General features: G+C 45.1%; 2 protein-coding genes, 3 long non-coding RNA genes and 1 pseudogene across 5 annotated transcripts; 1 reads left to right on the top strand and 5 right to left on the bottom strand.

The window, feature by feature from the left end:
* Positions 1-2,443: 2,443 nt before the first annotated feature.
* LOC120976243 (uncharacterized) lies at positions 2,444-4,006 on the bottom strand. The gene is made up of 2 exons (XR_005771494.3): positions 3,848-4,006; positions 2,444-2,813 (listed from the first exon to the last, which is right to left on the bottom strand). It is a non-coding gene; the product is annotated as an uncharacterized lncRNA (long non-coding RNA).
* A 3,815-nt stretch (positions 4,007-7,821) lies between these two features.
* Positions 7,822-8,863, bottom strand: LOC141021070 (uncharacterized). Its single transcript, XR_012181076.1, has 3 exons — positions 8,696-8,863; positions 8,485-8,595; positions 7,822-8,374 (listed from the first exon to the last, which is right to left on the bottom strand). It is a non-coding gene; the product is annotated as an uncharacterized lncRNA (long non-coding RNA).
* A 26,116-nt stretch (positions 8,864-34,979) lies between these two features.
* Positions 34,980-37,932, bottom strand: LOC109748593 (nascent polypeptide-associated complex subunit alpha-like protein 1). The gene is made up of 4 exons (XM_020307621.4): positions 37,740-37,932; positions 36,688-36,751; positions 35,607-35,722; positions 34,980-35,511 (listed from the first exon to the last, which is right to left on the bottom strand). The coding sequence occupies exons 1-4, from the start codon at positions 37,788-37,790 to the stop codon at positions 35,176-35,178; spliced, it is 567 nt and encodes a 188-aa protein (XP_020163210.1). The 5' UTR covers positions 37,791-37,932; the 3' UTR covers positions 34,980-35,175.
* Positions 37,933-50,012: 12,080 nt separating this feature from the next.
* Positions 50,013-51,315, bottom strand: LOC120976242 (uncharacterized). The gene is made up of 2 exons (XR_005771493.3): positions 50,489-51,315; positions 50,013-50,336 (listed from the first exon to the last, which is right to left on the bottom strand). It is a non-coding gene; the product is annotated as an uncharacterized lncRNA (long non-coding RNA).
* Positions 51,316-51,321: 6 nt separating this feature from the next.
* On the top strand, positions 51,322-52,329 carry LOC141020741 (uncharacterized). Its single transcript, XM_073495682.1, has one exon. It carries the CDS (start codon positions 51,322-51,324, stop codon positions 52,327-52,329), a length of 1,008 nt encoding a protein of 335 aa, XP_073351783.1.
* A 2,153-nt stretch (positions 52,330-54,482) lies between these two features.
* LOC109748592 (nascent polypeptide-associated complex subunit alpha-like protein) lies at positions 54,483-57,530 on the bottom strand (annotated as a pseudogene).
* Positions 57,531-72,089: the final 14,559 nt, after the last annotated feature.

The raw sequence follows: 72,089 nt of genomic DNA, 5'->3' as shown, positions 1-72,089 counted from the left end.
ATCCAGTGTGCATCCCAGCTTTTTCAGACTATTATCGCATCCTGGATACAACGACTTTTTGTGATCCTCTAACATGCGATCCAAATTCTCCCTCTCCTTGTCAGTTTCGCAGCGTCTCCGTGCATCAGCAATGGTCCGACCAAGATCATCAGCAGGCTCATCATGTGCCTCTTCTTCACCTTCACCTAACCCTTCCCCACCTTCAGCATCATCCTCCATGAAAGTATCACCGAAATGATCATGATAGTTGTCATCGATATCATCCCCTTCTTCATCTTCTTCCATTCTAACCCCTCTTTCTCCATGCTTGGTCCAACAATTATAGCTTGGCATGAAACCGTGCCGAAGCAGGTGCATGTGAACGTCTCTTGAGGAGGAGTAACCCTTCTGATTCTTACAGACAGCACATGGACAGATAATAAAACCTTGCTGCTTGTTCGCATTTGCCACTACGAGGAAATCTTTCAAACCCGTAGTGAACTCGCCGGAGAGTCGGGGACCGTACATCCATTGCCGATTCATCTGCATTATTATTATATAAAGTATATAATTAACCATCATGCATTTGTTAAACTAACTAGCTAGAAATAATACAAATTAAACAATGAACTACACACATGCATATTTTATCAATGACACATGAAAGGTTCAAGTTGCTAACCGCGATCGCGGAGGAAAAATAAATGAGAAAGCTCAAGTGTGGCTCGGACACTTCATATCATGTTTGTTTCAGGCTCTCAGGCATTTCATCAAACACCTTGTGTGCATAGGAGGAACCAAAAGCAAACCCACCACCCCCTTCTGAAAATTGTGAAGTGAGCTGAGTGAAGTGAAGTGAGCTGAGTCCTATATATAGGGATGGGCCTTTAGTCCCGGTTGGCCTGGCCAACCGCAACTAAAGGCCTTCGGGGACCTTTAGTCGCGGTTGGCCAGGCCAACCGGGACTAAAGCCCCTCCCGTCCGCCAGCTGGATGGGCCTTTAGTCCCGGTTGGCCTGGCCAACCGCGACTAAAGGTCCCCGAAGGCCTTTAGTCCCGGTTGGCCAGGCCAACCGGGACTAAAGCCCCTCCCGTCCGCCAGCTGTCGACCGAGCGCGCTGGGCCCAGATAGTTGGTCGCGGGTCTCCTCCCGAACCGCGACTAAAGACCCCTTTGGTCGCGGTTCGATTGTTTTGGGGACTAATGGGGGCGTATGGAAGCCTCTTTTTCTACCAGTGATTTTCCATCTCAAGAATTGCACGAATACATATACATTTTCTTAACATAATGTACTTGTTTTAATACCTAGCCGCAACACAGTGGGGTCAATTTGGTAAGTTGACATCAATCTATTCAATTCTTGAAAATTGACGGAACTTCATACGTTACAAAAGAATTTGTGGATTGCAGAAGACTAATGACCACCGCTGAGTTCAGAATTTTTATAACAGTTGAATTGTGCTCATGATCCCCATGGATTTTCCATTTGAGCAACACTGCAGGCTTCTTCTGTAAAACTGATGTGTAGTTCTTCAGGCATGCTTGAACATTTCTATACTTAGCCAATGCAGATAGACAGCCACAATTATCATAGGATGTGTCAAGGGCACAAGTAGGCAGTAGTACCTGTTATGTGAAATATCAAAGTAAATGATAGTAACTTCTTACTGGATTTCACTTAGCTAACAGGAATTTGGTCCTACATAGACAAGTACAATATCTAGATATTATATTATATGGTTTCTAGTAACTAAGTAAAATGTTCATAATCAAGAATCACCTGCAGACGGGAAAAAAGCAATTTGATGATCATGCGTTCTGATTTGGATTCCCTACCTATCATTTTGGATAGCAGACATAAGTTGGTTCTCATATGGTGGAAGCAGCTTGGACACAACGACGGCATAGGAGAAACCCACAAACAATACGATCCCAGATGCAACGAATGCTGACCCCATTAGCTGATATCTGGAAAATCATAAGTTGTACATAACAAGAATCTGTTCTTTGTACATAAAAAGAATCTGCTGGTTGTAAGTATGATGCCAGATGCAACAAATGCTCACCTCATTAGCAGCTTGGACATAACAACGAAGTAGAAGAAACCCACAAATAATACGACTCCTCATGGTTCTTTCCAGCTTTAGATGTGAATAGCATCACACTACTGCAGGAATGCCTAGGAGTGACGGATGGTAAAAGCCCAGCAGTGGCGGGCAAGGCTCTTAGGGGCGCCCATCGCTGACCTCCCGCCACTGCTATAATGGCATCAGTGGCGGGCGCTCGCCAGCCACTGGTAGAATCTCTGCAGTGGCGGGCATGCATGCCTCGCCGCCCGCCAGTGCAGCATAACGTAGTTGTGACGGGCAAAGAATAGCGCTCGCTACTGATATAGATTTTTGTTCACATGAATTTATTATGCTCGAATTTGTACACATGATTTACAAAGAGTAAACTGACAAAAGTTTATAATCTGACTGAACCAGGCTTAATCCATTATAAGAAAAAATGACAAAGTTTCACATTTGCTCCACTTAACACACTAATATCACAGTACCACATCCATCTTAACAAACTCACTAACACGTCATGAGCTTAAAAATGTTCATATCTGCCACTTATTTCTAAATGAGGTCAACGACAACCATCATTTGTCACTTGTTGTGGCGGTTCTGCAGCAAGACCCACCACAGCACAGCACCTTGGTCCGGCACAACCTTCTTTATTTTCTTCTGATGAGGAAACCATCGAATTGAAGCACTGTGATGTTGGGATATTCCATTGGTATGTTGATTTCACTTTGAAGTCAATTGAAACACCGATAAGATTTACAACCTAGCAGAGAACTAGTAGAAATTAGACTACAGAGAAGAAAGATAGCAGTACGCGTAGGCTATTCTGTCAAGGCAAACATGTGTGGCATGTCATTTGCAATCTTCAAGGCAAGCTGCAAATGCAAGGGGCGAGAGGTGGTGTCGCTGAAGATCGGAGCAGTTCGCTCCTTGCACAAATTTCAGATGAGGTACGAGCATGGTTTTAAATAGCCCGCTATAGCATTTAAAAGAGGTCCTGCGCTAAGAGTCTTTTGTCCAAACACATGAGCAAACGTTTTAAATAGCTCTCTATAGCACCGCTATAGCATTTAGAAGAGGCCCGCCGCTAAAAGGCTTAGCGTGCTATTTAAAACTTTGGGTACGAGGCTATAACATTAAGCATGGTTCTGGTTTTCAGTACAGGCTCTGAACACACGGTCTCCCACAAGCTTAGCAAATCAGTGTTCAGGTTAGAGGACAGGGTTAGCCAGAGACAATGGAGCAGAGTACATACATGTAGTGAAACCTGTTTTGAGAAAGGGCAGTTAAGGCATGGGTACGAAGCAAATTCAAGGACTCTCGCAAAATTAATGGAAGGATAACTAATGTGCTCACCAACAATTACAAAAGGGGGATGCCGTGTATATGTATTCTACTTCTTGTAGTCCCTAACAATGTTATCCCGAGCGGGAGAAGGCGGTGAAATAAATCATGGGTTGGATCGATGCAACCCATTATGAAATAAGAATGGGAGGCGTATGGAAACTCATCATCTCGACGGAGCACGTAAGACATCGACTCATCCCAAGTCAAAGTATTGCTGAGGAGGGAAGGCAGCAGCCGAAACTCTGGAAGACTCCCGGGGTAGATAAGATAACAGTACAGATCAGCCCAAACTACCCAACTTCATTCCACGCAGATACTGAAAATGGTGCAGATCGATTTCTCCCCCACTTCCTCCTCAACCCCCTGAACTGCAATCCATGTTGACCTCACCAAGACCTAGAGCTAGGGTACACAAGGAAAGCAAAGGGGGGAAACGGGACTTGGGACTACCTCGCCGAAGGCCGCCGCATGTCTAGTCGCCGGAATCGCTGCGCCGCTCTTGAGCAACGGCGGGTGGGGATGGGTACTGTACAGAAAGCAAGCGAAGCGGGTGGAGGCAGTGGAGATTGGGAGCGGAGCGGGCGATCTGCCTTCGGGGTCGGCGCTCGAGGCGAGACGAACGGACAGGGACAGAGAGATGAATGGGCCGGGTTGGGCCGGAAGCGAACAAGCCAAGCAGAGAGAATGGCGCAAGTGTGGTCTCACCAAGCATGACCACAACCGTAACAATCTAGTACAACTGTAAACTTTTTGGTTTTTGTACAGCAATACAACGTAGGAATACTAAGTACAACGTAGGAGCATGTAGTTTGCTGATCCTCAGATGTTAAAACTCCTACGAAACCTACATGACCCTACTAGTTTCATCAGAGACACAGAACCTCCAATTTCCTTGCGGACCCGCAAACCTGACTAGGGTGTCTGGACGGCGGAAGCCATCCAATGCCGACTTGTATTGGTCCACGGAGCGGTCCGGACGCGATTTCTCTTGCAAACTGGAGTCAAAAGTGGGGGAGGTTTGCCGGTGTCCGGGCCACTCCCAAGCCCACTTCTAACCGCTCTAGCCCACCCAAGAACCCCCCCCCCCCCCCCGCCCGTGCGCGCTCCTGCCCGTCGCCACCTGCCCGCATTCATGCCGTTGTAGAGCGCCGCTCCGCATTGAAGATGGCCCAGGGAGGACGCGGCCTCTCACTGCCTCCACCATTGAAGTGGCGCGCCGGCTGAGGGCACCGCCCTTTGCGCGCCCGTCTGAACACGCCTCCTCACCGCATTCATACACCCCCATTACCCCCGCATGGAAGCCGAGAAAACCTGCTCCAGCCACACGTCCGTTCAAGAGCGGGCCGGCATTAAAGCCGAGCTCCTCCCAACCGCCTCCTTTTTAAACAACGGCATGCGCCGAGCAAGAATAACAATTCCCTGTCGCTCCCCCATCTCCTACTTCACCATTTTCTCCACCATTTTGATGGCATCCAATGGGCAGGAAGAGGAGTTCTCCGGCATAAAAGCCGGCATGGTGGCCGGCCAAGCCTGGCGGATACGAACGAGGCAGCTCGCTGCTCCACCCACCTCTCCTAGACCGCCGGAGCAAGTTGCCGCCCCAATCCGGCGCGTGGTTCAGCAACTCGCTCCTGCAAGCCAGCTCGTGGAGGAGTGGCGAGTTGCTCTAGGCTGGCACGGAGGGGAGCACGGCGGCATAGGCATGGACGACGTCACGTCGTACCATCCCTCCAATGCCTACGACCGCGCCATCCACCGTCGGCGCGTGCGTAGCCGCGCCATGCAGACAGAGAAGAAGGCGGGTGCGCGGAGCGAGATCGACGAGCCGGTGGCCAGCGCATCCGCGTCCACGTCCGCTGACAACTTCGAGGGAAAGGAGAACACGGGAGGCCGCCGCCGCTTGGGTCCGAGGAAGGCCACCGCCAGCGCATCGTCGTCTTGTACAGCCGGTGACGTGCCCGGTTTCTTCTTTATCTTTGACCACACTGGTTTGGGTGTCCACGGAAGCACCCTTCCCCTCCGGCTGAAGCACCCTCTTCGCCACACTCCGATGAGCGGCGTAGCCAGACATAGGGAATATACGGGGGAGAAATGCCTCCAGGACTCCCGGCAGTCCGATGACAAAAGGATCCGCCACGGCCGGTCATAGACTAGTGTAGTGTATTCATGTTGTGGGAGTGGAGCTCCGCGCGACTGTACGTGCACATAGTTTTAAATTTTAAATTAAAATATTTCCAAAATGTAACCGTTTGCGTCTAGTTTGTATGAAATCCGTCATGTTTGTATGAAATCTGGTCGAGTTTGCACGAAATCCGGCCGTGTTTGCATGAATTTCGTCCGGTTGGTTTGAGTTGTTGTGAAAATGTATGCAGCTACTGTTGGATGGCTGCCTCCCCGGACTGGTCCCCCCCCCTCCATTGTTTGCAGATAGATGCAGGAGGTTCTTTGCGGGTTGCCGTTGGAGATGCCCTAAATGGCAACATTCCACATTTTTTTGAAAACGAGGATTACCTCCGGCCTCTGCATCTGGACAATGCATGCAACTATTTTATTAATTATTCATAGACCTTACAAAGTAGTACATCAGGTAGTCTGAAGCCACCATCCTAGCAACATCTTTCGCTACTCCTATCTACTTGATGAAGGGGTGCCGATAGTCCGAGCCTAATACCAAACAGACATTGCACAAATGCCTAACATGTAAAGCCGGAGGCCCCAACCAAGCAACATACTGGGTTTGGGGTACAAACCGGTCTGACGCACTTTCATGTGTCGCCACCGCCATCTTCCACCAATCCATCTTCAGAGCAAAAACTAACGCACCGACCTTGCCAAGCCTCTCTGCCATCGACGCCACCATGACGCCAAATAGCGTCCTCCTCCTGCGCGAGTCCATCTCCGCGCATCGGACACCGAATCTCCACTGTGCCATGCCGCCGAGATCCGCCGTCTTTGATGTGGTAAATGAAAAACATTCAACATGGCATGACCAAAAGAATGCTTTGCGATCCAACACCTTATTATCCGTACACAATTCCACCTTCCAACACCCTGTTAGTAAAGATATGACATGACTGATTTCAAATGGAGAAGTGTGCTGAAAAGTTGCCTCAAGATAGTATAATAACCTGTACTTGAGAACAAGATTCAAAATATAGATTGAATTTTTCAAACTCATGGACAGGCAGTGCAGCACACAGTTAGGAACAAAAAAAATTGAAGGTTATAAAACACCCTATTCGGATTTTCACTACAGCACACAATCAAACGTTAATATGCCTAGGAAATCTATGTGCCAATAGTTTGAAAGGAAACACTAATAAAACCTCGATTTCAAGATGACATGATGGAAGACTTATATCCAGATCCATCATCCTACAAGGAATGCCAACTACAAGTTTGACCCAGCTAGCATGGAACCGCTGCTAGACTCACCACATTGCCTTGGCGCAACATGAACTTCCCTTTTTTCCTCTGTTGCAGACACCATTGAATTGACAAACCATGATGTTGAGATTTTCTGTTTTGCTAGATGTTGACTTAAGTTTGGTGTTAGTTGATGTTGGGATAAGATTTACAAGCTATGACATATCAGAAAGGAAAACAGAGGCTACTGAGAAGAAAGATAGTACTAGGCTACTCTATCAATGTAAAAAAAGGATGACATGGCATTTGCAATCTAGAAGAGTACCTGCGACTGCGAGGGGCCGCGGGTGATGTTGTTGAAGATTCGATCATTTCGCCCCTTGCACCAAATCCAGATAGTGTATGAGGAACGTTGAGCATGGTTTTGGACTTTTGGTTTTCAGTACAGGTTCTGAACACACAGCCACAGACAAACTTGGCAAAATGGGTGCTGGGTGTACAGGCCATGGTGAGCTTAAGACAGCGGAGCAGAGCACACGTCTGTAGCATACCTCTTTGCAGAAAGAAAATCAAGGCTTGGGTATGAAACATACTCCAGGAGGACCATTACTTAGTCACAAAATTAATGGATATATAGCTAATGTGCTCACCAACCTACCTAAATCTCTTGTACCATCTAACTATGTTGTCATGTTAGTACTAGCAGCCAAAAAAAACATACTCGAGGCTCCCGTGCGTGCGTGTGTGTGTGTGTCACTGGTAGAAAAAAGCCCTTTAGTCCCGGTTCGCAACAGCCTTTAGTCCCGGCTGTGCAACCGGGACTAAATATGCGCGACTAAAGACCCCCCCCCCCTTAGTCGCGCCTCTTACGGACAGCGACTAAAGGCTTTAGTCCCGGTTCTTGTGGCTGACCGGGACTAAAGGCCCGTCCACGTGGGCGCCCGTGGTCCGTCGGGGCGGAGGACCTTTAGTCCCGGTTCTCATGGCCAACCGGGACTAAAGGGCTCCTCCGCAGGTTTAGGGTTTTAGCCCCCCTAAACCTGGTTTCTTTTTAGTTTGGAGTGTTTTATTTCTTTTATATTATATTTTGTGTTTTATTTTAATTTTGATAAAGTTTCAGTACACATATTTTACGCTACTATATACATGCATATGAAATTTCAAACAAGAAGAATTCAAGAGGAATATATAATATATATTCAATCTCGGGTGACCATATACAACTTCGAACAAGTTTCCATACACAATTAGGATGGATGACCATATACAACTTCGTACAAGTTTCAATCTCGGGTATGCATATAAATTTCTTCGTCCTCGGTATAGTGTTCTCCTTTAGGATTGATGACTTCCCTCATGAAAAATCCTGCTAATTCTTCTTGAATTGGTCGGAAGCGAGCTTCTGGACTAAGCCTCCTCCGCAAGTTATCCGTCGCGTTCCGCACGCTATCCGATGCCTTCCGCTCAGTGGTGTGTCTCCGGATGTTCTCACAAACATAGTATCCACATAGATTGGTCCCCGGTGGCTGCTTATCCACATTAACTAACCTTCTGAAATCTAGCTCATGTTTGAATTCACCGACAATTTCTTCTGAGAACCGTCTCCAAACCCTACAGGGCAAAGAAAATTAAATGAATAAGGAAGTTATTAGTTACTTGATATTAGGAAATGAACGAAAGAGACCGATCGATATAGAGCTCAAATGATTGAAAATAATTACTTTTGCAGCATTTTTCTCATGTCGGCCCAACGCTTTGGATCCGAATCCATAGAGTCCATGATTAGAACTCTGGAGGTGTGAAGTTCAATATTTAGCAGAATCCAGTGGAACCTGCGGACACGTTACATGCACAGTCATGCATAACTCATCGATTAGACATACCATGCATGGAGTAAACAAAAGAGAATGGGCACAAGAGAGAAACACTCACCCAAAATGGTAAGGAAATAGAATATGACTTTTGAGTTGATGCTTTCTAAGAAACTTGTACAGGTCTTTCTCCACGTCTTCGGGGTGATGTTGTAACACATGTCCATTAACGATATGTGGGTCAATGAACCCAACATCATGGATGTTTCTTATTTTGCATTCCCAAATCTTCAATCTGCATAATAGCGTACGCAACAATATAGTTAGGACAATATATATATATAGTGCAGGCAATGAAGAACGAGATGAGGTAGAAATAAATCACTTACAGAACGTAGCAACTCAGCATAGATTTGTCGAGGTCGCGCAGATTGAACAGCTGGAACAATTCACTCATATGAATTTCTACATAGTACCGTTTGGTGTGATGCTCCTATGTAACATCCGCATAAACATATTCTTTGTCGGCCCATGTTATGAATTGCTTGTACCAACGTAGCAGATTTCGCATTTGTGGTGGTAGACTCTTTTCCCGAGCAGGCTCGACGAGAGGCCCATTCCGCACATATTGTAATGCTATCTCACATACTGGCGCATCCTCAAGGCCTAAGAAGGCACGAAGAGTCAAACCCATCTCGGACGCTTGTTTCATGGCACCCGGTACAGTCAATCCAAGTGCTGCCGCAGCTGCTATGATCTCGGGGTCCTCTTCCGGACCGGCTTTCACTATGAGCGGGGGGATCGATTGTTTCTTCTGCATCCCGAGCTGGTCAACTTGTTTCCCGCTTTTTTTACTTTCTTCTTTCTCCTCCTTCAATATTTTTGCTTTCCTACGAAGTTCATGTCCATAGTCGTCAGGCATATTCAGCTCGGCTTGGGACGGTGTCGTCAAAAAATCCTTAGCCCACTTCTTTTGCTTCTCAGTGAATACTTGCTTGGGCTCAGGCTCTTTTTTCGCCTTCATATCCGCCTTCCATTTCTCATAATCAGCAGACGCGGCCAATTTGGTTTCAACTTCACTAAGTTCCCCAGGCCTTGGGAGGAGAGGCTTCAGTGATGGCTTCGGTACCCTTGTGGTCTTAGGTACATAAGGGTCCGGGTTTATAGTCCAGGAGCGGGTTTCCTTGTTGTCCGCCTGCTTCTGCTTCTTCGCCGGAGGTGGATTGGGGGGCGTCGTACCCGCCGGAGGAGGATTGGGGGGCGTCGTACCCGCCGGAGGTTGTGGATCGGGGGACGGCGTCGAATGGCGTGAAGGAGGTGTAGGTGAACCACCACGACCACCACCACCGCCACCACCGCCACCACCACCACCATCGGAGGGGGTGGACTTGCTAGCCTTGGCGCCTCGCCTGGAAACACTATGTACTTCTTTTTCCATAGAATGAACTGGCGCTTGACATCTCCAAGTCTTCTCTCCCCTTCGGGTGTAGGTTTGTCAATCTCCAGGTCCTCAAACCCTTGCACTATGTCTTCCACCGTGACACGAGCATAGCCATATGGAATGGGGTTGTTGTGGTGGAGTGCTCTAGGTGTACAGGGTAAAGCACTGCCGCTAGCTACCTTCGTGGAAACGTTCCCCACGGGATAATGCAGATCACATTCTTTCATCTCCTTTACATCATCCACGGGGTAGTGAGGCTCCGGTGCACGAATCTCGATCATCGGTGCACTAGCACCAGGCGGGGCATCAGTGGAAGCCACGCTGCTTCTCCGCTGCTGGCTTCCGCGATCCGCTTCATGATCTTCATGCGGCCCTGCAGCCGATTTTTCTTTCACTAGTGCATGCACGGTCTGCTTCAACTCATGGAGTTCCGATGCAAACTTCGTCATAAGATCTGCATCCCGGTCCGTCTTTCTCTTACGGCTTCTGTAACAGTACGGGTCATTGTCCTGGGAAAACCCTACTTTCCACGGAACTTTGCCTTTGCCTCGTACACGTCCTCCGTGTTCATCATTCCCGAGGGCTGTTGTCAGTGCGTCTTTCTCTCTGTTGAACTTGATCAAGCCCTCTTGAGCTTGGGTCATTGCGTCAATAAGGGCTTGGGTGGGAGCAAACTGTCTCTGCCGGTGAACACACACCCCTGTCTCCGGGTCTAGCGATCCCCCATGCCCGTACCACCAGCTTTTGGCCCTTGGGTCCCATCCCTCTGTACCTAGAGGGATTCCTCGCACCCTCAGGTCCTCCTCCATCTTCTGCCACCTAGGCTCCGAAAGGCGGTATCCTCCTGGCCCCATAATATGATGGAACTTTTTCTTACTCGCATTATCCTTTTTTTTTGATATTTCCTTGAAATGCTCCGATTGCTTTTGCCTCACAAATTCTGGCCAATCATCTTTCAGTTTCTCATGTTGTCCATTGAAATCCGGAGTCTTGCCCTTGTTGACATAGTCACGGGTTAAATTTTTCTTGAAGTTCCGGAATGCTTCGCCCATCTTCTGAAGAGCGAACTCTTTAACTAGCCTCCTCCTCTGACGTCCACCCGGAACCTCGTTACCGAATTCATCGACTTTGTTGTATTCCGGAGGTAGAATGAAATGTTCCATAAGCTTTCTCCAGCAATCCTTTTTCGTTCTCTTGTCGACAAAACTGAAACCAAGACGTGCCTTCTTTGGCTCCTTCCATTCCTGGACGGTGATCGGGACGTTGTCTCTAACAACGACTCCGCATTGGTTGATAAACTTTGAGGTGTGCTGTAGGGGCTTGCCGGTTTCACTGACAAACTCAATGGCATATGTTTCTCCTGTTTTCATCGCCTTGGATTTGCCACGCTTTGTCGTACTCGATCCGGAGGGCTAAAAAAAGAAAGAGAGTCGCGCGCGTTAATACATATGTATTCACATTTCAGTAAGTTTGTATCACGAGAGGCTCAATGTATATATATACCTCGCCGGAGGTGGTTGCTACTTGCAATTCGAGATCGTCGGTTGTTGACGGTTGACCTCCGTCGACAATGTCCGTTCCTTCACCTTCTTGATCATCGACAATCTCTGTTCCACCGTCAAGGTTCAGATAAGAAGAGACTACATCCTCTTGTTGCTCATATTCTGAGCCCGGCACATAAGGAATCTCGTTGTTGATGATGCCCATTAAATAACGTTCAGCCTCCGGATCCCTAAGCGGCTCGGTTCTATCGTCCGCCATATGTCACTCCTGCATGTAGTAAAAATTCTTTAAGTATAAAGGAATTAAAAAATAAGATTAAGGGGACATAGAGGAGGAGGAATTAAAAAATAAGATTCTTTAAGTAAAAATTCTTTTTTTTTTCTTCTTCCTTTCTTCTTCCTCTTTCTTCTTTCTTTCTTCTTCTTCCTTTCTTCTTCCTCTTTCTTCTTCTTCCTTTCTTCTTCTTCCTTTTTCCTTTCTTCTTCTTTCTTTCTTCTTCTTCCTTTCTTCTTCTTCCTTTCTTCTTCTTCCTGTCTTCTTTCTTTCTTCTTCTTCCTTTTTCTTTTTTCTTTCTTTCTTCTTCTTCCTTTCTTCTTCCTTTCTTCTTCTTTTTTTCTTCTTCCTTTTTCTTTCTTCTTTCTTTTGGTTTTCATTTTTTTCTTCTTCTTCCTTTCTTCTTCTTCCTTTCTTCTTTCTTACTTCTTCTTCCTTTTTCTTTCTTGTTTTTTCTTCTTCCTTTTTCTTTCTTCTTTCTTTTTTTCTTCTTCCTTTTTCTTCTTCCTTTTTTTCTTCTTCCTTTGTTTTTCTTCTTCCTTTGTTTTTCTTCTTCCTTTTTCTTTCTTCTTTCTTTCTTCTTTCTTTTTTTCTTCTTCCTTTTTTTCTTCTTCCTTTTTCTTCTTTCTTTCTTCTTTCTTTTTTTCTTCTTCCTTTTTTTTTCTTCTTCCTTTTTTTTCTTCTTTCTTTTTTTCTTCTTCCTTTGTTTTTCTTCTTCCTTTTTTTTTCTTCCTCCTTTGTTTTTCTTCTTTCTTTTTTTCTTCTTCCTTTTTCTTCTTTCTTTCTTCTTTCTTTTTTTCTTCTTCCTTTTTTTTTCTTCTTTCTTTTTTTCTTCTTCCTTTGTTTTTTTCTTCTGTTTGTTTTTCTTGTGTTTTCTTTTGTTTTCTATTTTCTTTCTTTTTCCTTTTTCTTTTTTCTTGTGTTTTCCTTTTTTTGTTTTTTTCTTCTGTTTGTTTTTTTGTTTTCTTTTGTTTTTTTCTTCTTCCTTTGTTTTTCTTCTGTTTTTTGTTTTCTTTTGTTTTTTTCTTCTGTTTGTTTTTCTTGTGTTTTCCTTTTTTTTTCTTCTTTCTTTTTTTCTTCTTCCTTTGTTTTTGTTCTGTTGTTTTCTTCCTTTTTCTTTTGTTTTCTTTTTTTTCTTCCTTTTTCCTTTTTTCTTCCTTTTTCTTGTTTTTCTTCTGTTTTTCTTTTGTTTTCTTCTTCCTTCTTTCTTCTTCTTCCTTTTTCCTTTTTCTTTCTTCTTCATCTTCCTTTTTCTTCTTCCAGCTTCTTCTTTAGTCGGCGTCGGGGCAGGGCTTCGGCGTCGGCGTCGGCGTCGGGGCAGGGCTTCGGCGTCGATCGGCGTCGGGGCAGCGCTTCGGCGTCGAGAGAGAGGAGAATGGGAAATGGCGAAACTGCTAAGTGCAGTATTTATAGACGCACCTTTAGTCGCGGTTGGGGAGGAGGACCGCGACTAAAGGTACCCTTTAGTCGCGGCTGGCCACACCAACCGCGACTAAAGGTACCCTTTAGTCGCGGTCCGCCTCCCCAACCGGGACTAAAGGGTTTTGGCACCGCTTTCGCTCCCGCGCAGAAAGACCCTTTAGTCGCGGTTGGGGACAACAACCGTGACTAAAGGGTACCCTTTAGTCGCGGTCCGCCTCCCCAACCGGGACTAAAGGTCTGTGCTGGAACTGGCGCGGTGCGGTGGGATGTTTAGTCCCACCTCGCTAGCCGAGAGGCTTCGACAGTGGTTTATAAGCGCGGCTGCGCTCACCACTTCGAGCTCCTCTCAAATGCAGGCTTACGGGCCTATTCTGTCACTATGTGCCTGTGGGCCTACTAGGCCTTTTGCGGGACTGAATCCTGGCCCATTAATGGGTTCCTAGTCGTATTTAGGCCGTGGTGGCCCAGTAGGTGGCATATTTTTTATTTTTTGCCTGTTTTTTGTTTTCTTTTTTGCTTTATTTATTTTGTTTTGTTTTTCTTCTTTTTTTTCTTCCTTTTTTCCTTTTTCCTTTTTTCTTCTGTTTTTTCTTCTGTATTTTTCTTCTGTTTGTTTTTTTCTTCTGTTTTTTTCATCTTTTTTTTCTTCCTTTTTTCCTTTTTCCTTTTTTCTTCTGTTTTTTTCTTCTGTTTGTTTTTTTCTTCTGTTTTTTCTTCTGTTTTTTCTTCTGTTTTTTTCTTATGTTTTTCTTCTGTTTTTTTCTTCTGTTTTTCCTTTTTTTTCTGTTTTTTTCTTCCTTTTTCCTTCTTTCTTCTTCTTCCTTTTTCCTTTTAAAATCAGAAAAATAAAACTAATTCATTTTAAAATCTTAAAAATACAATTATATATCAAAAAAATCAGAAAAATAAAACTAATTCATTTTAAAATCCCTTGAAGGTTTGACAAAAGGTTTGATACATCATTCAGTTCATCGACCAAATACAAAGTTTGATACAATAAATTATTACACATCAATTCTTCCCTTGTGTCCCTGCTTGCTTATGATTGTGCCGTATCCATGGAGCATCCTCATCATTTAACTTAATGCTTGGGTCAGTGTTCACTTTGAAGGGCGGAATTTCACCAAACATATTATAATCTTCTGACATGTCTGTCTTGTCCTCCACTCCCACGATGTTTCTTTTCCCTGAAAGAACAATGTGGCGCTTTGGATCATCGCATGATGTACTGATCGTTTTCTTATCTTTCCGTTTCCTCGGTTTGCTACTCATGTCCTTCAAATAGAAAACCTGAGTTACATCTTTGCCAAGGACGAATGGTTCGTCAAGGTAACCAAGATTGTTGAAATCCACCATTGTCATTCCGTATTGCTCGTCCACCTTTACCCCACCTCCTGTTAGCTTGAACCATTTGCACCGGAACAAAGGGACCTTAAAGGAGGGTCCATAGTCAAGTTCCCATATCTCCTCTATGTAACCATAATATGTGACCTTTTGCCCATTCTCGGTTGCTGCATCAAAGCGGACACCACTGTTTTGGTTGGTGCTCTTTTTATCTTGGGCGATGGTGTAAAATGTATTCCCATTTATCTCGTACCCTTGGAAAGTCGTTATAGTCGAAGATGGTTTCTTGGCCAACATGTACAGCTGATCTCCAACATCATTGTCATTCATTAAATGTTTTCGCAACCAACTGCCGAAAGTCTCCATGTGGGCCTTTCTAATCCAGGATTCAGGCTTCCCCGGGTTGTCCGAGCGTAAAATATTCTTGTGTTGCTCGAAGTACGGAGCCACCAAGCTGGAATTTTGCAGAACTGTGTGGTGTGCTTCAGTCATAGAATGACCGTCCATACATATCGTGGATTCCCTTCCGATCTTGCCTTTTCCACTTAGTCTCCCCTCGTGCTGCGATTGAGGAATACCAATCGGCTTAAGGTCAGGAACATAGTCAATACAGAACTCAATTACCTCCTCATTTCCACAGCCATTGACGATGCTTCCTTCTGGCCTAGCACGGTTACGAACATATTTCTTTAATACTCCCATGAACCTCTCAAAGGGGAACATATTGTGTAGAAATACAGGACCGAGAATGGAAATCTCTTCGACTAGGTGGACCAGGAGGTGCGTCATAATATCGAAGAAGGATGGTGGGAACACCAACTCGAAACTGACAAGGCATTGGACCACATCGTTCTGTAACCGTGGTAGATCTTCTGGATTGATTACCTTCTGAGAGATTGCATTGAGGAATGCACATAGCTTCACAATGGCTACTCGAACATTTTCCGGTAGGAGCCCCCTCAAAGCAATTGGAAGCAATTGCGTCATAATCACGTGGCAGTCGTGAGACTTCAGGTTTTGGAACTTTTTCTCCGCCATGTTTATTATTCCCTTTATATTCGACGAGAAGCCAGACGGGACCTTCATACTGCTCAGGCATTCAAAAAAAATGACCTTCTCTTCTTTGGTAAGAGCGTAGCTGGCACGACCTTGAAACCATTCCGGATGCCGGTCATCTGGGTCTTTCAAAAGTTGCTGGTCCTGCCGTGCTTCCTTTGTATCATTTGTCTTCCCATACACGCCCAAGAAGCTTAGCAGGTTCACGCAAATATTCTTCGTAACATGCATCACGTCGATTGCAGAGCGGACATCTAGGACTTTCCAATATTCTAGCTCCCAAAATATAGATTTCTTCTTCCACATGGGTGCGTGCCCGCCAACTCCCCGCGGAACTGATTGTCCGCCAGGACCCTTTCCAAAGATGACTTTCAAATCCTTGACCATATCAAATATCTCAGCACCAGTACGTTCTGCAGGCTTCGGCCGGTGATCTGCCTTGCCGTTGAAATGCTTGCCTTTCTTTCTTACGTTATGATTTCGGGGAAGAAATCGACGATGACCCAGGTACACGTTCTTCTTACAATTAACCAAACGTACACTTTCAGTCTCATGTAAGCAGTGCGTGCATGCATTGTATCCCTTATTTGTCTGTCCCGAAAGGTTACTGAGAGCAGGCCAATCGTTGATGGTTACAAAAAGCAACGCTCGTAGGTCAAATTCCTCTCCTTTGTGCTCATCCCAGACACGTACACCAGGTCTGGCCCACAACTGTAAAAGTTCTTCAACTAATGGCCTTAGGTACACATCGATGTCGTTGCCGGGTTGCTTAGGGCCTTGGATGAGAATTGGCATCATAATGAACTTCCGCTTCATGCACAACCAAGGAGGAAGGTTGTAGATGCATAGAGTCACGGGCCAGGTGCTATGGCTGGAGCTCTGCTCGCCAAAAGGATTAATGCCATTAGTATTTAGACCAAATCTTATGTTCCTTGCGTCAGCTGCAAAATCTTTGAACACTCTGTCGATCTTTCTCCATTGCGTTCCATCAGCGGTGTGTCTCAACTCCCCGTCGGACTTACGGTCCTCTTTGTGCCATCGCAACGACTTGGCATGCTTTTTGTTCATGAACAGACGTTTCAACCGTGGTATTATAGGAGCATACCACATCACCTTGGCGGGAACCCTCTTCCTGGGTTTCTCGCCCTCAACATCGTCACCAGGGTCATCGCCTCTGATCTTATAACGCAATGCGGTGCATACAGGGCATTCATTCAAATTCTCGTATTCACCGCGGTAGAGGATGCAGTCATTAATGCATGCATGTATCTTCAGAACCTCTAAACCTAGAGGGCAGACAGCCTTCTTTGCTTCGTACGTACTGGCGGGCAACTCGTTATTCTTCGGGAACATATTCTTCAACATTTGCAGCAAATTTTCAAATGATGAGTCACCTACACCTTCCTGTGCCTTCCATTTTAGCAAATCCAGTGTGCAGCCCAGCTTTTTCAGACTATTATCGCATCCTGGATACAACGACTTTTTGTGATCCTCTAACATGCGATCCAAATTCTCCCTATCCTTGTCAGTTTCGCAGCGTCTCCGTGCATCAGCAATGGTCCGACCAAGATCATCAGCGGGCTCATCATGTGCCTCTTCTTCACCTTCACCTAACCCTTCCCCACCTTCAGCATCATCCTCCATGAAAGTATCACCGAAATGATCATGATAGTTGTCATCGATATCATCCCCTTCTTCATCTTCTTCCATTCTAACCCCTCTTTCTCCATGCTTGGTCCAACAATTATAGCTTGGCATGAAACCGTGCCGAAGCAGGTGCATGTGAACGTCTCTTGAGGAGGAGTAACCCTTCTGATTCTTACAGACAGCACATGGACAGATAATAAAACCTTGCTGCTTGTTCGCATTTGCCACTACGAGGAAATCTTTCAAACCCGTAGTGAACTCGCCGGAGAGTCGGGGACCGTACATCCATTGCCGATTCATCTGCATTATTATGATATAAAGTATATAATTAACCATCATGCATTTGTTAAACTAACTAGCTAGAAATAATACAAATTAAACAATGAACTACACACATGCATATTTTATCAATGACACATGAAAGGTTCAAGTTGCTAACCGCGATCGCGGAGGAAAAATAAATGAGAAAGCTCAAGTGTGGCTCGGACACTTCATATCATGTTTGTTTCAGGCTCTCGGGCATTTCATCAAACACCTTGTGTGCATAGGAGGAACCAAAAGCAAACCCACCACCCCCTTCTGAAAATTGTGAAGTGAGCTGAGTGAAGTGAAGTGAGCTGAGTCCTATATATAGGGATGGGCCTTTAGTCCCGGTTGGCCTGGCCAACCGCGACTAAAGGCCTTCGGGGACCTTTAGTCCCGGTTGGCCAGGCCAATCGGGACTAAAGCCCCTCCCGTCCGCCAGCTGGATGGGCCTTTAGTCCCGGTTGGCCTGGCCAACCGCGACTAAAGGCCTTCGGCGACCTTTAGTCCTGGTTGGCCAGGCCAACCGGGACTAAAGCCCCTCCCGTCCGCCAGCTGTCGACCGAGCGCGCTGGGCCCAGATAGTTGGTCGCGGGTCTCCTCCCGAACCGCGACTAAAGACCCCTTTGATCGCGGTTCGATTATTTTGGGGACTAATGGGGGCGTATGGAAGCCTCTTAGTGTGTGTGTGTGTGTGTGTGTGTGTGTGTGAGAGAGAGAGAGAGAGAGAGAGAGAGAGAGAGAGATGTGACAATAAAATACAAGCAGACTCAAGGCTCCCATGCTATGACTAATATGACCTTATGTAATTCACACTAACACGCATTTCATCTAATGCAGAAATTGAGGGTAGTAGAATTATCCTCCGTTTGGATAGGTCATCGAGTTGATGTCGACAGTCAGTAGGCGTAGCAGTGTTGTCTTGCAGGCCTCCGGCACGTCGCTGGGTTTGTTTGATCTTCACGTCATTGGGCAGCACCTCCACATTGGTTTTTGGAGTGAATTTTGGGAGGTAGGTAACCTTCTGCGATGGACTAATCAGTACATGCTAGTCAGCCCCTTATATATATTGTGTCGTCTTTGACAATGGGAATTAACCATATTAGCGTAAGCCAGCCCCCAATAATGTACAGAATTTGTTAAATCATGAAATTAGTTGATGGGCCCACGGTGACCTATGGTAATCAACATTTTAACCATCTGGTCAACTAATAATCCTAACATTCTCCCACTTGATCGAATTGTTAACATCATTAGTCCATACCTCAACAAAATTACCATACCAAGGTAATGTATTCACAAGAATCGCATAATTTTCACTGGAACCCCGTTAACTAGTATAATATATACTCCGCCTCGACACAATATGTTCCCGGTAGGGAGTCTGAATGTGCATTCAACTGTATTCCGGTCTTATGGTCATAGTAATTTGTTTCTATTTCATAATGTGCACTCATTTAGCAAAACAAACTTTCTTATTGTCCAGATCAAAATTTGAGATCTCGTCAATGCCATTAATAGGCTTTCAATTATTCTTATGCTAGGAAAAATTAGTTGTAAGTGTTTAGTTTGGCGATAAGCGATCATGGACTTGGTATGCACATGCTGAATTTAATATTTGATCTTCAACATTATTTTTAACAAAATGATACTCACTCGACTTGTTGTTACTTGTAAACAGAAGCGCGGATTTTACCACAAAAAAATAAACAACAAAATATTTAAGCCACCAGGCTTTACCCGGTAGTCTCACAACCTGGTGAAAATTGCATCGTTATCACCTTTGACAATAGGTTTAGTGGTGGACAAGAAGTACATGATATACCATCTTAACGTACATGCAATTCTCCTCGTTATTTTCCCTTGGGAAAATACATCCTATGTTTTGCGTTAAATGCAGAGACTGAATAGAAGCACCTTAATGTTGAGAATTCTCTTGTACTTGATGACATTCTTTTAATATAATTTGGCCTTATAAAGGTCATTCGTTATATAGTAGGGATAAATTTACATCCTAGCAGAGATCAACAAGGAACACGCATCCTACAAAGAATAAGGCAACAATAACCAACTCTCCTAATGCAAACATGGATGACACAGCATTTGTAATCTTCAGGCCACCTGTGACTGGGAGACTGAGACGTGGTTTTCTATGAAGATTCGAGCATTTCGTTTATTCCACAAATTTCAGATTGCATACGAGACTATAAGATTGAGCATGGCTATGGTCTTCGTTGCACGCAATGACGGCTCTGCCCCCCACCAGCTTGGATAATCACTGTTGAGTGTACAGGCTCGTAGTGTGAGATGACACAATGAAGCAGATCGCCTTTTTTCTTGGGGACAGCTGAAGCAGATCACTATTTTCTTGGGACGCCTGAAGCAGATCACACGTGTACCAGAACCACTTTGGAGAAAGGGAAATTAAGGCCCAGGTACGAGTACGTACGACGCATACTATAGGACCTGATATATACTCCATCTGTTTCAAAATAGATGACTCAACTTTGTACTAATTTTGTACTAAAGTTAATACAAAGTTAAGTCATCTATTTTCGAACGGAGGGAGTATATATAGCAACACTAATAGATGAATAAATTATGTGCTCACCAACCGTCCTCCGTCTAAGCACGGCTAGAACTTATAAAGAAGGATGCACTGCGTTGTAGTCTACTTCTTGTAGCCTCTAAGTATGCTATCAGGATAGCACTTTTGCTGGCAAGTAATAACATGAACGGAGTAGAGAGAGAGAGAGAGAGAGAGAGAGAGAGAGAGAGAGAGAGAGAGAGAGAGAGAGAGAGAGAGAGAGAGAGAGAGTGTGTAACAGGTTGGACCATTGGAGTGGTTGTTAATGGAAGGCATAAGGAAATGCATCATCTTCGCCGTTGTGGAGTTCAGAGACGAGAAGGTAGGGGAACATGAATGACATGGAGGAAAAGCTAACAAATGAACATAGCAGTACGAATCAGCTCAATGCTTACTAGGTCCACGGAAACTGACGTATAGAGAAATTTAAAAAGGCACTAGAAGGAGGAAACCCAGCGGTTGGGCACGCGACGCAGAGGAGAGTAAAGGCCTCATGGTCGCAGGGTCGTAGTCAGGGTCCGAGTTGCTGCAGTGGCAGACCAAACAGAACGTGTTCCTGTGCATCAAAATCTCTGCTCTGGTCCAAACAGTGTACAACACATCAGAAGTCAACCAGTAAGCAGTAACACATGCATCAAAACACTAATCACGAAAAATTAAAAAATGAAAAGAAATAAGAGATATCGTCTCTTCCTTTTTATACCTGAACAACAGGTCAATGCAGCTACATACCGTGAACGCAGGCCGGAGGCAGCGGTAATCATCTCCAGGAACTGAGCCACAAGAAACCGCGGGATGGGCGGCATGAGTCTCTGATGGTGTTCCATCTCATCGACGGCAACAAGCTGCAAGGTAGCCGCGAGCCATAGCCTGCCGGCTGGGCTACCCCCCCCCCCCCCCCCCCCCCCCCCCGCGTCGTCTCCTCCGAGGCGACTCGGGGGAAACCCTAACCGCCACCGCCGCACCCCTCCTCCCCCCCTCCCCTTCCCCTCTGCCGCCGCCAGAGGTGTGCGCCGGCGTGCGCTCGACACCGATGAAGGTGGCGGCGGGGGATCTGGCGGCTCCACATAGCGTGGAGGGCCTCGACATCCGGGGCGGCGGCCCTGGGCAGAGAGCGCCGGGTGGCCCGGGCGGCGGGCCATTCCGGCCGGAGCTGGTGAGGCGCCTCCCTCGGTCTCGCGGGGGACGAGGAGGCGTCGGTCCACGGTCGCCGGTGTGCGGCCTCCCCTGCGCGGTTGCGGCCACCAGATGCATCTCATCCTCTCCGCCCCGATCTGCTCCTTCCATCGCCGGATCCGGGTCCTAGTGGCTTAGGCCGTTCTTCCCGGGCGCCGGCAGCGCGGATCTCGTCGAGTGGGGTTGGATCCCCTGGCCGGCGCAGCCACATCGCAGGCGACGCCATGGGCGTCGTACCCCTCCCTGGAGGCTGTGGTGAGGATCCTTCTTCCCCTCCTTCCATTCCCTGCTAGGTGAAAGCCTAGGTCCCCTGATTCGGGCGGCGACGACACATCCGTGTCGTGTTCCTTCTTGGAGGCGCAGTCCGGGGATCGCAGGGGCGGCGAGAGAGTCGGGTTGTGGGTGTGATGGTGGCGGGTGGCAGCTTGGCTCGGCGCTTCACTGCCTTTTCTTCGGTGGCTCATCGCTGTTACCCTTGTTGCTGCGACTGTGGCTGACAGCTCTAGCCCTTCGGTGTGGCTTAACCGTGGACGACGACGGTGCTCAGAATGGTGTGCTCTGTGCTAGCAGGTCTGCTCCTAGTTCCTTCCTCATGCGCAGCTTGGACGTCTTCCTCTGGGTTCTAGGGTGAACCGAGCTGCCGCCTGCCGGTGCGGCATCCTTCGAGCGAGGATGAGAGGGCAGGGGCCCTTTGCAGTGGCAGTTCCAGAGGAGTGTCTGTTCTGTCTTCGAGTTTGGCTACGATCACGAAGCTTGCGCGGTGGTGCATCCTCTCAAGTCCGTAGCTTGTCCGGTTGGTGTAGGTCGTCCTCTAGGGTGATGGCGGCAGCATGGCGTGCTTGCTATCGCTGCTGCCTTAGAGTCTGTTTCGCTTTGCTCCTTGTATCAGCCGCTTGTTTCTCTTCTTGCTTTTTCTTGTAAGTTGGTGATCTTGTTATCCTGGCCGGTTGATGGCTTTGTTAATTCAAAGTCGGGCTCTTCTTGAGCCTTCGTTCTAAAAAAAATAGCCTGCCGGCCATGGATGCATTTAAACTGATTGAAGAAGGAGCCTAATATTACTTTGCTGTCACTTAAAATAGTAAAATCCTTACTAGAGCACATGGTCAGATGGTAAAATGCTCACTAGAGCACAACGATCAAATGGTAAATGCCAAGGAAACCAACATGAATGTTTGAAATAGAACAGAAACAAAACCTCCGGTTCCACAACTGCAAAATCCAAGATACATGACTGAAGATTGTTATCTATACTCCATGATCAATCCATCATAAAATCACTGATAAGTACAAATTCGCTTCCAGCTAGCTTGGAGCCGCTCCCACACTCACCGCATCTTGGTGCTGCTGAATAACCACGCCCACCAATGATCGTTAACCCATTCTCTCGCCTGAATATATCATTTAAAAACCTCTTCTCTACTTTCATCAGATAGAGGGACCATTATATTGAAGCAATGAAGCATCATGATCTTGAGATTTTGTTTTCTGCTAGATGTTATGTTGCTTACTGGATGGAGTAAACTGTCAAAACAAGTTTTTTTTCAAAAAGGAAGAGTACCCCAGCCTTGCATCGAGCGATGCGCACAATCATTTTTATTATATTATTCAACAAGACCCGACAAAACAAATACATGGATCAACCCAAAGCCACCTGCCTGGCAACCATTGTTGTTACAACTACAAGCTTGATGATGTGCCCTGACCTCGCATCAATATGCACCATCTAATCCGGTGGCCTCACCAAGCCGCCTCCGGCAAAACCAGAGCACCAACCGGTCTAGTGGACCTTCTGTGCACCGCATGCACACACTCTTCCGATATCCCACCTTCAGGAGCGAGCAACGTATTCACCATCCAACTCATTATTCCGTGGATGCCACCATGGCGCCAGACAGCACCACCAACATGTGCTCGTCCATCAAGACACATTTGCCGTCGAGACTCCGCTGCACCATGCCGCCAAGACCCGCCGCCGTTGACGCGGTACATACGACACTACACCACCGCCTGGTCTAGATCGCCGCCAACACCAACTCAAGGATGTCCAACGGCCACATAGCTCCCAAGGCGGCTCACTAAAGAAGAAATGACCCGGAAGGCACCGTCGCCGCCCACCGCAGTTAAGACATTCACCCGGGAGGGCGTCGCAGCCGTTGCGGAACAAAGGCCTACTAGGGATTTAACCGATCTATATCCCGACCACCAGCTCCATCCACATCGAGACTAGTAAGACCGCGACCCAGATACGGAAGACCACACCTGGCAGAGAAGGCGAGTAGGCAACAAGATCAGGTGCCGCCAGCCGCCGGGAAAGCGATAACCATCACGCCCCCACGCAGCACCACAAGACCTCCACGGCACCACAACACCACCGCAATCATCCACTACCAGGCCACCGTCATATGCAGTTGACGGGAGTGAGCCGTCGCGCCGCCGCCATGGCGCAGATCCGGGGTCGCACACCTGCGCAATTGGGTGTCCCGTGCCACTTGATGCGACGTGAGAGGGAGGAGGGCCTCCGCCACCACCGTCGGCCGCCAGTGCTTACGTTGGTAGCTTCCTCCGGCGACAACGGAGGTGAGCAAGACAGATACGGCAGAGCCTGGTGGCTAGGTCTTGGGATCCTCCCGAGTCGCCCGAGAGGGGGGGGGGGAGGGGGCGCGTGAATCCTCGTCCCACGCATAGGAGGTCCTCCATTCATTATCATTTTTTGGCATGACATTTGCAATCTTGATGGCCAACTGCGAGCTGGTACCGTTAAAAGTTCAAACATTTTGCTCCTTCCACAAATTCCAGATGTGCATGAGACTATAACATTGAAGATGGTTCTGGCCTTCATTACAACCTCAAAAGGCACTGTTGAGTGTAGAGGTCAGGATGAGCTGGGGACAACAAAGTAGAGCACACACATATATGTAGCCAAACCTCCATGGAGAAAGGACAATTATGACTGGTGCGACACATATTCCAGGACTTGGCCACAAAGTTAATGGATGGTATATAGCTAATGCACTCACCAACCTTCCACGGCCTAAGCATTGCACTTCCATAGAAAGGATGCACTGCCTATATATGTAGTCCACTTCTTACAGCCCGCTAACTAGTGTCTTAGCAGGATAGTACTAGCTGTCAAATTAAAATCAACGGTGTTGGAGCTTCATGGAGAGAGAGCAAGAGAGCAGACACAATAACAATGGGTTACAGTGCAAGCCGTTGTGAATGGGAGGCATTTGGAAACACATTATGTGGAACCGAGTCATAGGACCGCCTTATTCGGTGCTGGGGTTGGAGCCGAGTCACGCGAGGAACGTACACGAGAGATAGACAGAGGAAGGTGTGGCCAAGAGCCTGAAACCAAATTTTGTTGCAGTTTCGCTGCTACTACTACGCTTCCCCTGTGTGTTTTGTTTGCCCAGAAACCATTTGTTCTCACCGCTGTCTCTACGTGCATCCTCTCACAGGGTACTTGATCACAGCTGCTGTAAAAATGAGATGTACTGGCAGGTTATCATGGGCATGCTAGCCGCACCCAAGCAAGGACCAAAGGCATCAACCCAAAATCTAGACTATTGAATGACACACTTTCTTGAACGCCGAGTGGCATGCATTGTCGGACAAATTTTATAATAACTGGTTCAGTTTCCCGCTGAGAACCAAACAGAGGGCACTCGGCAAAGCGTACTAAGCCGAGAGGAATACTGGGCAACAGCAGGTGGTACTCGGCAAACACAGGCATTTACCGATACCATGTGCAAAACACACTCAGCAAAAGGAAGGAACTCGGCAAATTCTCTTTTTGCCGAGAGCCAAACAGTGAACCCACAGCAAAGGTGGTGCCATGTGCCATCCAGCAGTGGAAACAGCTCGGTAACGGTGGCAATCTTTGCCGAGAGCCCGTGACTTGGCTCTCGCCAAAAGAGTTGTTTCCCTTGCATTATTAAATTGGACTTTTTCGTCACTGTCTATGTTAGAGCTGAGTTTAGTCCCACCTTACCTAAGGATGAGCAACAGGACCGGTTTAAATAGTCAGATAGTCCAGAAGCAGTAAGCTTCGGTATTCATTACATTCTTGTTAAGGACATGGACTGTTACTGTGAATCTTCACATGTTCCAGTCGGAGAAAATGATGGATGCCGGCGCTTTTTATTAATTCAATTATTTATTTATTTTTCATTTTTTCCATCGTGTGAGAGCAATGATCCAACCGTTTAAATCCACGAAAAATCATATGATGCCGGAAATTGGCCACTGTAGAGTGTGGTAAAAGTTTGGGTGCGTTTCGAAGAGGCCTTACCTGAGGCCGTTTGTAAACTACACCGTCTCCGAGGTAATTTCTTGGTATCGAGAGGGAATATGTCGGGTTTGTGTAGGAAGTGTGGGTCCTAGGCCTGTTGCTCCCTTCGGCTCAAAATTTCTTGTGCTCTCATTGGAGGCCATCAAATGACACGTGACAGGCCCCGCATTTTTTGGACTCGGCTAAAATTTGAAACACTTATTGCTCTGCTAGGGTTTTAGAGCCGGAAATTGCAGATCTGCAAGACAACACATGAAATCATGCCCAGAAGCGGCATGGAAAATCCTATGTGATATCTCTGTGACATGCATAGTCCTTGTTCAGATGAGAGAGGGTCAGGCCCAGCCACCAGAGGACGAAATTGCCTTGGCGGCATGCCTGATCCAACCGTTTAAATCCACGGAAAATTGTACGATGCCGGAAATCCTCGGGAGCTGGCATGGTGTCATCACATAGATAAGAGGGGTGTGTCATGATGTAGGCGAAGAGGTGAGTGGATGAACGAGGAGAATGAAGGGATAAGAGGTGGGGAGGAAGAAAACGATGTCTGCTGAAGAGGTAGGGAGGAATTTCTTGGTTTAGCAGCACACATCATCGAAACTGACCCAGAAATTCCGTCAGACCGGGGGATGGGCGGGTGGCCACTAAGAAGTTTATGCCTCAGACAAAAACACTACCGAACCAAAATTTTGATAGGCATTTAGCTTGCACATAAGATGGAACAATCACGAGTAAATAATAGAGTTAAAAAGGAGTATTGTCATGCCTTAAAGTTCATAGCCATTTAAACAAAAACACCTTTTTGACCATAGCAAACTTGTAAACTTTGGTCTCAACTTAAACATACCCGAGGACTCTTGGAAGGTGTTCATCTCATCAGCGGCAGCAGATCCTGACAGACAAAGCTGTGTCACAACCACGAGAGCCTCCATCTCCATCATAAGATGAAGGAGCCCACTTGTTTTAATCCATGTGGAAAAGCTAACTGGATAGTCATCTCATAATATCACAACCTTTGTAGTTGGGAACAAAAACCAAAATTTAGCTAGCATGACACTGTTTCAAACACAATGACATGCATTTGAAAAAAAAAAATTGGGACAATTCAGATTCTTAGATATTAAAACGTCTAGGCAAGGATTGAAGACGTCGATTTGAGGCGAATCGATGGGGCAACGATTCATGGACGAATCGCGCTACTAGTCATGAGTAGTCGAGGTTTTCGGTAAAGGCGAAGTACTGACTCGTAGACTATTCTTGACTAGTCGAGCAACTCATAATCATTTCCTATAAGAAACCTACATGGCACTAGTTTGAACAAAGATACAGAGCCTCCGATTCCGCAACTGCAACCGCAACATTCAAGATGGGATGACCAAAAGTCAACTTTGCGATACAAGACCCTAGTATTAGGATACAATTGCACTATCCAGCATCTAGTTAGCCAACTCCATGATGGCACTCACAATGTCACCATCCACAACCTTGAGCGCCTTCATGGCCTTGTATCTCGATAGGAAGTCAAGCATTATCACGATGTTGAGGTTTTCTTTTGTACCATGGTATAGGTTTCAGAGAAAATTCATGTAACAATCAGGTGCTTGGTCATTTATTATAGTAGGATAGGTTTAACAACCTAGCAAGGACAAAAAAGGAATACATAGCTTATAGAGCATAAAGATAGTAGTACGCTAATCTCTCAACGCAAACAGGGACAACATTCATTTGCAATCTTGAAGGAGGTGGTATCATTGAAGATTCAAATTTTTTGCACCTTGCACAAGTTTCAAATGGTTTATGAGGTCATAAAGTTGAGCATTATTCTGGTTTTCAGCACAGGCTCTAAGAGCATCTCCAGCCGCGCCCCCAACACGCCCCCCGCCCCCCCCCCCCCCCGGCGATTTTTTAGCGCCGGCGGACGAAAATCGGCCCAGTCGCGCCCCCAGGAGCCCGTTTTTCGCCGGGTTGGGCCGAAATTGGGGCCGGCGAGCCCAGGCCGAACCCGGCGCGCTGGGGGGCCTGGGAGCGCCGGGGCGAGCGATTTTGGCACGAACTAACTGCAGGCCCGCCGAGTCTGCGACACTATCGCCTCGTCATCCTCACAACGCCTCGGTTTCCCGCGGGTAATCAATGCCAAGGCTGCCGCCGGTCAGCCTTCCATTGATTCCTCACGGGCGGCACGTCCTCACGAGCGGCGCGGCGACGCCCTCCCTCCCTCCACGCGTACACGTGGCGCCGAGCGGCTATAAAATCAACGCCTGCCACTCACCTCTGGCCAAACCCCCGTCGTGCTCTGCCTCTCTCTCCCCGTGCGCCGCCGACGATCCTCCCCTCTCTCTCCAAGCCCAGCCGCGACGATGGGCGAGCGATTCCCCGGCGATGTGGCGGCGGCCAACGGCTTCGACCGCCGCTTGCTGCACGGGTGGGAGGCTTATTTGCTCTTCGAGGCCAACATCCCGGCGCCACTCGACATGCGCGCAGGGCCGGCGAGTGGAGGCTTAGCGCCGGTGGCGTCCCCATTCCCCCGGTGCCCGACGTCAACGCGTGCGCCGACTACTTCGCCGACGAGGTCGATCGCGTGCGGGCGTCGCTGACGGAGGAGCAGCGCGCCCTCCCACACTACGTCGCCGACAACCACGAGGCATGGGCGGCGTACTTCCAGCACCGGCAGGCGTAGCAGCAGGCCTCCATCACCGGGGCGCCGGTGGTGGGGGGCATCAAGAACAGCGAGGGGCGCCGCCTGTGGTGGGGCGCCCCCGGCCGCATGCTCCACAAGGTTCTCCAGCATCTCGAGGGCGGCAACGACCCGCCGCTGACATACCCTGCCGCGGCCGCCGCCCCGGTCCCCCGCTGGAGCGCCGAGCAATGGATGCCCAGGAGGTTCGGCTCCTCCTCTTCTTCCTCCTCCCGCTCCTCTTCCCAGTCCTCCAGCTCGCCGGCGGTGTTCGGTGTCAAGGCCGAGCCAGCAGCGGAGACGCCGCTCGGCCGGCGCACCCGCAACACCGACATCGCGCGCCTCCTCCTCGGCTCCTCCCCGCTACGTCAAGAAGAAGATGGAGCCGGGGCTCGCCGCCGTGAAGACGGAGCCAGGGCTCGCCGGCGGCGTGAAGGAGGAGCTCGACGATGCGGCGGCCTTGAAGTGGGCGCGCGAAGACTGGGCGCGGACGGAGCTGGAGCGCCAGTGCCGCGCCTACGAGCAGTTCGCCACTCGGCGCCGTGGCCGCGACATGGGAGGCGTCGTCGTCCTCGACGACGACAGCGACGACGACGCGCCGCCACCACCGGTCCAGCAGGGGTGGCCGCGTCAAGGAGGAGAAGGACGACGAGGACGACGGCGACGTCGGCGACTTCGCCGCACTCAGCGCGTTCTTCGGCCCGTAGTTGTAGTTGCGGCCGTTTTTTTAAGAGGTAAATACATCCCTAGTGCTTGAACTTGCCACGAATGTGCACTTTGGTGCCTGAACTTGTAAAATACATTGAACTGGTTTCATAACTTGACACGGACGTGCATATACAGTTCAAATCTCGTTTTTATACGTCCATGACGCTCACGAGGCACGTCAGGATGTAAGGGATAAGGCGTGTGGCCTGTTTTTTTTTTTGAAAAACCTCCTAAAATAATTTGTCCTTACAAAAAGGCCCTCAAAGAGAAATTGTTAAATTGAAAAAAATATTAATCTATATATATTTTTGAATTGATTGGATTGATTATCACATGTGTCATGTGGTATCTATTAATCTATTAATAATTAAAACTGGTCCAGGGTTCAAACCACACGCACATGTGTGCGTGGCTAGCCAGTCAACCCGTTCAAATTTAGTGTCAAGAAAGGATTCATATACTTTATAAACATAAAGTTGAACAACATAAATTAAAATTCACAATAGTAGATTATCCTCGTTCCTCCACAAAAAAGTTAGGGTTTCTGTCTCCGGCCGCCGCCGCCGCAGGTTCGCCTTCTCTTCGGTGGCCCTAGGGCCATGGGGGCGCGGTGGATCTCGGTAAGGGTCGGCAGGAGGGCTCCGTTTTTAGTCGTTTCTTTCAGTTTTGCTAGGGTTTGTGTCCTGCTCGGGAAGACAACATGGCGGCGGCTCCCTGAAGATGGAATAAAGGTCTCCCCGCCTAGCCCTCATTCCGGCGGTGTATCTAGCACTGTTGGTGGATGTGTGGAGGTGTGTCTCCGGCGGATCTATCTTTGGTGGATTTGCTCGGATCTCATTGTTGTTCGTCTACGTTCGCGTGTCTTCGGATTGGATCTTTCTGACCTACGTTATTCTTCATCTGCGGCGGTTGCTGTTCTGGTGTGCTGGGCCTACAGGGCCTTAGCACGACGACTTCCCGACTGTCTACTACAACAAGTTGTGCCCGACTCCGGCGATGGAGGAGTGATGACAGCGGCGTGCGTTCGGCTCGCTTCAGTGTTGTTAGTCGTCGCTAGGTTGTCTATGGATCTGGATGTTATTTTTTCTTATTTTTGGTATTCGTTGTACTTCCTTGATTGAAGATGAATAGATCGGAAATTTTCTCGAAAAAAAGAACAACATAAATTAAAAATATTTATTCCAGCAAATAGTGGCATTGATTTGAACCTGCAACCAGGGGCTATATGGCGGCCCCACATACCACTCCAACCGACAACACCGAATGGCAAAATGATAAATTTAGCTTTATATCATAACGAGCCCGTGTGGCTAAAACAAACCACAGTGTGGCTCAATTTTCAACGGGTTTGTTCTTTTTTATTTCATTTAAAAAATACATAAATTATTATCGCGTTGCAAACAATGTACATATATATATATATATATATATATATATATATATATATATATATATATATATATATATATATATATATATATATATATAACAAATTAAGCTAAAAATTTCATATAATTTCATCAAATACCTATGCAATAATTTAACAGAAATACACATAATAAAATTATGAATTAAGAATATATTTTATAATTTAAAAAATGTTCTCATTTAAAAAAATATGGAAGTAATTTTAGAAACGTTCATATATTTAAATAAATTTTCATATAAGTTTAAAATTTCTACATTTTTAATAAACTATTTATTTAGTATATCAATGTGTTCATGCTTTAGCAAAAAACTATGTTGTTTTGAAAAGTTTATATAGTATATAAGTTTGTGTCTTTTCTAAAAAAAATACAAGCCTAGTGCGCCATTAGACTGCGGATCCTGACATGAATAATACTTTTTTTTGAAATACTCACATGAATAATACTGGAATCTTATTTTAATCATTCATAAATATTTCCAATTTTATGAATATGTTTTAAAATAACACGTGAATTCTTTTTAAAATGACATGAAGATTTTTGCATTCTTTTGAAATTATGTTTGTTATACAGTCATAAAAAGTACTTGTACTTTTGATACATGACAACTCATTGGTTGGAGTGGCATCTGTACCTGGTCTACAAGCTTTGGTCCCATGTTCGGTCACAGATCTGGTGCTGTTTTTGCTGAATTATTAAACTCTTTTTATTTATTTTGTTCGGCCAACTGTTTATAAAGGTTATGATTCATTGAATATCAGCAAATGGGAAGTTGTCGAGTGGCTAGCCGCATGCACTCGACTGGTATGTTGCTGGTTTGATCGAGTACACGAGTTGTAATTTTTATCTTCTAGTTATACACCTAATTTTTATTTTATAATTTGTCAGATTCTCCCTGAGGGTCTTATTGAAAGAAAACAATTTCAGAGGTTTTTCGCAAAAATACCAGGGCACGCACCTTTGGCATCGACAGCAGGCCCCATGGGATGCTAGCGTGCCTCCTCAGCTTCGCGGACGTATACAAACACCATTTGAACCGTATATGCACGCCCATGCCAAGTTATGAAACCAGTTAAATGTATTTTGCAAGTTCAGGCACTAAAGTGCACATTCATGGCAAGTTCTAGCACCAGTGGTGTATTTACCTCTTTTTTTAAAGTACTAAACTTTGTTATGTAATGTCATGTTCGCTGAATTTTAGCCGAATCTTTGTCCCGTTTGCCGAACTTTAGCCGAATTGCTTTTAAAAAAACGCCTTCTAGGGGCGACCCTGGGGCCGGCGGCTGGGAACCAGAAAGCCCCCAGGCAGCGATTTTTAGCGCCGGTTCGACCCCAGGCGGTGATTTTACGCGCCCCCTGGAGGGGCCAACGGCTGGAGATGCTCTAAACACACGCTTCCTACAAGCTTGGCAAATCAGTGATGAGTGTAGAGACCACGATGAGCTGGTGACAATGAAGCGGAGCAAACATGTGTGTTCAATCCTCTTTGGAGAAAGGAAATTTAAGGCTTGGGTATGACACAGACTCTAGAACTTGATCACAAAATTAATGAATGGATAACTAATGTGCCCACAAACCTTCATCTGTCTAAGCATGACCGGCACTTAAAAAGGAGGATGCATTGCATTGTATAGTCTACTTTTTGTAACTTCCAGCTATGTTATCAAGATAGTACTAGCAGCCAAAGAAACACGATCAAGGTCGAGGCTCCCAAACGAGAGACACCGGTGACAATAAACATTGGGTTGGATCAGCCCGATCCATTAAGACATATGAATGATAGGCATACGGAAACACAACATCACCAAAATTCATATGGGGCTTAGAAGAAGGAAAAACTTAAGTATTTGCGAGGACGGAATGCAGCAGCTAATTTACGCCTGCATAAGTGGAAAGGAGAGGGACCGTGCATATTAGCCAAAAGTACAACACAGCTAATTAATTGGCATGCAGAAGATGCAAAGGGGGCAAGAGAAAATTTCGCTTTTGTCACGCCTTCCACTCCCTCCATCCCAAGCATGTCAGAAGTCGAGGCAGATAGGGAGAAAGGCGTGGCGAAGAAGAAGTTGCATGGAACCCACAGCCAGTAGAGGAGATCTAGTCACTGTATGTGTGTTGACTGTATGACAGTGGGGCCCACTGCCACTTGTCGAGCTATTACAAGCTAGTGCGAGGCACCGTCTACTGTTATTGTGAATGAGGATTATGAATTGCCCAGACCTACTGCGTCTCCTCCCTCACCCCACCCCCGCCCCCCCCCCCCCCCCCCATCCAATCCCGTCCTGTTCGACCACCTCCCCCGATTCAGAGCTCTGTGACGCCCACTGTCAGGTTCCCATATGGTGGAACCAGCTTGGACACAACGGCGGCGTAGAAGAAACACATAAATAATACGATACCAGATGCAACGAATGCTGACCGCATTAGCTGATCTCTGGAAAAGTGTAACCTCTCTTAGGCCTTATTGGGTACAGATTGAATATTCGATCATGTGGAGAGATTGAACAACGGAGAGAATTAGCAATTGAACTTTTCGTGTAAGGTTAGTTTAGTTGCTATACTAAACTTTTCAGGTGTCTCTCTGGAAAGAACCCAAAAGAAATATGACAGGGCAGTAGGAGCCTCATCTATTATAAAGTCTAAAAAAAGATGACATTACCGATTTCAAATGGAGAAGGGTACTAAAAAGTTGCCACAGATAGTATAATAGGCCGTAGTTGGGAATATAATCCAAAAGCTAGAATGAAATTTTCAAACTCATGGAGAGGCATGCAACATTTATTTAGAAACAAATAAAATCTGGAAGGTTGTGGAACAACTGATTCAGAATTTCACTAGAGCACACTGTCAGACATCAAAATGACTAGGAACACTACATGCCAATAGTTTGAAATGAAAACATGAATAGAACCTCCAGTTCAGGATGACATGACGAAAGATTCATATTCAGGCCCTCCTTCCTACAAGGAATGCTAACCACAAGTTTGACACAACTAGCATTGTAACTGCTGCCACACCACCTTGGTGCCGCATGAATTTCTCTGTTTTCCTCAGATGCAGAAACCATCGAACTGAAGCACCATGATGTTGAGATTCCCTATTGTGTTGCAACCTAGGAGGGAGCCAAAAAAAAAGTAAAAATAGCAAACAAAGAAGAAAGATGGCAGTAGTCTGTCATGTCAATGCAAACAGGAAGGAAATATCATTTGCGATCTTCAAGGCCACCTGCAAATGTGAATGGTGGGGGTGGTGTCGCTGCAGATCGGAGCAGTTCACTCCTCAAACCAATTCAGATGGCGTGCAAGGCCATAACATTGAGCATGGTTCTGGTTTTCAATAGAGGCTCTAAACACACAGTCTCCCACAAGCTTAGCAAATCAGTCAGTGTAGATGCCAGGGTTAGCTAGAGACAATGGAGCAGGCAGGGAGCACAGACATGTAGTCAAGCCTCTTTGCGGAAAGGGCACTTATGGCTTAGGTCCGAATCAGATTCCAGGATAACTAATGTGCTCACCAACCTTCCTTGGTCTAAGAATGACCAGCACTTACAAGAGGGGAGGCCGTGTGTCTGTATTCTACTTCTTGTAGGCTCTAACAATGTTATCAGGAGAGTAGTGGCTCTCAAACAAATATGAACGCGGTTGGATCATTGTTATCTCGAGGTAGAGAACACAGTGACAGTAAATCGTGGTGTTGGATTGATGCAATCCACTCTGAAATACGAATGGGAGGCATATGGGAAAGCATCGTCTCGAAGATTCACATAGGACGTAGAAGCAGGCTATGCAGTAGTATTTCCGAGGAGAAAAGGCAGCGTAGACGCCTGCGGACTCGTGGAGAAGATAAGATAGCAATCCAGATCTGCCTTGGAGGCCGGCGCTGGAGGCGAGACGAACACACAGGAACAGATCAACGAAGAAGCCAGGCCGAGAGAGAGAGAGTAGTAGAGGACGGCCTCTATGGAATCACCGCAGTCCGCAGAATCATTGGTCCTGGAATCGCTGTGCCGCTCTTGGGCAACGGCAAAGACAAAGAGAAACGCTCACTCGTCTAGAAAGCAGATCACCCGATTCTCAAAAAAAAAAGTAATAAGATTCCCCTGCAGCAAACACACGAGGACGCAACCAGCGCAATCTACAACGCCCTCTTTCTTTTCACAGCAGTACACTCTACAACTTGTCAACGCATTTTCATCAAAACTGACCCAGAAAAACGAAACATCCCACAGAATTTCTACCAAGGAGATCAAGGGTGTATTTATTCTTTTGCCTCACAACAAAACTAGTGGCCAAAATTTTGGTCGCTTATAAGTGGAAAATTTGCCAAGAAAACTAATTGGCAAAAGAGTATTGATATGCCAAAAAGTTAACAACCGAACAAACAAAAACCAATTGTTCATCTGTGTCCGAAGCATTGAGGACGGATCATATTTTCTCTCCTCGTCCTTACCTTGTTTTGATCCATGTAGCAAAACAAACTTGAAAGTTGTCTCAAAATCTCATACTGGCCGTAGTTGGGATCAAAATGTCTGAAACACCGAGTGACATGCATTTGTAGCAAAATTTGGCACAGCCAATTCAGATTTTCGCATAAGAGCAAGCAGTTCTCTGGTCCCCAGATGTTAAACGCCTCTAAACCCTACATGCCAGTACTAGTTTCAACAGACATAGAGCCTCCAATTCCACAACTGCAACATTCAAGATGACATGACCAAGACTGATTTGGGACCCCTCACCCTATCATCACCTAGTAAGTCAGCTCCATGATGGCGCTGACAATATCACCATCTGCAGCCTTGAGCGCCTTCACAGCCCTGGACCTCGACACAGAGGCCTGCATCATCACGACCTCAACATCCTTGTAGTCAACGCCCGTCTCGTCGACCTCCTTGTCGTCTTGGGCTGCTGCCACGGACGGCTCACCCTTTGAGATGACGCTGCTCGGTCCCGGCGCCTTGAACTGCCCCGCCGCTTCTGTCAGCAGCTGAGCGTCCATGTCCTCCATCTTGACCACCCCGAACATGACATAGGTTTCTGAGTGCGAGCTCTTGAAGACGTCTGGCTTGGAGAGGACAAACGTAACCTGCAATTGTGTTGAGAGAAGTTACGAAAATGCGACAACCGCCAGCATGTAATTATGCAACAGGGAAGAATGGCTGAAGTGGTTAAGATGCTCACGGTCTTGCTCTGCTTGATAGTTACACGGCTCACACCAGTAATGGCCTTCATGCCAAGCTTCTCCATGGCTTTCCTGCACTTCTTCTCACTCCTTGATCTTCCACTAGCATCACCTCCTAGTGCCAGAAAGCACAGGCGCATAATGTCAGATTTTCAAATTTTTGCATAACCCCAGAATTTTACAACTAGACATAGTTCACTCTGAGAATTGTTATCGGTAATCGTTGGAAATGGAAAGTATAACATTCATACAACACTTGAACTTTTCTCAAGCACGATTGAACAGAAACTGTGACTGCAATCAAGTATTCTTGGTATCCATTGTCGATTTGGGAATTTTGAACAAGATCTTAGTTTTGGCACTTTTGGTAAGGTACGAAGGATTTGCTATCGATATAATGGAAATCCCAGCATCAGTTCATACTAAATGCATTGAAATGATTCACCTACCAAAATTATACTTGCAAAACCAAGATTTTACATTCAGGATTTGTTCCTATCAAACTAAATGCTATAGCTGAACATTCATGTATATGTTAATGCAAGTTGAAACTGAAACAAGGTGCCACCTTACAGAGGTGAATATTATATACAAATGGCAGGAAGTACTCAAGAAACTATATATTCTGTAAATAAGCAGTGCTGAATAATTGAGGAATGAGTAAATATGATAGAGTTCCAAAAAAGTGAGAATATAGACCACAAAGGCATATCGATGGTTCGTAAAGAACAGAACATTAGAACAGGAACAAACTGGTCGGTTCCTAATCTTCAAATAAAAAACAGGTGAAAGTGAACCAAAATAGGTAGTAAATATAGAGTTTGTATCACTGAGGAACAGATCAGATAACAATTTCTGAATTAAGAAAATGCCAAAATTGAGCCCAACAGAAACAAAATAATCCATTGATTCAGCGGTCAAATAAGCAACATTTAATTTAGAATTTTGGTGTGGGCATTAACTTCAGATGTCTAAATTTATGTTAGAACTTACAAGGCAGCATTACAATAAGAAATAGGCTAGTCTGTAACTGAGTGGCTACTTGAACAGAATAGAAGGAAGTACAGAATTTCAGCATACCCTCAACATCATCGTCATCCATTTCATCCGCATCCTCATCATCCTCAAGGATAGGGTCATCTTCCTGAGAGTATGCATTCCAAATATCATATTACTTGATCGTCATAAGTATTAAACACTAAAACAGCGCTCCCTCTGAACAGGGGATATGCAGAGGAGGGGAAACAGAGTTAACCATATGCAGAAATGAAAAAACCAGTAAATAGTCTACCCCCCAGTATTATCTTCCAAGCATGAAGATGTCAATACATACTAAGTAGCATCAGCACAAGATAAAAGGAAATGACACTCCAGAGGCAAAAAAAGGAACTGCTGTCTGCATTGACAACAGAAGGTATGCTGACGCATTTATATTATATTGTTGGTACAGGAAATATGCCCTAAAGCATATAAGCATCCATACAAGATACTTGGTTACGAACCGACTTCCAAAGCTAATTACAGACAAGTAAGGCCCCGTTTCTACTCTAGCAATCACCAAAGGTGGATGCTTTCATCTATGCTTGCTCAAAATTCGTTTCAGATTTGTACCCATAAGAGATAAGACAAAGCAGTAGCATTTCAGTTTGCAAAACTAGAGATCGCTCTGAAAGGGAACCACAAACTGTACATAATTAGGACAACTGACAAACAAGTGAAGAACCACAATGTATGTAACAGCAGAAAGATAAAATTAAACTCCCAGCTGGACAAGTCAGCATGAATCCCGTACATGTTGGAGGTTCATGGAGGCCTGGGTTGGCCTGAGACGCTGCCCTTCACCGTGAAAACTGGGAGGATACCAGAAAGGAGAAACATTCAAGGGAAGTAGCATCAGGTTGACCACCCATTACAGATACAGAGTTCTCTGCGACCTAGGCGACATTGACAGACGAGATCTAGCGCTATAACACCTCCATAGCAACGGAACACGCCAATCCAGGGGCCGAACGAGCAAGAAAGGCAAAGATTTTTTATTTTTATTTTTTCTGAAATGTGAGGCCAAGATTTTTCAGTCTGACACCGCACCAAATCGAAGACGGGGAAGGGGAGGGGTCGGAATGGAGGATCACCTCGATGTTGTGCTCCCCGAGCTGGGCGCGGAGCAGCTCGGCGGCCGTCATGGTGGCGCTCGTCGCCGGTGAAAGCTTGTCGGAGGGGAAAGTAAAACCCTAGCCGAGCTAGGAGGTGTCGAGAGCGGGAGAGAGCAGAGGAGACTGCGACGACGGGAGAGGAGGAGGAAGGGAAAGAAAGAGACCCGCTTGACTTCTTGTGTGGTGGTCTGGTGGGTGCCTCGGTGTGTACACTGGGCCTGGACCGTGCTGTTCGGGCCAGGGCCTAGACTGTTTTTTCTTTTCTTTTTGGGGTTAGAGGGCCTAGACCAGTTCCCTTTGCACGTCTTGGCGATCTAGAAATGGCATTACGCATCCTGGCGACTCAATGCGCTTTTAAAAATCATTATTGGTAATGTTCGTGCGGGTGAAAGAGTGGCAACATCGTTGCTCCAGTCCAATTGCAGCCACTTTACCGAAGTCTTTGGAGTATTTCTTCGAGCAGAGATTGACTTCATGAAGAAGGTGTTTTCAAGAGATTTCATTGTAATTCTTAGTCATAGGAGTTACTTTGTATTTTTTTTTTGAATCTTAGGTCCAAACCAGCGTACCTGTAATTGTTATGAGTATCAATAAAGTTACGTGTATTTCTAAAATAACAATTTTAGGAAACAATTCTCGAAACCCGGTTTTCCTCTGGGAGGATGAAGTAGAGATACCACACTTCCAGACTAAGTGCTTGGCAATAGCATTCTAGCAAATGGTTTAGTCTATTTTCACTTCATTGTGACTCTTTTATCACCTAGCGGTTTTCGGAAAGCCTAAAAAAGCAGTTTTCGGAAACGGTTTTTGAAAAAAATAACAATTTTAGGAAACAAAACATACTCAATATTTCCCCTGGCAACTAAACCGGTTTTTACCTATCCTCCTGCGGCGCTAGGCACCATGAGTTTTGTTGGAAACGATTTCTCCTGGAGTCCTAGTGATTTTCTCATGCTGCTCCCCACTAGACTCTCTCGAGTCGGTGTCTATTGTTTTAGAACGAAGACGCTAGATCCATCCGGCTTTAAATTAATAAAGCCCACAACATAGGCAGCATATCGTAGTTCCGAACTTTACAGACACAAAAGCCCTCGAGCCAAGCATACCAAAGGAAGTCATAGGGTTCAAAGCTAGAGAGGCCGCGAGCAAATTACAAGGCCCGTAGGCCATAAACAGAGCACGCAGGCTCGCCAGGCGAATAAAAGGGGCCACTCCATTAGGCAGTAACCGATGGCTCCCTAGCCAGCACGTACACTTGTTGAACTCGGGCTTGAACATGCGCCACAGCTCAGCATCCTTGCGCCTCCCCAATGGACTCCACTGTTGTAGAAACAAGTAGTATTTATAGATAACATTAGCCTGGTGCGACGGGAAAATCCCTTCTATTGTTAGTTTGTTCCGAATCAGCCAAAGAACCCAGAGCAGTGCTCCAGCACAGCTCCACATGACACGATTGCCGCTACCCTAGACCGAGTCAAGAAAACTAGCTAGATCGTCGGTGGACCGAGGATCCCACTGAACTCCGGCCGCATCCCGAACAGCGCTCCAGGCAAACCTGGCCAGCCACTAGTGCAGAATCGGGCTATTGTCCCGGTTCGTAAGGCCCTAGAACCGGCACTAAAGGGTGGGGAATAAAGCCCCCCCCCCCCTTAGTCCCGGTTCAACACAAATCGGGACCAAATGCCCACCACGTGGCACGAGCCCGCGCCGGGGGTTTGGGGGCCTTAATTTAGTCCCGGTTGGTTACACGAACCGGGACTAAAGGGTTTAGGGATTTTTGGTTTCATTTTCCTTTTAATTTTGTGTTTTCAATTTAATTCGTTTTCATTTCAAACATATTTTACGCTACTATATACTACACACACACACACAAACACACACACACACACACACACACACACACACACATATATATATATATATATATATATATATATATATGTATATATATATATACAATTTTTCCTACAATTTGCAGATCATTACATGGAGGCATTACAGCGGGTAATAGTATTCTCCTTTGGGATGTATGACCTGGTCGAGCAAAAATCCCACTATTTCCTCTTGAATTGCTTGTACGCGATCTTGTGGTAGGAGCTTGTCCCGCATCTCCTTCATCTTTAAAGAAGGAGATCAATATGCATGTATTAGTTGTGTGTGTATTAGATAATGATGTAAAAATTATGAATAGTGTTCTGGTAAACGTACCCATTGCTCTCTATCAGTTTTGCTCCTTTCGGATGTCATTATGCGAATGTTCTCACAAACGTAGTATGCACATAAATCAGTCCCCGGCGCCTGCTTCAGGGCCTTTACGAGAATAGAATTCAATCAGATAATAATTAACCAAACATGATAATGGTATTGAAACTAGAATTAAAGAGATGCACGGACGTAGCTAGTTAGTACTACTTAATTACCTTGGGTCGCACCCATTTCAGCTTTTGTTTCCATTGGCCTTGAACCTGTTTGATGAACTTTTCCCAAGCCCTGCCCGCCGGCAAAGAAAATGAATAAAGGAGTTATTAATTAGTTGATATCAGGAAATGACGAACTAAATAGGCCGACATATAGTTCGATAATTAGCAGGATCCAGTGAAATTACCTGTCGACCATCCCCCTCACGATTGTGTAGTCATTAACGTCTTTAAGTAGTAAGTCCAGTACTTGAACTCTTCCCTCGTCAACTTCAATGATTAGCAGGATCCAGTGAAAACTGCATGCGCACACGTTTGTATAATTAAGCAGGCATGTGCATAACTCATCAACTACATTTATTAACATCTAGTAAGCAAAAACAGAATTTGTAGTACAAGACAGTGTCACTCACCCGAAGTTGTAAGAAAGTAGTATGTCTGGTTGGGTATTTAGTCGCTTCAAAAACTCTAGCAAGCTTTTCTCTGTGTCTTTTCTTGAATATTCTTTTTACCATACTTCTTGATTAATGGTATTTGGGTCAATGAACCCAATGACATAGCGTCCAGTTTTTTTTAATTTTATAGACCTTCATTCTGCATAATACCACAGAAAAGAATATAATGAGGATAATTATAGGTAATGATCAACGAGCACTACAGCTAGCTAGAGACTTAAATTACAGAAAGAAATCACTTACAGATAATAGCAACTGACGATAGATTTGTCGAGTGCGTCTTGATTGAATAACTGAAACAGTTCTTGAAACTCAACCCACAGAGCATTTTCATGGTAGTAATGCTCTGGCTTGACTCTCACCATGAGGGACTCTCGATAGGTAGTCTAGACTTCTCTCATGTAACATTCATGCAATTCATACATTCTCGTTGATAGACGCTTCATCTCCTCAGGCTTGACTAGAGGTTCGCCGCGGGCATATTTATGTTTTAGTTGCTCCTCTTAAACATTTCCATGGGCTCGATCTCTTGGAGTTGATAAACAGTGACACCGGCCTCTTCAGCCAGCCTTCTATGATCGTCGGTTAATACCAGCTGATCGGCGCCGGTACTCACATGTGTTGGTACAACGAGCGGGGGGGGGGGGGGGGGGGGGGGTCGATTGCACCGCCTGTTCTCCCAGCTGGGGAATAGTTTTCTCGCTTTTTTTGTCAGCTGCTTGGCTCGAGCTCGAGCTCGACTCCTTTTTTGTGCTTGATATGACATCTTGATTTGGCGCTCATAGAGCTGGTGGTTCAGCCATACGAATAATGTGGTCAATGACATGCTCAGGTACTTTCTCCTCTGGCGGCGGGGGCGGTTTCGGTCCAAAATGGGCCTTCACTTGGGCCCTCACTTCGACTTCGTTTTCCGCGTCAGTCGGGTCGTAAGGCAACCTCGGAAGAGGCTTGAGGCTTGGACCAAATCTGTATTTCTTGCCTCCTGTTGTATCACTAGCCGCCGTAGCTGCGGCGCCTCTCTTCCGCTGTTGCTTAGGAGGCGGAGACGACTGACGCGATGCCTGACTTGGATGAGTCGGCTGACGCGGTGCCGGACTTGGAGGAGGAGGAGTCGGCTGACGCGGTGCCGGACTTGGAGGAGGAGGAATGGGCTGATGCGGTTGTGGACTTGGAGGAGCAGGAGTCTGCTGAGGCGGTGGCTGACCTGGAGGAGCGGGAGTCTGCTGTCGCGGTGGCGGACTTGGAGGAGGAGACGGCTGACGCGGTGTCCATGGCCTTTGAAAGACGATGCAATCCTTTCTCCATAGAATGATATGATGTATGGACTCTCCCAGTGTGCGCTCATCGTCACCTCCAGGAATGTCAAGCTCTAGCCCCGAATATTGTGTCGCCACTTCATCAACCCCGACACGAGCATAGTCAGCTAGAATCGATTGCAATGGAATGTTGCTTCAGGGGGATTTGTATAAGCAACGCCGTCCGCCACCTTCATGGATATGTTCTTCGTTTTAAAGTGTAGCTCACAAGTTGTCGTATCTATGATATCATCCACAGGGTATCTATTCAACAATGCATGCATTATTGCCCGGGGCAGAATCCATGCTGCTTCTCGGCATGGATGGGACGGTGCTATCCAATGCTGGATCCGCTAGATATTATAATTGCCTGTAGTTGGAAATAAAATCAAAAGGGTATAATGAAAGTTTCAAACTCATTTAGAAACAAATAAAATCTGGAAGGTTGTCGAACAGTTGATTCAGATTTTCACTAGAGCGCACCGCCAGACGTCAAAATGCTTAGGAACATTACATGCCAATAGTTTTAGATGAAAACATGAATAGAACCTCGGTTTTTATGATATGACTAGTAAGATGCCCATGCGTTGCACGGAACATCAAGATGCATTTGTATGAGTAATTTATCTTGTGGAAGAAAAGGATGAACGAGGGAATGCCTTATTTGTAAATGTGGAGTGGGGTGTGGGTATCTTTTTGCAAAATTGCCATAGTTTTCTTCTTATCCGTCGGATATAAACTGGATGACCTATATTGCAGGATGGCAGACACACCATCATCATCAACTCTATTTGTTATAAGAGTAGAGATGAAAGATTCCTATCGAGGCCCTCCATCCTACAAGGAACACTAACCACAAGTTTGACCCAGAACAAGCATGGAACTGCTGCCGGAGCCTTTTCATTATTTAAGAAGAGTTGCTCGGTTAATTACAGAATACTGCCTTCGGCGTGAGTGGGCTTTGCCCTGTCTCGTTTGCAATCTTGAAGGTCACTTGCGACCAGTGACGGAACTAGAGTTTGAGAACAGGGTGGTTCACCTGGAAAAAAAATACTAACAAATAAGGCATGTGAATGTTCTAATTAATTTACCAATACCACATAGAAATAGATCAATAAGGTTTAATCTGGTCTCATGGACATACTAAAATTCTCAATTAAAATGTTGTTTTGCATAAAAAAAGTACAGAATGATGTAACTGAACACAAATTATGTGTATGTGTTATAGCACTGTGTCCATCGGTTCATGTACATATGCAGTACTGGATAGTGGATGACATAACAAAGAGCAAGCCATAAAAAGGAATAGGCAGTCCAAGAGCTGGTACCTCAAATCGGGCCGGGACAGGGTTGCTGCCGACCGAGTGCCGGAGTGCAGGGGCGCCAGGCGGCCAGGGGCAGGGGGGGGCACGGCGGAGGTGGCGCGGCTCGCGCCAAGGGCTCCTGGGCGTCCGACGAGCAGCGAGGCAGGCGGGGATGGCCTAAGGTGAGCGGCGAGCCAGAGGGACGACGAAATCGGGAGGTCAGGGACGGGAATCGGCTGGCTCGATCTTGCCCGGCCGGCGGCTGGCTTTTCTCTTGTCCTTTTTTTTTCTTGAGGTGTTTTTTAGGGCTTCTTGAGGTTTTTTAGGGGTTTAGGGCTTCTTGAGGTGAGAGTTTTCTCTTGTCCTGGGCAGGCAGAGGTTGGGAAAAGGTATTGGGCTTTTATTTTATTTTCCTCTAGCCCATCTCTAATCACGTATGGTGTATAGACTGGTCCAAAATTTCAGCGTGGGCTGCGGCCCACCCTGTCCATTCTGTAGCTCGGTCCTACATCCGAATGCGAGGGTGAGATGTGGTGTCGCAGAAGATTAGAGTGTTTTACTCCTTCCACAAATTTTAGATGGTGCACGAGGCTATAACATTGAGCATAGTTCTAATCTTTAGTACAAACTCTAAAAACACAACCTCCCACATGCTTGGCAAATGAGTTTTGAGTTTAGAGGCTAGGGTGAGCTGGAGAGGATGGAGCAGAGGGCACATGTGTAGCAAAACCTCTTTAGGAAAGGACAATTAAGGCCCAGGTATGATGCGGACTCCAGTGGAGCTGAGCACATATATGTAGCTAGACCTCTTTGGGGAAACAACATTTATGTCTTAGGTCCGAAGCAGATTCCAGGACTCTCACAAAATTAATGTCAGGATAACTAATGTCTTCACAAACCTTCCTAGATGTAAGCATGACCCGCACTTACAAAAGGGGGAGGTCATGTGTCAGGATAAATAATGTGCAAGCATGACCAGCACTTGCAAAAGTGTGTCTATATTCTACTTCCTGTAGATTCTAACAATGTTATCAGGATATTAGTAGCAGTCAAACAAATACAAACGGGGTTGGATTATAATGTCCCAAGTGAGAGAACACAGTGAAAATAAATCGTGGGTTGGATCTATCCAATCCATTATGAAATACGAATGGTAGGCATACGGAAACTCATCGTCTCGAAGAGTCGCATCGGACGTAGAGTCAGTGCGAAAAAAAGTATTGCTGAGGAGGGAAGGCTATAATGGAAACTCTAGAAGACTCGCGGAGGAGATAAGGTAGCAGTACAGATCTTCCCAAACTACTCCACCTCATTTTCACGCAGATACTAAAAGGAGGATAGCAGGAATTTCATTTTTCTCCACTTAAACTGTATATGTGCCCGTGCATTGCCACGGGAACCAAATTTTCCTGTAACATGATAAGAGGAGCATACAGGGACAAATCTTGATGCGAATGAATAAGCAATGGAGATTATGCTTTGGTTTATTATGATTCATAGAATTTCCGGAAAAATTGTCATAAGCCATATCGAAGACCAATGAACATCATAGAGTGAAATATAATTAACTGAATGACATGATGTTATTATACAGAATAAGATATCTTTACATTTAAAACTTTATAAGTCCTATCATTCACCCTTAGATGTAAAGAAAAATATGGGAGGAAATAATACGATCCATTTACAAAACATGTTTGTCTACGCCCTTTTCATAGAACCATCGGTACCTGAAAATGGCATTCCATGTGTCATTGCAAATGTACAACAACAGAAATTCCTAGGACAATTTTTTTCCAAAGTAGGACAAATAAGCAACATAATGGATTAGCTAGTATATATAACATGCTATCACCATTAAAAAAATTATAAAATTGAAGCCAAATAATAATATGGAACTTCTGAAGAAGCATGGCAAAATAAAATGTTAAATGTCATAGTCTAGAAATACAAATTATTCTACTAAAGTTTTAAGATATCACAATCTTCATGATTTGGTTAACTCGGAATAGAATTAAAAAATAAAAGATGTGACAAATCAAAACAGACGAAGTTCAAAAATCACTTGTTTTCATTTGATAAAATAAAATCATGTGTTGTCCATATAAATGTTCAGACAGAATAAATATGGTACTACAAAATGGACAGAATGAAACATCAAGATGATAACTTATACTATAATGCATTGAACCATGGTGTCACATATACGCATACATCATCACATCAGATCTCACCCTCCTTAATCCCACGTGACCCATTTAAAGAACCCAAGAACAGTTTGGAATTTATATCTCAACTAAGTGCATGCATGTAGTGAGTAGTGAGTACTGACTGCCAGAGCCAAACAAAAAGCGCAAACACTCACCTGATGTGATAGGGCCGCAAGATCTAGGCCTCTGGCTTCCAAGGGCGCGGGGTAGGAGAGATTACCGCCATAATTGACGTGAATTGAGATTGATTACCAAAGAAAGAGATTGATTACCATATTGAAATTGATTGTTTTACCAAACATGGATAAGAGGAAAACCCGTTCGAGAGAGGGATAGCAAACCGAGAGGGACGGACAACGGAAGACGGAGCCTTAGGTTCTTTTAGATAGTATATTAGAGATAGAGATTGCAAACCCTTGCTGAGCTAGGGTACATGCACATTCATAAGGAACAATTGATGTTACGGTACACAACCAAAGCAGAGGGGATGGGGGGATGGGGACATGGGGAGTACTTCGCCGAAGGCCGCCACATCACTGAGTGCCCGAATCGCTGTGCTGCTCCTAGGCAATGCGGGCGAGGGGTGGTTCTCTACAGAAAGGAAGCATGGCGGGTGTGAGCTCCCAGTTCAATACCAAAGGCAGTAGCCAAGTTCCCGACGTGTTGTGCCTAGTTTGCATTTTTTTTACTTCTTCAAATGCAACGCTAAAAAAATGCAGCAGTTTCCTATTTTGGTTTTCTTTTTTCGGTTTTGTTTCGTCTGTTTTTTTCTTTCTCTTTCTATTTATTTTTTCATGTTTTTGCTTTTTAAATAAATTCATGACCTTTTCTTAAAATCATTAAATTATCTTAAATTTGTGAACATTTTTCAAATCTCGCTAACTTTTTTTAAGTCCATGGTTTTTTTTTCAAATTTGTGAAAAAAATCAAAATCAATTAACTCTTTCAATTATAGATGAAATTTTTACAAATTTGTGATATTTTTCCAAAATTGATGAATATTTTTAAAATTTTGTGAACTTTTTTTCCAAAATTGATGAATGAAGAACTTTTTGCAAATTTTTGAAGTTTTTTCTTCAAAATCGATGAACTTTTTTTCTATTTTGTGAACTTTTCAAATTCGATGAACCTTTTTTCAAAATCTATGAACTTTATCCAAACTCATGAACTTTTTTTAAGTTTGTGAACATTTTTGAATTGTCGAACTTTTTTTGCGATTTTTTCCAGGTTTTTTTTGTCTTTTTTGAAAGTTAATGGTTGACCGGTCAAATGCGATCGAGCGACCAGGGAAATCGGTCAACTGCGAACGAACGAGACCGCACATTTTTTTTCCTCGTGAAGGAGCGATCGAGTGCTCGCCTTAGTATTGAGATTTTCAATGGTATTATGTTGGTTTTAGTTTGCATTAATGGTTGAAATGCGCTCACTAATCATGCAGATGTAAACAAGAGCCGTCCTTATAAAGGAAAGTACATGCACCCAAACTAAGTTGAAGGGACTCGAGAGAGAGTGAGAGCATTGACAATGACGATGGGTTGTCAACGGGGAAACATATGGGAACACATCACATGCCACAATCTACATGGGTCTAGAAACAGCTCAGCACCACGGATTTCCGAGCAGAGGAGGAGACAGTAGCAATGCAGCATAATATCGAGACGTGTGGAAGTATCTTTAGAGGAGCGTTGTTGTTGACGAATGTTAGCTCGGTTGGATAGAGATAGGGAGTGTGGTGGAAGGGTGGAAGGGGACAGAGGACATGTGCGCCGGCCACCCGCAATCTACTCACCAATGGCCGAGATGTGGACCAAAATTTATTATACCATGAGGGGGAAATTCTCTTTCACGCATCAGGAAGCTCGTCGAGTATTTAGTGAGAACTGAGAGCAAATCCTCAGTTTTCCCCTAATTTTCCTTAATACAAAATATAATATATGCAAAGCGGGGAGCTTTCTCACAAGTTATCTCAGGATAGTATTGTAGTTGACTAGGACAATCCCAGTGCATAGAAGCTCCCACACGAGATGGGATCTGGTGAGGGATTATAGGAACATAGTCTTACCCCTGCAGAGAGGCTGGAATGAAATTTTCAAACTCATGGAGAAACAATGCAACATGCATGCATTTGGAAACAAAATCTTGAAGACTATGGAAGATTTCGACTAGAGCACATGGTCGGGCGTTGAAAGTACTAGAAAACATATATGCCAATAGAATGAAACGAAACAAGACTAAAACCTCCGGTCCAAGATGACATGATGGAAGGCTCCTATTCATACCATCCATCCTAGAGTGAATGCTAACTACTAGTTTGACCTAGCTAGCATGGAACCGCTGCCAAACCCAGCACAATGCCTTAGTGTCACACAAACCTCTGTTTCATCAAATGCAGAAACCATTGAATTAAAAAACCATGATGTTGAGATTTTATATTTTTGACGTTAATTGACGTAGAGATAAGATTTACCACTTCGTAGGGATCAAAGAGGAAAACAGAGGCTACAAAGAAGAAAGATAGCAAGGCTCTTCTGTCAATTAAAACAGGTATGGCATGGAACCTGCTTCCAGACCCGCCCTAGTGCCATGGTGCCGCACGGGCTTCTCGATTTTACTCATATGCAGAGATATAACATTGAATTGAAGCACCTTAGTATCAAGATTTTATATCGTGCTAGATGGTATGTCGATTTCAGTTTGGATTTATTTGACATAGGGATAAGATTTAGAACAACCTAGGAGGGATCAAAGGGGAAAACAGAGGCTACAAAGAAGAAAGACAACAGTAGCCTATTCTGCAACTGCAATAGGAATGACATGTCATTTGCAATCTTGGAGGCTATCTGCGACTCCGAAGGGCGGGAGGTGGTGATTCGAGCATTTCGCTCCTTCCACAAATTCCAGAAGGTGTATGAGGCATACTGGTTCCGAACGCGCTATCTCTGAAAAGCATGGCAAAGTGTTGAGTGCAGAGTCTAGGGTGAGCCTAGAGAATGGAGCAGAGCATGAGCATGAGCATGACCGGCACTTATAAAGGGCACTTGAGGCTTAGGTAGGATTGGTACTCAATGAGTTGGTCACAAAATTAATGGATGGATAGGTAACGTGCTCACCAACTTTCCTCGGCCTAAGCATGACCGGCACTTATAAAGGACCAGGTGCTCCTCTCTGTAGTCTCTATGTGGCCTCTAACTATGTTATCAAGATGGTACTAGCAGCCAAACAAACACGAGCGGGGTCAAGGTTCCCAAGCGAGAGAGCAGTGACAACTATCAATGGGTTGGATTGACGCAATCCGTTATGAAATACGAATGGGAGGCATATGAAAACTTATCATCTGAAAAGTTCACATCGGAGGTCGGAGAATTCCAGGAGCATCTACTTCCAAGGAAGGAAAGCAGCGGCATCACTGATGGGCTCGCGCATGGGCAAAGGTTGGAAGATGGCAGTACAGCTCAGCCAAAGCCCTCCATAGGGAGATAGCCACGTGCAACAAATCGGAAGGTGGACAAAAAAACCACGCTGTAAAAACTGAATAAAACATTTTTTTTCCTCTGTCCCCCCTCGATTGCAACCCATGTTCACCAGACAAAGTCCTAGCGCATTCCGATTCGAGACCTAGACTTACAATATGCGAGCAAATAGGGGGAACAGGAACTTGGGGAGTGTACCTCGCCGCAGCCCGGCCTGTAACCTGCACATACATGAGCAGGCAAGGCAACCAGCAAAATCTACTCCCTCCGTTCGGATTTAGATGTCGCGCGTGCTGTACATTATGCATTTTGCAAATATGTCCTGATACTTTCAAATCATTTAAAAAAACGCCCCCGTCTCCTTCCTCAGTTCTCCACCGTCCCTCGCGCGTCGCCGGCTCCGGCCACCATCCCCCGTCTTCCTCCCCCGTTCTCCTCAGCACCTAGAGAGAGTCTCCGCGTGTTGCAGGACCCAGCCGCCTGTGCAGGAGACGACCTGCGTCGTCGCGGAGGAGACGCGCAGAACCTCCACGGAGGCGCCTTGCGCCGCCGCCCAGCTGCGCGCAGCCGCCATGGGTGTGCCCTCGCCTACCTGAGCAGCGGGATTGCTCCTAAAGTTCTTCCTCTTCGTCACCTCCCTCTGAATCGTGCCAAGAAGCAGTAAATTGACGACTAGGTCCTCGATTTGGTCCGCCTTGGCCGCCGTCACCGCGGACAATTTTGGTCGCCGTCGCGGCGCTGGGTCTTCGTCGCCACTCTGGCCCAGGGTCTTCATCGCCGCGTTGGCCCTGCTCAACCTCTCCTCCAAGCCCAGGGTCTTCCTCTCCGCGCCCGCCCCCGCCTCTGTTGCTGTTGCTGCTGAATTAAAGAGAACTTGATTGTAAACCTGAATACTGAATTAAAGATCATGAATACTGAATACTTGAAAGAGTAGAAGCAAAACTGGATTGCTGAATACTGAATACTGAATTAAAGAGAACTTAATTGCTGCTGGTATTCCTCTCCCTGTTTGATTGTAAAGCAAAACTGGATTAAACAGAACTTGAATACTGAGTGTTGCTGGTAACACAGTTACACTGAATACCCAATGAAGCTCAATACTGAATGCTAGAGTAGTTGCTGCTGGTGGTATTCACATGCACTTCCAGAAATTATTTAGTACAGTTTTATTCAGGCCCATTGCTTGTTCTGCACTAGACAATGATCCAATGTCCTCCTTGTACAATTTGGGCATTATTCAGTACAGAACAGTTTTATTCAGTATAGAACAGTTTTATTCAGTACAGAATTTGGGAGTAGATGCAGAGTATCTAGGAATTGTAAAAGAAACAAAGCTTTTACAGCTGCTCTTTGTTTACTCTCAAGTCTGAACAAAAGACAGCATGGTGTAGGCTCAAGCAAGCAGCCCATCACTACTTACTTGTTCTGCAATAACCAATGAAGAAAATAACCAATGAAGCAATAACCATCAGTCTAGCAAACAATTCTTGTGGAGAGAACTATTTTCAGGTGCCTCTTTGATTTAGCTGATTTAACTTGACCAGAATGTTCTTTCTTATTGGATCATGAACAGTTACCTGAGCAAGTGCTCCACCGCCGCAATGATGTTTGTGATTGATCTCAACATGAGTCCTCAACAAGATAATGCCTCAGAACCTGCAGATCAACAGGAAGAACACAACAGTCAACAACGATACAACAATGAAGAACCAGTCAATAATGAAGCAACAGGTACTACCTCCAAAAGTTTTGCATTTTCATTTTCATTTCCATGATCTACTCCTATTATTTGCAATAGCTACATGACTTATCTTTTGCTCCTTATTTGACAGGGGAAGAAGCAAGTGGTGTGGAGGAACCAATTCATGAAGAAGCAAGTGGTGTAGAGGAAGCAATTCATGAGGAAGCAAGTGCTGTACAGAAACCAATTCATGGGGAACTCACAAATGAGGAGAGATATGGTATTTATTTTGCACTCATGGTGATCAAGACCCAAAATGGACAAGTTCTGAAAAAAGACAAGGAGGTCATTGCTAGCCTACTCGATACAACCGTAAGAACTGTTGAGAGAATATGGGAAAGAGCTCTTAAACAGATTGAAAAAGGGGAGAAAGTTGATGTCTCAAATCAAAAGCCAGGTAGAGTTGGCCGCAAGCGGAAAGATTTGGATCTGTCGAGGATGGTGACAATCCCATTGAACAGAAGGAGAACATTGCGAGGTCTGTCAAAGGCATTGGGTGTAAGCTGCACGACCTTACACTCAAGGTTCGAGTGGGGTCATTTGAGGCGTCACAGTAATAAGTTGAGGCCCCACTTAAACCTATCCAACATTGTAAAGAGATTGAAATGGTGCTTGGCTATGTGTGAAGATTATTGGTCTGCGACACGGGAATTAGACAACATAGCCTACATGGATGAAAAGTGGTTCAACATGACTGGGGAGGTGAACAACTACTATTTGCTTCCCGAAGAACCCTACCCCTTGCGCACCTTGCATCATAAGGATAGCATCGCCAAGGTGATGTTTCTCGCAGCCGTGGCTAAACCAAGATACGGCAAAGGTGGTGAGGTCACTTTTGATGGAAAGCTCGGCATTTGGGCTTTTGTCACAGAGTCTCCTGCTCAAAGAACCAGTGAAAACAGAGATAAAGGGACGCTCGAGCTCAAATCATTGAAAGTCACACGAGATGTAATGAGGTATTACATGTGTGAGAAACTTATTCCTGCGATCCAAGAGCGCTGGCCGGACGAAGATGAAGGACGGACAATCTATATCCAACAAGATAATGCCACGCCACATATTCTTCCCGATGACCCGGTTTTCCGACAAGTCATAGAACAGACTGATTTGGATATTAAGTTGCTTCAACAGCCTCCAAACAGTCCTGACATGAACATTCTTGATCTCTGCATATTCAGGTCTCTCCAGTCCCACACCGATAGCAGAGCACCTCAAAGCATCAGGGAACTGATAGAAGGTGTGGAGGAGGAATATCGAAACTACCCGGTTGATAAGCTAGCTAGAAGCTTCGTGACGCTGCAGTCATGCATCCGAGAAGTAATGAGAAACAAGGGAGCGATAAACTACTCGATCCCTCACATGAACAAGGAACGCCGACAGTCAGAAGGACGACTTCCTATAGCTCTATCTATCGATCGTGAGCTAGTTGGACAGACCAAAGCCTTTATAGAAGAGGCAGAAGCAATCTTAGCAGCAGAAAAAGAGCAGAAGCAGCAGGAAAAGAGCAGCAAGAAAAGAGCCGCAGCAGCCTTGAAGAAGCAGAAACACCCTTCGAATACCAGCAGCCTCCAAGCAGCAGGAAAAGAGAACCAGGAGCCTTCAAGCAGCAATAAAAGAGCACCAGCAGCCTCCAAGCAGCAGGAAAAGAGCAGCTCTTCTTTACTTGGGGTCAGCTAGTGCTCTGGTTGGTGCCAGGAATGACCAGTTGGTGCTAGGAATGACATTTGCACCCAGGTGATTTTGGCAGAAGATTCAGATAAGTGGAACAGTGGCAGCTTCCAATCATAATCTTGTAATTTACCAAACAGATCCAAATTAACTGAAATTAATGTCAAGGAGGAGCTTTTTATGGTGAAATTTTTTAGCACGGGAGACACAGACTTCATTCATTTTTTCTGAATTTAAAAGTGTGTTTGTTGTACAGACTGAATTTGTTCATTCATGCACATTATAAACTACTCCCAGGAGTTTTTCTTTTGTCCCTGTGCTTTGTTGTTTGATATTGCTCGTCCCATATCCTCTGTAAGACCATGCATGCTTGTTCTATTTTCTCAGTTAGCTTCGGGTATAACAAACAGTGTCAATGTTATAGTTGAAACTGAATCAAACAAATCTAACTGGGGTGTTATAATTGGGTGTCTAATATATGTACTCCAATAATTGGGGTGTTATAACTGGAGTATCTAGTCTAAACCCTGCAACATTGATTAGACTGTTCCCTCATAAAAGTCGAAAGCATCCTAAAAGGGCCACCTTTGTTTGCCGTTCAGAGATCTGAGAGGGCAATTTTTTTTTGAAAATCAAACTTTCTCCTGACTCCTGAGTTCTGAAGCCTTTTTACTCCTAAGGGTAATGTGCAGGTAATCTCCCTATGCTACATCTAGCTAAAAACTGAATTTATTTATCTACCTGATGTTTAATTTTTCTAGGCTGCTCCACGAGTTCAAACATGATGCTTGGACAGACTCACTCAGTTCTAGGCTGCTCCACGAGCAATAGAGGGAGAAATTCAGTCTACTCTACGAGTATCTCTGATGATGCCACAAGAAGAATTCAGAGTATCTTCGATCAAAATTCAGAGTATCTCTTATGGTGCCACAAGATAAAAATTCAGAGTTCTAATAAAAATTCAGAATTCAGAGTATACCTTGACAGAGCAGGGGTATACACTACTGCTTGCGGCGGTGGAAGAGGCCGAGCCACTTGAGCCGCACGTCGACGTCCTGCTTGGTGAGCTTGTCGGCGTCGATCTGCTCCATGGGCAGCTTGGTGAGCTTGTGAGGCACCCAGTACCCGCCCTCCCGTTGCAGCGCTGCACCACCCGCGGCTCCAGCCGCTCCGCCGGGACGGCCGAGGCCGACGGCGAGGCGGCCGCCGCCGACGGGGTGGAAACGGCCGCGCACTGGAAGGGGCGGGCGTGGTTGGGCCGGTGCTGGGACGACGACGTCGCCGCGTGGGCCGAGGGCGGGAGGAAGCTCTGCAGGGAGGCCGAGTACGCCATGGCCGCTGCTTGTGGGAAGGTTGCTGCCGGCGTCATGTTGTTAGTGGTCTGGATCTGGCGCCTTCGGCCTCGCATCGACGGAATCCGTCGCCGGCTTGAACTCAAAGGTCCAAGCTTTTTGGAAGTTCGCCACGGGAAGGAGGAGAGGAGCGCGGCGAGGCCACCGAAGGTGGGGGGGGGGGGGGGGGGGAGAGCGCGGAATCCATGGTGGGGGGGAGGGGGGAGAGCGCGGCGGCGAGCCGGAGAAGAGCACAGAGCGGACCGCGGCGGCCAGCCGGAGAAGAAAGTGAGGGCGAGGACCGCGGGTTCGGTCGGAAATAGATGGAGGGGGTTTTCGCAAAAAAGCCATCGCGGCATCTAAATCCGAACGGAGGGAGTACAACTCTCTCTTTCTTCTCACAGCAGTAAAACCTAAAACTTAGTAATGCATATGAATCAGATTTGACCAAGAAAAGCAAAGGTATCTCCAAGAATTTGCACCAAAGAGACCAAGGGTTTTTGCCCACAACAAATTTTGGTCACCTATAGGAAAAAAACATTGGCAAGAAAAATGAATTGACAAAAGAGTAATGATACATCAAAAAGTTGAGAACCCAGCAAACAAAACCCAATTGTTCATCGGCTGAGCTTCGCCACAGCCACCATCCTCCAGCTCTGCCATAAGCATAAACAGGCCGATCTTATTTTCATGTCGTCATTAACTTGTTTCGATCCATGTGGCAAAACAAACTTGAAAGCTGTCTCAAAATCTCACAAGGGCTGTAGTTAGTTAACAAAACACAAAAGCTAGCTAGAATGACATATTGTCTGGAACACAGAATGACATCCGTTTGTAGCAAAACTTGGCACAGCCAAATCAGATTTTCCCATAAGAGCAAGCAGTTTGCTGATCATCACATGTTTAAACGCCTCCAAAACCTACATCTCCAAAAAAAGGTGGCATTCACCACGCTCTGGAGCCATACCCGCATCCGAAACAACATGCTCCAAAATACTGTTTCAGCTTTCAACAGAGACACAGAGCCTCCAATTACGCAGCTGCAAAATTCAAGAGGACATGGCCAAAAGATAGCATTGACCCAACCCCCCTATTATCAGGACACAACTCCACCTTCCAGGACCTAGTTAGTCAACTCCATGATGGCGCTGACGATGTCGCCATCCGCAGCCTTGAGTGCCTCCACGGCCCTGGATCTCGACACGGAGGCCTGCATCATCACGAGCTCGACGTCCTTCTTGTCAACGCCGGTCTCGTCAACCTCCTCGTCATCTTGGACTGCTGCCACGGACGGCTCACCCATCGAATTGACCCTGCTCGGGCCCGGCGCCTTGAACTGCTCTGCTGCTTGTGTCTGCAGCTCAGTGTTCAGGTCCTCGAACTTGATCTCCCCGATAATGACATAGGTTTCTGAGTGTGAGCTCTTGAAGACATCTGGCTTGGAGAGGACAAACGTAACCTGCAATTGTGTCGGAGAAGGACTTAAGAAAATATGATAACCACCAGCATATAATTATGCTTCAGGGAACAATGTCGTAAAGTGCTTAAGATGCTCACGGTCTTGCTCTTTTTGATAGTTACACGGTTCACACCAGTAATGACCTTCATGCCAAGCTTCTCCATGGCTTTCCTGCTCTTCTTCTCACTCCTTGTCTGCCTAGATCTTCCACTAGCATCACCTCCTAGTCCCAGAAAGCACAGACGCATAATGTCAGATTTTCAAAATTTGCAAAAAGCCCAGAATTCTACAAGTGGACATAGTTCACTTTGTGGATTATTATCTGTAATCGCTGAAAATGGCAAGTGTAACATTCATACAACACTTAAACTTTTCTAAAGCAAGATTGAACAGAAACTGTGACTGCAATCAAGTCTTCTTGGTATCCATTGTCGATTTTGGAATTTTGAACATCTTAGTTTTGCCACTTAGGGTATGGTACAAAGGATTAGCTATTCCTATAATGGAAATTCCAGCATCAGTTCATACTAAATGCATTGAAATGATTCACCTACCAAAATTATACTTGCAAAAGCAAGATTTTACATTCAGGATTTGTTCCTATCCAACTAAATGCTATAGCTGAACATTCATGTATATGTTAATGCAAGTTCAAATTGATACAAGGTGCCACCTTAGTACATACATGAATATTATATACAAATGGCAGGAAGTACTCAAGAAACTATATATTCTGTAAATAAGCAGTGCTGAATAATTCAGGAATAAGTGCATATGACATACAGTTCCAAAAAACTGAGAATATAGACCAGAACGACATAGTGATGGTTCGTAAAGAACAGAGCATTAGAACAGGTACAAACTGGTCGGTTCCTAATCTTCAAATAAAAAACAAGTCAAAGTGAACCAAAATAGGTAAATTTGGAGTTTGTTCATTGAGGAACAGATCAGGTAACAATTTCGAAATTATGAAAATGCCAAAATTTAGCCCAATAGAAACAAAATAATCCATTGATTCAGGAGTTGAATAAGCAACATTTAATTTGAAATTCGGGTATGGGCAATAACCTCAGATGTTTAAATTTATGTTAGAACTTACAAGGCAGCATTATGATAAGAAATAGGCATATCTGTAACTAAGTGGCTACTTGAACTGAATAGAAGGAACTACAGAATTTGAACATACCCTCAACATCATCGTCATATTTTTCATCCTCATCCTCATCATCGTATTCATAGTCGTCATCATCATCCTCAAGGATAGGCTCATCTCCCAGAGAGTATGCATTACAACAATAATATTAATTGACCGTCGTAAGTATTAAAGACCAAACAGCACTCCCTCGGAACAGGGCATATGCAGAGTGCAGGGAAACAGAGTTAGCCATATGCACAAATGAAAGAATAGTAAACAATCTAACAACAGTATTATCTTTCCAGCATGAATATGTAAGCACATACTAAGTAGCATCAGCATTCAGCAGAAGATAAACTGAAATGACACTCCAGAAGATAAACTGAAATTACAAGGAACTGTTGTCTGCATTGACAACAGAAGGTATGCTAACACATTTATTTATATTGTTGGTACAGGAAATATGCCATAAAGCATATAAGCATACACACAAGATAAGATACTTAGGCTACTAACCGACTTCCAAAGCTAATTACAAACAAGCAAGGCCTCATTCCCACTGGAGAAATCATCAAAGGTGGATGATTTATCTATGCTCGCTTAAAATTCTTTTCAGATTTGTATCCATAAGACAAAGCAGTAGCATTTCAGTTCAAACTGTACATAATTAGGACAACCGGCAAACAAATGAAGAAGTACAACGCATGTAACAGCAAAGTTAGGAGCAGAAAGATGAAAGGTTAGGCCTGAAAATTAAACTCCCAGCTGGACAAGTGAGCATGGATCCCGTACATGCTACCACACCCTCAGGTGGAGGTTCATGGAGGCCTGGGTTGGCCTGACCAGCTGCCCTTCACCATGAAAACTCGCAGGACAAGCACGCGAGAATCATCAGGTTGGCCACCAATTACACAGCTCTCGACCCATAGCTCTGCAACCAGAGCTTTGCGACCTAGGCGACATGGACAGACGAGATCTAGCGCTACCACAGCAACGGAACACGCCAATCCAGGGGCCGAAAGAGCAAGAAAGGGAAAGATTTTTTATTTTTATTTTTTCTGAAATGTGAGGCCAAGATTTTTCAGTCTGACACGGCACCAAATCGGAGAGGGGGGAGGGCTCGGAATGGAGGATCACCTCGATGTTGTGCTCCTCGAGCTGGGCGCGGAGCAGCTCGGCGACCGTCATGGTGCCGCGCCGGAAAAAGCTTGTCGGAGGGGAAAGTAAAACCCTAGCCTAGCTAGGTGGGAGGGACTTGGGAGCGGGAGAGGAGAGGGCCAAGGGAGGGAAGGGAGACTGCGACGGCAGGAAGAAGGGAAGAGACCCGCTTGAGCTTGACTCGTGCCCTCTCTCTGGTCTGGTGGGTGTAAACTGGGCCTAGACCGTGCAATTTGGGCCAGTTCGCCCATGGTTCAAACTAATTTGGGCCTAGACCGTGCAAAATGTTCATGACTGTTTCCTTGGACAGTCTTGGCAATCTAGCAATAACCTCTTTTAGTGGGTGTAAACTAGTTTAATGGTTTCAACTTTTTATTAGTTTCGCTTTCGTAGCTAAATAGGCATGGCGCATTCTACAAAACCTATGATCACTCAGTGCAACAATTTTAAAGGCGGTATATTCCCCTTCGTGCTTGATTTTGAATGCAGAATTGGATAACCATCCAAGCCGGATTCGGAGAGCAGTAGTAGAAGGATGTGATGTACACAAGCAGGGATTGATTGATACGAAGAATTGGCAACGGAGCTTCAACTCATATATGGTCAGATAATTGGATTCCAAGGGACGCCATGTTGCGCCCCTATGGATGCCGGGTAACCAATCCACCTTTGCTTTGTCACGGATCTTATTGACCATACCTCCGCAAGATGGGACATGTAGCGACTATCAAAGGTGTGTTTACCAATTGATATTCCATCTATTCTTAGTATCTTAATCTGTACAAGTGAGGTGGAAGATAGCTGGGCGTGGAACTTTGAGAAAAGTGGTTGCTACACTGTTGGACCAGCGTATAAGATGATGATCGCCTCAAAGTACAGGCGGGAAGCTTGGATCAGTGGTTCTACTGGTTCCTTCAGTACTGATAGAGATGTGGCCTCGTGGAAGCTATTACAGAAAACACCCGTACCAGGAAAAATGTGTATGTTCCTTTGGAGACTAGCGAGGCACTCATTGCCAACCGAGGACGTACGGGCTCATAGGAAAATGTCCACTACCAACACTTGTGCCCTTTGTGGCGTGGCTGACTCCTGGAGACACTTGTTGATGGTGATTTGGCCGAGCACTTATGTTATACTCCCTCCGTTCCAAAATAGATGACCCAACTTTGTACTAGAGTTATTATAAAGTTGGTGAAGGAAATATGCCCTAGAGGCAATAATAAAGTTATTATTTATTTCCTTATATCATGATAAATGTTTATTATTCTGCTAGAATTGTATTAACCGGAAACATAACACTTATGTGAATACATAGACAAACAAAGTGTCACTAGTATGCCTCTACTTGACTAGCTCGTTGATCAAAGATGGTTATGTTTCCTAGCCATTGACATGAGTTGTCATTTGATTAACGGGATCACATCATTAGAAGAATGATGTGATTGACTTGACCCATTCCGTTAGCTTAGCACTCGATCGTTTAGTATGTTGCTATTGCTTTCTTCATGACTTATACATGTTCCTATGACTAGGAGATTATGCAACTCCCGTTTACCGGAGGAACACTTTGTGTGCTACCAAACATCACAACGTAACTGGGTGATTATAAAGGTGCTCTACAGGTGTCTCCGAAGGTACTTGTTGGGTTGGCGTATTTCGAGATTAGGATTTGTCACTTCGATTGTCGGAGAGGTATCTCTGGGCCCACTCGGTAATGCACATCACTTAAGCCTTGCAAGCATTGCAACTAATGAGTTAGTTGCGGGATGATGTATTACGGAACGAGTAAAGAGACTTGCCGGTAACGAGATTGAACTAGGTATTAAGATACCGACGATCGAATCTCGGGCAAGTAACATACCGATGAAAAAGGGAACAACGTATGTTGTTATGCGGTCTGACCGATAAAGATCTTCGTAGAATATGTGGGAGCCAATATGAGCATCCAGGTTCCGCTATTGGTTATTGACCGGAGACGTGTCTCGGTCATGTCTACATAGTTCTCGAACCCGTAGGGTCCGCACGCTTAAAGTTTCGATGACGGTTATATTATGAGTTTTGATGTACCGAAGGTTTTTCGGAGTCCCGGATGTGATCACGGACATGACGAGGAGTCTCGAAATGGTCGAGACATAAAGATTGATATATTGGAAGCCTATATTTGGATATTGGAAGTGTTCCGGGTGAAATCGGGATTTTACGGGAGTACCGGAGGGGTTACCGGAACCCCCGGGGGTTAATGGGCCATAGTGGGCCTTAGTGGAGAAGAGGAGAGGCGGCCAGGGCAAGGGCCGCGCGCCCCTCCCCCCTAGTCCGAATAGGACAAGGAGAGGGGGGCGGCGCCCCCCCTTTCCTTCTCCTATTCCAACAAGGAAGGGAGGGAGTCCTACTCCCGGTGGGAGTAGGACTCCTCCTGGCGCGCCTCCTCCCTGGCCGGCCGCACCCCCCTCCTTGCTCCTTTATATAGGGGGGCAGGGGGGGCACCCCAAAGACACAACAATTGATTTGATCTTTTAGCCGTGTGCGGTGCCCCCCTCCACCATAGTCCACATCGATAATACTGTAGCGATGCTTAGGCGAAGCCCTGCGTCGGTAGAACATCATCATCGTCACCACGCCGTCATGCTGACGAAACTCTCCCTCAACACTCGGCTGGATCAGAGTTCAAGGGACGTCATCGGGCTGAACGTGTGCTGAACTCGGAGGTGCCGTGCGTTCGGTACTTGATCGGTCGGATCGTGAAGACGTACGACTACATCAACCGCGTTGTGCTAATGCTTCCGCTTTCGATCTATGAGGGTACGTGGACAACACTCTCCCCTCTCGTTGCTATGCATCACCATGATCTTGTGTGTGCGTAGGAAATTTTTTGAAATTACTACATTCCTCGACAGTGGCATCAGAGCTAGGTTTTATGCGTAGATGTCATATGCACGAGTAGAACACAAGTGAGTTGTGGGCGATATAAGTCATACTGCTTACCAGCATGTCATACTTTGGTTCGGCGGTATTGTTGGATGAAGCGGTCCGGACCGACATTACGCGTACGCTTACGCGAGACTGGTTCTACCGACGACCTTTGCACACAGGTGGCTGGCGGGTGTCAGTTTCTCCAACTTTAGTTGAACCGAGTGTGGCTACGCCCGGTCCTTGCGAAGGTTAAAACAGCACCAACTTGACAAACTATCGTTGTGGTTTTGATGCGTAGGTAAGAACGGTTCTTGCTAAGCCCAGTAGCAGCCACGTAAAACTTGCAACAACAAAGTAGAGGATGTCTAACTTGTTTTTGCAGGGCATGTTGTGATGTGATATGGTCAAGACATGATGCTAAATTTTATTGTATGCGATGATCATGTTTTGTAACCGAGTTATCGGCAACTGGCAGGAGCCATATGGTTGTCGCTTTATTGTATGCAATGCAATCGCCCTGTAATGCTTTACTTTATCACTAAGCGGTAGCGATAGTCGTAGAAGCATAAGATTGGCGAGACGACAACGATGCTACGATGGAGATCAAGGTGTCGCACCGGTGACGATGGTGATCATGACGGTGCTTCGGAAATGGAGATCACAAGCACAAGATGATGATGGCCATATCATATCACTTATATTGATTGCATGTGATGTTTATCTTTTATGCATCTTATCTTGCTTTGATTGACGGTAGCATTATAAGATGATCTCTCACTAAATTTCAAGATAAAACTGTTCTCCCTGAGTATGCACCGTTGCCAAAGTTCGTCGTGCCCAGACACCGCGTGATGATCGGGTGTGATAAGCTCTACGTCCATCTACAACGGTTGCAAGCAAGTTTTGCACACGCGGAATACTCAGGTTAAACTTGACGAGCCTAGCATATGCAGATATGGCCTCGGAACACTGAGACCGAAAGGTCGAGCGTGAATCATATAGTAGATATGATCAACATAGTGATGTTCACCATTCAAAGATACTCCATTTCACGTGATGATCGGTTATGGTTAGTTGATTTGGATCACGTGATCACTTAGAGGATTAGAGGGATGTCTATCTAAGTGGGAGTTCTTAAGTAATATGATTAATTGAACTTAAATTTATCATGAACTTAGTACCTGATAGTATCTTGCTTGTCTATGTTGATTGTAGATAGATGGCCCGTGATGTTGTTCCGTTGAATTTTAATGCGTTCCTTGAGAAAGCAAAGTTGAAAGATGATGGTAGCAATTACACGGACTGGGTCCGTAACTTGAGGATTATCCTCATTGCTACACAGAAGAATTATGTCCTGGAAGCACCGCTAGGTGCCAAACCTGCTGCAGGAGCAACACCAGATGTTATGAACGTCTGGCAGAGCAAAGCTGATGACTACTCGATAGTTGAGTGTGCCATGCTTTACGGCCTAGAACCGGGACTTCAACGACGTTTTGAACGTCATGGAGCATATGAGATGTTCCAGGAGTTGAAGTTAATATTTCAAGCAAATGCCCGGATTGAGAGATATGAAGTCTCCAATAAGTTCTACAGCTGTAAGATGGAGGAGAATAGTTCTGTCGGTGAGCATATACTCAAAATGTCTGGGTATAACAATCACTTGATTCAACTGGGAGTTAATCTTCCGGATGATAGCGTCATTGACAGAATTCTTCAATCACTGCCACCAAGCTACAAGAGCTTCGTGATGAACTATAACATGCAAGGGATGGATAAGACGATTCCCGAGCTCTTCGCAATGCTAAAGGCTGCGGAGGTAGAAATCAAGAAGGAGCATCAAGTGTTGATGGTCAATAAGACCACCAGTTTCAAGAAAAAGGGCAAAGGGAAGAAGAAGGGGAACTTCAAGAAGAACAGCAAGCAAGTTGCTGCTCAAGAGAAGAAACCCAAGTCTGGACCTAAGCCTGAGACTGAGTGCTTCTACTGCAAGCAGACTGATCACTGGAAGCGGAACTGCCCCAAGTATTTGGCGGATAAGAAGGATGGCAAGGTGAACAAAGGTATATGTGATATACATGTTATTGATGTGTACCTTACCAGAGCTCGCAGTAGCACCAGGGTATTTGATACTGGTTCTGTTGCTAATATTTGCAACTCAAAATAGGGACTACGGATTAAGCGAACACTGGCCAAGGACGATGTGACGATGCGCGTGGGAAACGGTTCCAAAGTCGATGTGATCGTCGTCGGCACGCTACCTTTACATCTACCTTCGGGATTAGTATTAGACCTAAGTAATTGTTATTTGGTGCCAGCGTTAAGCATGAACATTATATCTGGATCTTGTTTGATGCGAGACGGTTATTCATTTAAATCAGAGAATAATGGTTGTTCTATTTATATGAGTAATATCTTTTATGGTCATGCACCCTTAAAGAGTGGTCTATTTTTGATGAATCTCGATAGTAGTGATACACATATTCATAATGTTGAAGCCGAAAGATGCAGAGTTGATAATGATAGTGCAACTTATTTGTGGCACTGTCGTTTAAGTCATATCGGTGTAAAGCGCATGAAGAAACTCCATACTGATGGACTTTTGGAACCACTTGATTATGAATCACTTGGTACTTGCGAACCGTGCCTCATGGGCAAGATGACTAAAACGCCGTTCTCCGGAACTACGGAGAGAGCAACAGATTTGTTGGAAATCATACATACTGATGTATGTGGTCCGATGAATATTGAGGCTCGTGGCGGATATCGTTATTTTCTCACCTTCACAGATGATTTAAGCAGATATGGGTATATCTACTTAATGAAACATAAGTCTGAAACATTTGAAAAGTTCAAAGAATTTCAGAGTGAAGTTGAAAATCATCGTAACAAGAAAATAAAGTTTCTACGATCTGATCGTGGAGGAGAATATTTGAGTTACGAGTTTGGTCTACATTTGAAACAATGCGGAATAGTTTCGCAGCTCACGCCACCCGGAACACCACAGCGTAATGGTGTGTCCGAACGTCGTAATCGTACTTTACTAGACATGGTGCGATCTATGATGTCTCTTACTGATTTACCGCTATCGTTTTGGGGTTATGCTTTAGAGACGGCTGCATTCACGTTAAATAGGGCACCATCGAAATCCGTTGAGACGACACCTTATGAACTGTGGTTTGGCGAGAAACCAAAGTTGTTGTTTCTTAAAGTTTGTGGCTGAGAAGCTTATGTGAAAAAGCTTCAATTTGATAAGCTCGAACCCAAATCGGAGAAATGTCTTCATAGGATACCCAAAGGAGACTGTTGGGTACACCTTCTATCACATATCCGAAGGCAAGACATTCGTTGCTAAGAATGGATCCTTTCTAGAGAAGGAGTTTCTCTCGAAAGAAGTGAGTGGGAGGAAAGTAGAACTTGATGAGGTAACCATACCTGCTCCCTTATTGGAAAATAGTTCATCACAGAAACCGGTTCCTGTGACGTCTATACCAATTAGCGAGGAAGTTAATGATGATGATCATGAAACTTCAGATCAAGTTGTTACTGAACCTCGTAGGTCAACCAGAGTAAGCTCCGCACCAGAGTGGTACGGTAATCCTATTCTGGAGGTTATGTTACTAGACCATGACGAACCTACGAACTATGAAGAAGCGATGGTGAGCCCAGATTCCGCAAAATGGCTTGAGGCCATGAAATCTGAGATGGGATCCATGTATGAGAACAAAGTGTGGACTTTGGTTGACTTGCCCGATGATCGGCAAGCCATTGAGAATAAATGGATCTTCAAGAAGAAGACTGACGCTGACGGTAATGTTACTGTCTATAAAGCTCGACTTGTTGCGAAAGGTTTTCGACAAGTTCAAGGGATTGACTACGATGAGACCTTCTCACCCGTAGCGATGCTTAAGTCTGTCTGAATCATGTTAGCAATTGCCGCATTTTATGATTATGAAATTTGGCAAATGGATGTAAAGATTGCATTCCTGAATGGATTTCTGGAAGAAGAGTTGTATATGATGCAACCGGAAGGTTTTGTCGATCCAAAGGGAGCTAACAAAGTGTACAAGCTCCAGCGATCCATTTATGGACTGGTGCAAGCCTCTCGGAGTTGGAATAAACGCTTTGATAGTGTGATCAAAGCATTTGGTTTTGTACAGATTTTTGGAGAAGCCTGTATTTACAAGAAAGTGAGTGGGAGCTCTGTACCATTTCTAATATTGTATGTGGATGACATATTGCTGATTGGAAATGATATAGAATTTCTGGATAGCATAAAGGGATACTTGAATAAGAGTTTTTCAATGAAAGACCTCGGTGAAGCTGCTTATATATTGGGCATCAAGATCTATAGAGATAGATCAAGACACTTAATTGGACTTTCACAAAGCACATACCTTGACAAAGTTTTGAAGAAGTTCAAAATGGATCAAGCAAAGAAAGGGTTCTTGCCTGTGTTACAAGGTGTGAAGTTGAGTAAGACTCAATGCCCGACCACTGCAGAAGATAGAGAGAAAAGGAAAGATGTTCCCTATGCTTCAGCCATAGGCTCTATCATGTATGCAATGCTGTGTACCAGACCTGATGTGTGCCTTGCTATAAGTCTAGCAGGGAGGTACCAAAGTAATCCAGGAGTGGATCACTGGACAGCGGTCAAGAACATCCCGAAATACCTGAAAAGGACTAAGGATATGTTTCTCGTTTATGGAGGTGACAAAGAGCTCATCATAAACGGTTACGTTGATGCAAGCTTTGACACTGATCCGGACGATTCTAAATCGCAAACCGGATACGTGTTTACATTAAACGGTGGAGCTATCAGTTGGTGCAGTTCTAAACAAAGCGTCGTGGCGGGATCTACATGTGAAGCGGAGTGCATAGCTGCTTCGGAAGCAGCAAATGAAGGAGTCTGGATGAAGGAGTTCATATCCGATCTAGGTGTCATACCTAGTGCATCGGGTCCAATGAAAATCTTTTGTGACAATACTGGTGCAATTGCCTTGGCGAAGGAATCCAGATTTCACAAGAGAACCAAGCATATCAAGAGACGCTTAAATTCCATCTGGGATTTAGTCCAGGTGGGAGACATAGAAATTTGCAAGATACATACGGATCTGAATGTTACAAACCCGTTGACTAAGCCTCTTCCACGAGCAAAACATGATCAGCACCAAGGCTCCATGGGTGTTAGAATCATTACTGTGTAATCTAGATTATTGACTCTAGTGCAAGTGGGAGACTGAACGAAATATGCCCTAGAGGCAATAATAAAGTTATTGTTTATTTCCTTATATCATGATAAATGTTTATTATTCATGCTAGAATTGTATTAACCGGAAACATAATACTTGTGTGAATACATAGACAAACAGAGTGTCACTAGTATGCCTCTAATTGACTAGCTCGTTGATCAAAGATGGTTATGCTTCCTAGCCATTGACATGAGTTGTCATTTGATTAACGGCATCACATCATTAGGAGAATGATGTGATTGACTTGGCCCATTCCGTTAGCTTAGCACTCGATCGTTTAGTATGTTGCTATTGCTTTCTTCATGACTTGTACATGTTCCTATGACTATGAGATTATGCAACTCCCGTTTACCGGAGGAACACTTTGTGTACTACCAAACGTCACAACGTAACTGGGTGATTATAAAGGTGCTCTACAGGTGTCTCCAAAGGTACTTGTTGGGTTGGCGTATTTCGAGATTAGGATTTGTCACTCCGATTGTCGGAGAGGTATCTCTGGGCCCACTCGGTAATGCACATCACTTAAGCCTTGCAAGCATTGAAACTAATGAGTTAGTTGTGGGATGATGTATTACGGAACGAGTAAAGAGACTTGCAGGTAACGAGATTGAACTAGGTATTAAGATACCGACGATCGAATCTCGGGCAAGTAACATACCGATGACAAAGGGAACAACGTATGTTGTTATGCAGTCTGACCGATAAAGATCTTCGTAGAATATGTGGGAGCCAATATGAGCATCCAGGTTCCGCTATTGGTTATTGACCGGAGACGTGTCTCGGTCATGTCTACATAGTTCTCGAACCCGTAGGGTCCGCACGCTTAAAGTTTCGATGACGGTTATATTATGAGTTTATGAGTTTTGATGTACAGAAGGTTGTTCGGAGTCCCAGATGTGATCACGGACATGACGAGGAGTCTCGAAATGGCCGAGACATAAAATTGATATATTGGAAGCCTATATTTGGATATCGGAAGTGTTCCGGGTGAAATCGGGATTTTACCGGAGTACCGAAGGGGTTACCGGAACCCCCCGGGGGTTAATGGGCCATAGTGGGCTTTAGTGGAGAAGAGGAGAGGCGGCCAGGGCAAGGGCCGCACGCCCCTCCCCCCTAGTCCAAATAGGACAAGGAGAGGGGGGCGGCGCCCCCCCCCTTTCCTTCTTCTCCTCCACCTCTTTCCCCCCTTCTCCTATTCCAACAAGGAAGGGAGGGAGTCCTACTCCCGGTGGGAGTAGGACTCCTCCTGGCGCACCTCCTCCCTGGCCAGCCGCACCTCCCCCCTTGCTCCTTTATATACTGGGGCAGGGGGGGCACCCCAAAGACACAACAATTGATTTGATCTTTTAGCCGTGTGCGGTGCCCCCCTCCACCATAGTCCACCTCGATAATACTGTGGCGGTGCTTAGGCGAAGCCCTGCATCGGTAGAACATCATCATCATCACCGCGCCGTCGTGCTGACGAAACTCTCCCTCAACACTCGGCTGGATCAGAGTTCGAGGGACGTCATCGGGCTGAATGTGTGCTGAACCTGAGGTGCCGTGCATTCGGTACTTGATCGGTCAGATCGTGAAGATGTACGACTACATCAACCGCGTTGTGCTAACGCTTCCGCTTTCGGTCTACGAGGGTACGTGGACAACACTCTCCCCTCTTGTTGCTATGCATCACCATGATCTTGCGTGTGCGTAGGAATTTTTTTGAAATTACTACGTTCCCCAACAGTTGGATCATTTATTTTGAAACGGAGGGAGTACAGTTGAACCGACTGCCAAGCAGTGGCTGTTTGCGATGATTGATTCATTATCACCTGAGGGCATTTGTTAAGTTGTCAATCACCTTATGGGCCAGATGGTGGATACACGAAGAGGTTTAACAAAGCCCCTAGGCTACACATGAGTTCATTAAAATGTTTATAGTAGAATTGGAGATGACAACACAAAAGGAGACAAGGGCGCCAGCTGAGATTAGAAGAATAGTGGCAAGGTCTAGGGCACCACCTCGGGGTTTTGCAAAAATCCATGTTGATGCAAAGTCTGGCAAAGTCCAAGATGAGAGGAGTAGCATCCGCATTGTGCTGAGATGATGTTGGACTGTATTTGGGAAGCTCCTCTCTCGTTGCCCGGGGAGTCATTGATGTAGCTACACTCGAGGTGATGGCATGTAGAGAAGCATTGGCTATTGCTTGATGATTCAAAATTTTATAATCGCCTCCGACTTAAAGCGGGTCCTGAACGACATTGACAGAGGAACTAGTAGTACTTATGGTTGTATCATTAGCGAGATAAAGCAAAGAGCTAGTTTAGTCAATTGCAAGTTTACTTTTGAAGGTCGCGCATCAAACACTGATGCAAATAGGTTAGATAAGTTTTCAAACACTCTTGATCAGGGGCGACATCTTTGGTTGATCCATCCCCATGATCCTTTTTGTATACCACTCATGTGGACAATGATCAATAAAGCTTAGCTATACCCCTAAAAAAACTAGTTTCACAAAAAAACTCATCCTAAAAAACAAAAAAAAAACTCTTTTTTCACTAAGGAATACCTCCTTTTTTGCAAACAAACCCTGCTTGTATTAAAATAAAGTGGGGAAACATAGATACAACTAAGTATATCCTGATAAAACTAAGACATAGCACTTGCATATGAAGGAACATTGATGCTTTGAAGATTGACTCTGCCATGATATAAATCTGTAATTAACCTCATCAAAACTACTTTAATAATGTGGTAGCAAGTTTTAGTAGATGCCTCGTTGAACCCATCTGGACCTAGTGCCCTGTCAGTGGGGAGCTCTTTAATAACCTTGTCGATTTCTTCAGTTGTAAAGGGAACCTCCAAATTTATGAGAGCAACCTGACTCTCGAGCATGGTTTTCATGTCAATGGATAGAGTGCAATATACCTGTGTTCCAAACCTCTTCTTAAATGCTCTTCATGGGATAACTAATTTTTCTTCACGATCAGTGTGCTCCTCACATTGGTCCTCTTTCAGAGTTGATATGAGATTATGTATGCATTTGATGGTTGTTTTGCATTGAAGAATTTGTTATTTTCTTCCCCAAGCTAGATCATCTCGATAGTAGCTATTTCCAATCAGTCCTCTAGTGACCCAAGAGTTTAAATATGTTCTCTTTTAATATAGTTTTATTGTTGTCCCCCATTGTACTGAGGGGCCTAAATTCTTAAGTGGTGTCGTAGTAAAAGATTACGCCATTAGTATTTTGAATTGCTCCAGAAAGATTAGAGGGTCTTAGTCCACATATTGATACTTTTTCTCGATCTTTTGTATTTTACAGTAATAATTTTGACATTGTCCACTTCATTGAAAGGTTGATCCCATATATTCTTGACAGTCTACTAGATGTTGAAGCCAGTAGTTTTCAAATCTGAATAGCATTAAGGTATGAATGTGCCTATCTAGATGACACTAGGAGTATGATTAGAGGTGGTTTTGGCCAATGTGATAGCCCAGGTATTAGGGTAAGCAATAGTCCAAGCTTATCAAGAAAAGGACAAATCCAAATGCTCAAACATAGGGATGTCTTGCATATTGCTCCAATTATAGCTTGTTCCCTTTGAAGGGATTTCGACAATGCTTAGGTGATTAATGGTAGCATTGAAGTGCATCATGCCTTGAATGTTGCCCCTTTTCTAAAAAAATATTATCAGGGTATCTGATGAACTTGAAGTCTTCTGCAATGATCCAGCTTTTTGTCATCCAACAATTAAATGTTTTGGAACCAGTCTATAAATGCTTGTCTTTCTTTTGATTGTAAGGGTCCATAAGCATTTGTTAAGATCGAAGGGTCTTCTAAGTTAATGGAAGTGAACAAAATAGATAAAAAAAGAAATCATTCTAAAGAATCTTCTCCCTTGAAAATACAATCATTCTGTACAATTACCAACCCCCTAAGGCCACTACTAAAGGCAAGATTTTTCGATCTCCAGGGGCAGTTTCAAGTATCTTTGGTAAAAGTTTTTTCTTTATTTCCTGATACACAAAATTACGCACCGTTTCTTCAATTTTATTTGATATAGCAGTTCACCTTTGTCATAGCTAATTCCCCTAATATTCAAGTTTAATATTTTCCATTATGTATTCATGATACCAAATCAAATCCATACTTTTTCATAAACAACCATATAGTAGATAGTGTTGTCCAAAAAAATTCCCATGCATTGCCCAGCTTAAAATTTTGCCATAAATTATCGAGTAGAACATTTGATATAGTCCATATACTGATAACTAGCATTGCTGAATAATCAATCACATAATCATACAGGAGCTAAAGAGTCTTGAGTTATTACAACCACGATAATACAAAATGAATAGACACAAACTAAGTTCTTAACGCAACTATGAACCCAAGAACTTGAGTCATCATGTAGTCTTCAGTTCTCCCCCTTTTTGTCCTAGCCCCCATCTTTCTACACCTTCATTGCTTCCTGTGCTTCATGTTCTTCAGTTGTGTCCTTGGGGGCATCTTGCAAAAGTAAGTGTTAAGTTTTTAGCTACTTTACATGGTAGGGGAGGGGGTCAACTGTGCAAGGTAGATAGTTTCTATCCACACAACTCTTCTGTCTGAAGCCATTATTTTGAGACTGGATTATTGAACTTCTTATTAACTTGGTATCAATTGGGGGGGGGGGGCTTGTTCCTTCTTTTACAGTAAACATGAATGGTACTAGTGGAGGAAGCATGCTCAACTATGAGACCTTCAGGCATTGTTTTCTTCCCCCATGGGTTATAGAAGGGTTGTATATCAACTTTATTAGGCTCCTTAGACGAAGACTAAAACTCATAGTATGCCTTCATTGTAAAGGACCATGAATTGAGTTTAACAAAATCATTGAAGTGGTTGTATTCTTGATTCTGACTATCATTTCCCATAATTTATTGTCCATGAATTTTTTCGCCTAGTCAAGCCTTTATGATCATAGGAGGGAAACTAAGAGAAAGTTTACTCATTCAAATGGTACTTTAATTAACTGATGAAATGGAGAAGAGGGAGTGATATTTCCAAAAAAGTCTTGTACTTTTCCCATCAAGACCTCTGCCATGGCCAGGAGACTAATATCTTCATGAAAATAAGAGCTAAACCAGTCAGGCTGTGTTAAGTGCTAATTGTGGTACAGTTCTGAAGTTTTGCAAAAAAATAGTATCAAGCATATGTGTTTCTTGGACTTCTTGGGACACCTCAATTGCATTATTTAAATTTAAATGTTCAATCCAAGTTGTAGGGCCACGTTGGACTAGCTTGTACTTGATTTGTCGACTGAAACTGAAAAGTTGGCACTTTGGTTCCATTAAGTTCAGGTTGTTGAGAGTGGGACTGGCTATATAGAGGAGTTAGAATTGGCTGAAATGATGGTTGTGGAGGGAAATTAAGATCCAGTCCATGTGCTACGACATGTTGAGTATTTAGCTAGTCTTCTTCCAGTAGTTGCTGGAGAGATTCAACGGTTGCATTAAGTTTAGATCCAGTGGTTGAGGCATGTGTAATTTTGATGAGTTATCTCTTGTGGATCAGTCTCATGTTGCAAGTGAACCATTTGGAAGCATTGCTTAGGACGAGGAAGGTCCAAGTTATGATTTGGGAGCTCTCAGAAAAAGTGTTAGTCTTCTTGTGGGCCACCTCCAGCAATGGAATTAATAAATCCATTGCTAGCTTCAGTAAGAGCTAGAGATAGCGTCTGACTGCTTTGTACCTCCAGGTCAGGCTATTAATCAATGTTGATGTCTAATGGTACCAAAAGATCATTCATCTATAGGAACTCACCATTATGTAGCTCTTGGTTAATATTTTACTTCAGATGCATAGCCCAATGTCCCCAGCCAGGCAAATCTTCATCCTCCTCTATATCTCCCCGTCTCTTCCACTGCTTCTATATTTGAAAATGGCTCGATCTGGTGTGCTACACTGACATTATTATTTCCTTGCTGCTGAGGTGCATTAACTTGAGCCAAAGGTAGCATTTCAATCATATGATTCTCTTGATTGTGATGAAAATGAGCCTGATCTGGTCTTGGGCAAGGATTTCCATCAATTGGGATGGGATCTTCATCTGGTGGACCACCAGTCCACCACCCATCATTTCTTCTTGCATGATAACTAAAGGGCAGGTCCATGAGTCACTAAAAACCATACCTCTCTCTAATAACTAGACTGGCAGGAATATCAGATAACTTTGCTACTCTGATTTTAACCAGTACAACCCTAGTACTTTTGGCTCTGTCCTAGAGAAGGATATTCCAAAAGCTAACAAAGAATGAGCCAGTTCGGCTATGGGTTTGTTATCAAAAGGAACATCAACTACTAGCCTACTACCAGCCAAGATTCCCTATTGAGAGTTAAATTTATCAAGTTCAGACCGATTTGTTATGCTTCTCAAAGATGATAAAGACATCATCACACTGGTGTGGTTTGTTCTGAAGGATTGTAACATTGGTTGGCCAGTTCCAAAGTTTTCTTATTGCGATTCGGATAGGAAATTCGACCAAAGACAAATCTGGATTGCAA

The sequence above is a fragment of the Aegilops tauschii genome, chromosome 3 (assembly GCF_002575655.3).
Source record: "Aegilops tauschii subsp. strangulata cultivar AL8/78 chromosome 3, Aet v6.0, whole genome shotgun sequence".
NCBI lineage: Eukaryota > Viridiplantae > Streptophyta > Magnoliopsida > Poales > Poaceae > Aegilops > Aegilops tauschii.
This window is presented reverse-complemented; position numbering and strand designations above follow the sequence as displayed.

What these genes read in the sequence shown, in the direction of transcription:
- LOC109748593 (XM_020307621.4), bottom strand. Translation starts at nt 37,790, where the DNA reads ATGACGGCCGCCGAGCTGCTCCGCGCCCAGCTCGGGGAGCACAACATC. An exon ending in TCGGGGAGCACAACATCGAG is followed by an intron (nt 36,752 to 37,739) that starts GTGATCCTCCAT and finishes GCATACTCTCAG; the next exon opens with GAAGATGACCCTATCCTTGA. An exon ending in CTATCAAGCAGAGCAAGACC is followed by an intron (nt 35,512 to 35,606) that starts GTGAGCATCTTA and finishes ACACAATTGCAG; the next exon opens with GTTACGTTTGTCCTCTCCAA.
- LOC141020741 (XM_073495682.1), top strand. Translation starts at nt 51,322, where the DNA reads ATGGATGAAAAGTGGTTCAACATGACTGGGGAGGTGAACAACTACTAT.